The 72,089-nt window shown below is 38.6% G+C and overlaps 1 protein-coding gene across 1 annotated transcript; it reads left to right on the forward strand.

Annotated features, from left to right (window-relative positions):
* Positions 1 to 23,513: 23,513 nt before the first annotated feature.
* On the forward strand, positions 23,514 to 56,004 carry RAB11FIP2 (RAB11 family interacting protein 2). Its single transcript, XM_064716388.1, has 5 exons — positions 23,514 to 24,085; positions 34,873 to 35,315; positions 36,013 to 36,472; positions 47,825 to 47,870; positions 51,414 to 56,004. The coding sequence occupies exons 1-5, from the start codon at positions 23,733 to 23,735 to the stop codon at positions 51,639 to 51,641; spliced, it is 1,530 nt and encodes a 509-aa protein (XP_064572458.1). The 5' UTR covers positions 23,514 to 23,732; the 3' UTR covers positions 51,642 to 56,004.
* The last annotated feature ends 16,085 nt before the right edge of the window (positions 56,005 to 72,089 follow it).

Here is a 72,089-nt window from a genome sequence, read left to right on the forward strand (position 1 = left end):
CCTCTGGTTGCTCTGTAACCCTGATAAATATAATATTGGTAATTAATGAAGGGTTGCACTGGGGTGTTCTGTCTCCTGAAGGTTGCCTGTGCTCTGCTTTGGCCCTGAGTAACACCAACCTTGTGGAGAAAAACGAGAGGAGAAATCACCTTTGGGGCACTCTTGGAAGTGTCAGTGATTTATTTCACAGCCCTGATCCAAATAAAACACAGGATTTCAGTCATGGGCTGGTTACATGTGCCAGTCACTGTACTGCAGGAGAGGGGCACTGGGGGAAGAGTTGATGTCTGAAATAGAAACTTTGGATGGAAATGAATCTCTGAAAGCTGATGTTCCTCTGAGTTGTGCTTCTGAAGGGCTGCTCTGGCTCCTCTCACCAGGATGCCAGCTCTCCACAAACACCTGGAGGTCACAGAACCCACCAGGCAGCATAAATATTCTGTTTCCATTATTCCTGACACTTCTAATCCTTGCAATCCAATCCTGCTCTTGGATCCAGCACTGACAAGTGACCAGGACTGACATCTCACAGAAATGAGACTGCTCCTGCAGCAAGGGGCTCTTGGAGAAACACTCTGTGAAGTTAAGGGTGGAAAAGTCAAGAGGATGAGGAAAGCATCCCAAAGAAGCCCATGAATTGAGGGAAAGGTAACAGCTGGATTAATGTTCAACTGCTTCATCTTGGGGTTTGCCATGAATAATTAAGTGTAATTAATAAATAGTGCCCTGAAGATAGGATCAAACAGACTTTGGGTGTGGTGCTTAATCCTTCCTGAGTTGGAGAGCAAGGCCAGCAGCCCATAATGGATTTAACTAATTCTCTTAATTGCAGCTTCATTTGCCTGATCTTTCTAAATGGTATTAATCTAGATTTGCAGAATAAGCACTTGGAAAAGATTTACCAAAATCACGGTAGGATCTCAAAGATACATTTCTCTTCTTAGGCTTTCTTCAGTGGGAGAAGAGATTTCATTGTCAATGCAAATTCTATTAATTTGGCTAAGCATCCACAGTCTTTGTTGGCATAAAATAAGAATTTAAAATGTCATTAACAAATTCAACCCTTAGAATCAACATTGGAAACGACAAATTCTGCAAGACTGCTAATTAGTTATTTACAGATTAAATACTTCTAAAAGGCAAAACTGCAGCATTTGACTCTCGTTTCTGAACTGGGTACTGAAGCACTGCACAGATTTCTGTGTCTCACAGAAGGAAACACATCCCACGTGCTGACAACCACACTGGGAGACAAGATAATCACATTTCTTTATCACCCTTTGCCTGGACAACAACAAATCTGCACGAGAGACCTTTAGCTCTGAGCAAATTCCAGCCAAAAGAAGTTTTTGTTATAGATCAAATCCTCAGGTTTTCCAGATCTGATCTGCACTCTGCTCCCACCACACTCCACCACTCAGGTGTTCAGCTCCCTTCTCTACAGAGCTCATTAAGTTGATTAAAACAATTAACAAAATCTCGAGATGCAGAGTTTAAATCCACTGCCAACAGTTTGTCTCCTTGGGCACAACAGAATTTTTTTTCTCTGACAGTGTTTTGTTGGAGAAAAAGGAATAAATTGCAGCTCATATGGAAAAATGTGAAGTTGTATGAATGGCTTTGACTTGCCAGAGGTGACCAGCTGTGCCAGTTTTGCCTCTTGACCCATTTTGAGTTTGATTTCCTACCTAAGTCCTGCAGAGGTAACTGCTCTCCTGCTTGCCCAAAATCAAGGCCATCACTGGTGTTACCAACCACAAAAATAAATGCCAAAATTCCCACTGGCTCAGTGGTGCAACATCTGCCAGCTGAGTCCAGTTCTGCTCACAGCAAGGATTCTTCTGTCTTTTAATTACAGACTGTGAATAAAAGATATATAAAATTAAATCAAACACGAGCAACATGGGCTGTCCAGCCACCCACAACACTATGCTGGTTTAATGTAGGTTCATACCACTCATCTTTTCCCTTCCTATGGTTTGCTGCCTCCATTGCTGTGCTTTGTCTTAAGCTGGGCTGTAATTTATTAGGAAAAATATGTTTGTTTTTTCCCCTGTTTTTGTGCAGCATTGAACACTGAGAATCCAAGGGCCTGTCACCTCACTGTACTATTAATAATTGAGATCAGTAATTATTTTATTCTCATTATCAAATCAAAGAAATAACGCTGCTTCAAAGCTACACATGTTGCAAGTAGCAAAGTGCATGTGATATCCATGGCCCTTTTGCTGCTCTTAGCTAGCCACTAACTCACTTAATTTTGTGTAGTTTAGCACATTACAAGATTGTTCAGGAGTGCCATAAATGATGTCAGGCACCATCAGAAACCACTTCAGAAAATCATTGCCTGTAGCCAGATCAAAAGGTGAACACCTGGAAACTTGCAGTTCTGGGAAAGCAGAATAAATCTTTTTTTCTTTCCCCCTTTTTTTCTCTTTTTTTCCTTTCTCTTCCTCTTGGAGATTTGTTTCTTTTTGCCTTAAAGAATTTGAAAGGTTTATTTACAGCTTTTCAAATGACCCCTAATCTATTTAGAAAAACACAGCACGGCAAATTCATCTCGGGTGTAACTCCATTTGTTGACTTAAGCAGAGTTGTGCCAGAAGGGAGCCTGGCCCAGGAGTTTCTCTGCAGAGAAAAACAAAGCATTTGAATACAACACTTAATTGGCTCCTTGAGTCTCCCATCACAGGCTGTCCTGGAATATATTTATTAAAGGCAATTCTTTTATTGTGGTAAGATTGTATCAGTGACTGAAAATCGTGGTATTAGTTTTAAATCTTTTCTTGCTCCTTAGGCTTCCCTGCTTGAGGCTGATAATTTTCACAGCACCTGACAATGTTTGGAGAGACATTGTATTATGTAGCTGAGTGAAATCTAAGACCATAAATAACTGGGAATGTTGCTTATTTTGTCAGATATCAGCAATATAATTAATTGCAATCTATCAGGGTCAACTTTCAGGAAGTAATATAAAAAGTTGTTTACTGTGGAGCTGCGGAATTTACAGATGTGCTGGGAGCCTCTTGCAAAGACACACAGAGTCCATAAGTAATATTAAAATTATGCCTGCTATATAATTAAAAGCTGATTTGTTTAATCCTAAAAATTTCTAGCATTCTTCTCTTGACCAGGTTTTTATATTGATTCACTATTTTTACATGAATTTGTTATTTTTCTCAGCAAGTCCTGCAAAATGAATACTTTTATGAACACATCAACCCCAGAAAAAGAATCTGGGGTACAAAAAGTCTATTAAAAGCAGTAGCTGCTGATTTTCTTGCACTAAGGATAGAGCATGAATCTGCCTATAAGAGCTGTCTCCATATGTTGTATATAGAGCAGGGGAATGGGGGAGAGTGGAAGGACACTACAGGGAAAGGATTGGCAAAAAGGATAAGGAAAAGACACTAAGGAGAGAGCAGGGAGAACATTTGTGAGGGGGAAATATTGAAATATTCTGAAAGCAGAAATCAGAAAGTCATTGAGACAAAGCATGAACAGACAACTGATCCATTTCCCTGCTTGGCTGGTGACTGGATATAATGTCCATGGGGCGTTAATCCTCCCTGTCCTGCCCCAAGCAGCAATCCTTAAAAGATCCAATGATGAAGCCAGCAGAAAACTGGTGGACAATTAGTGCACATTCTGGATGAATCAGTTGCTTTGCTTTCATTTGGATGCTAATGATGTTGTGATTGCGTTAGAGTAAGCTGGGTTTGGGTTTTCTCAAGTACACAAAAAATCTGCACAGTTTTAATTAGTTTGCTATGAACAAGCTCACTTTAAAGAGTAGCATTTAGTAGATTGTAGAAGATTTTCGTCCCTTTTTTCTGACTTTAATATACCAATTAAGAGTTGTGCTTGTTGCACTGTTTTGGCCTTATACTGTGATTTTGGTCATATAGTTTAACAGTTTATAAGAAAATCCTGAGGCCACAGAGCATTTGCAAACACATACCAAGCAGAACTGATGGGGAGAGCACTGAGAGGGGAATTTGCTTCAAAAAAAAATATGACCTTCCATGTGCAAACAAACTCATTTATGGGAAAAGGACTAATAAAACAGAGCCTTTTAATGAGGCACCCAAACAATATTTTTACAAACCAACTTCTTGCTAAAGAAGCTGTCTCTGGGTGTATGCACGTGCATTGCTGCTAAAACCAATTACTTTACTACATATGCTAATAATACATATGTATGATTAGCAAATACATATGCTAATAATTCAGCCAGGGTAAAAATGTTAAAGGAAATAAAAGAAGAGTAGCATTTTGTAGAATTCTGGTTTTATTTATCCAAGCAACTTGAATTTATACACCACAAGGAAGAAAATGTTTTCTTTTTCACATATGAAACAACAGCAGGTAATTTAAAAGCAACAAATACAAGCAGTGCCAATCCCAAGCAATTATTTGAGATAAGAATAAATTAAATGGCCAAATTATTTCTATATACCTATACATCATCCAGCATCACTGGGATTTTTAAAATGGCTTCATGAGAGCAAGGTCAAGCTCTGTAGCAACAAGGACATTCTAGACATTATTAAGATATAGAATTACCAAGTCAGATAACTTTTGGTTTTGCTCTCCTCCTTTCTGCAGTTCCAGGTTACAAATGGCAAACTTAATCTGAAGAAAAACACTTATATATTTGATGCTAACTGCAATAACAGATCTATTCAGTTAGAACTTTTAAACCTTTTAATAAAGCAGATACTTGACACAAAGTTTTTATTTTATTTTTATAATAGATATATCCCCCAAAAGCTTGAAGTAATAAATCTGACTATAGAGTAATATTTCTCAGTATTTGCCACATAGTTTGTACGTATTAGTGTTGCATAATAAATAGATGTTTAAAATATTTGCTCATAGAGGTCTTTCCTTGAACTTAAGCGTAAGTTATCTAAACAGTTGAAAAAAGATTTATAGTTATGAAGAGGCCTATATGTCAAACAGAGTTTTATGATATGTTCCATAATAAATTAGCAATAAATGGATACAGGTGACTGTGGAATTTATGGCCTTTAATGTTTTAATGCTTCACTAAAGAAAAACCTATTATTAAGGTCCTAAAGGGTAATACAGGAATACCATCTACAAATTGTCAAATTAAATAGTTGTTGCGAGGTATTTGAACAGTGGAACATTTCTGCTTGTCCAGCAGCAGGGGTGGATAGCAAAGAAAGCAGGAAAAGACCAGATAATTTCTGAAGTACAGCTGAAGGTTTCACCCTGCAAACCCTACTCACTGGAAATGATGGGTCTGATCCTAAACCACCTCACATTTGAAAAATCTCTAATTATCCAAGTAATCTAAGTCTGCTTGAAGGGCTCCAAACCACTCATACAGGTAAAGGCTGAAGGATTCATCCCAGTTTAATGGAAGGCTAAAAGGCAGTGAGTGAAGCTTTGCTTGGCCGAGACTTTTTAAAACATGAAAATTATTGCTCGAATTTAAGAAATAACACACTGTAGAAAAGAAATGGAGTTCACTGCCTTAACTCTGTGACTACAAATACTGGAAAGTGCCCTAAAACACAAACACCAATTTGCTGCTGCAGTCACTTGTGAACCTCCCTTAAGTGATTAGATCCCCATCAAAGGATAAAAATATGGGTAAAAACTGAAGAGAACCCAACCAGAAAATAAACAAAACCTTTGAGTCAAAAACAGGGATGGAACTTGGTGAGGTAAAGGGAGAGAGATTTATCTTTGAAGGGAAGTCAGACCTGGCAGTAAGGAGTTAAGATCCCAAAACCACTTGGCAGTGCTGCCCACTCTCGGGAAACAGCCCCCCCAGGGATGCAGCAGAGAGCAACCCCGTCCTCAAAATTGCTTTCTAAGATTAAGCATATCCAAGCTATTAGCAGGATGTCTGCACGTTAACACATCAGCACAGAGATAGGGCCGGGGGGAGGGGGAAAGAGTTATGCAAAAGTGCTCTGCGACTGCCATTGGGGCAGTTCATCCCTAAAGGGAAACACATGTTAGACAATCCTCTGCCTAATAGGGTTGGACAGTAATTAAAAAATATCTTTTATTTGGAGAGCTGTGTCTTGAAACTACCAGCTTGCACCATTAATCTTTGTGATGTACTGCAAAGATCTGCAGCAAAGGTCAGCGGGCAGGAGCTTTGCCGTTTGTAGGGGGACGAGCTCCCTGATGGGACAGTGAACTGCAGAGCAGATAAAGCCATTACACCCGGCAATCAGTTAACTGGGGCTCACAGAGGGACCACAGGGTGACCATGACCTGATCGCATCCCCATCTGCTCTCATACCGCCGGGCCGTTGGTAAATCGCCTTGAAAACTACCAGCAGCTCCTCGGAAATAAAATTCAGGTGAGGCAACTGCACAAGGAAACGATTTAAATGGAATGGACAGCGGGGAGAGGGCTCATTGCTCTCAGGATGCCTTGGCCTGCTCCTCAGAGATGGCAGAGCCAAACCTACTGTGAAATGAGGTGTCTGAAATCCAAGTTATACCTTGCTGACTGTGCCACAGCAGTTAAAGCAGCAAGCCCAAAGCTGCACTCTGTCCTCTCAGCACTAACACTGCTCTGCCCCACCAAATGTTTCCAGCAGTCCCATTTACTCCAGCTGGGGAGTCTTCTGCTCTAAAGAACCTTGATGTCTTCTACAAGTAAAACCAAATTCCCTGGTTATACTGCCAGTATACTGGCAGTATCCCCTGGTTGTACAGGCACCAAATAACAGTCCCACAGCAGAGGCTGGAGGGCAGTAGCCCTCCTCTGGATATTCCTCTGTTTTAGCCAGCCTCTGACACTGTCTCCAAGCATTTGCCAGATTAAGCCCTGTTGTCATTCAAATCATCTCCAGCCAGAGCTTTCCACTGCAGATAGAGATAATCGTTAATTAACCCATCAGTCTTGTTCACTTCACAGCTCCTTTCCTCCTTCTGTGCTCTACTGTCGTGACACCACGAGATGTTTTTCCTTATTTTGACACGGCTAGGAACCTCAGTTCTGGGCTTTTTTTAGAATTTGGGGTGTTTTAAAAGAGAATTTGATGAACACCTGTGATTTCATCTGGAAGTTGTTTTTATCCCCATGCTGTGAGGAGCTAACTTCCAGATCACCCTCCCGTCCATGTGTCTATCAGATGTGTTCATCTTGAGCTGGGCTGGGCAGGGTGCTTGGGGTTTTTTTTCCACTATGAACTATGAGCTTATCTGACCCTTAACAACGAGTGCTGCAGGTGGGTTGTAAAGCTATCTGCTGCTCAGATAAAACACAGATACTATCTGCAGGTACAGCCTCTGTTTCCAGGAGCCTTCTGCTGTGCTCTGTCCAGAGGGCCAATAGTTATTGCTTGCCAAGGAATGCTCCTCCATCCCCAGGGTGAAGCTTCTGCAGAGTCTGATATTATGTAAACTCTCAATTGTTGCTGTTTCCTTGTGCTTTATTTTTATTTTTTTTTCCATTCATCATTTGCCCTAAAAATTCTGTATCACTGTAAAAGGCAGATTAACAAATAAAGATCCCATGATTATTTTTTTGAATGCTGTCTCCCTCAGGACAGAACAAACTGAGATGATTGTGAAGGATTAATTTAGCTTGGTAAGGGTCCCCAGATCTGGCTCTAGGGTGTAATATCACCTCTTTATTGTCTCTGTATCCATTTCCACTAAGAAAATGGGTGAGAAGAACGTCCTCTGATACATTTTTTTCCTCCTTGGACAGCAGAAGTTAGCAAATTTAGATCTTTCTATTCCTTTTAGGTTAACAGTTTATATTATGCCTGAATTCAGCAGCTGTGATGAGCCCACATACAGAAATATTCTGGAAAGATCAGTTCACAAGAACACTCAGCTTCTGGGGACAGGGCAAGTAAAACAACTCTTGTGCAGACAGATGATATCTTCTAAATAAGAAGGTAACAAAAAAATAGGACATATTTCTGATTCAAAACAATATTTATTTAATTTACATATTTAGCTGGCATATTTGTGAAAATGAGAGAAAAAACTGCACTACTATTTCACCACAGATAAGGCTCTTCATTATAACTACATGCTTCTAAATAATGATTTTCAGGTTTTTCTGCCTCTATCCACTACTGCAACATGACAAATCTTTAAACATATTATACAGATATGTTTTTGAGGTTTCTAATATATGGGTATTTTAATGGTATCTACAGTAGTGTTTGAATGAGGATAAAGAAATAAAATTTATGGATTTCAGATGCCTCTTCATTTAAAGCAGACTGAAAAAACAAGGAAGTGGGGAAGTGATAGGTGTAATGCACCACAATTGCTTTGCATCTGGGATTTTCAAACATGTTTAAACCACTGGAATCTCTTCATGCATTCAGACACATTTCAAAGAGCTTTGAAGGGCCTTCCTTCATACAAACGTGGTGCATTGGGAATGGGTGTGATCCAAAGCCCCACTCTGGATATTCCTCTGCCAGTCTGTGGCTCTGCATCCCCACCTGAATTCTGCAGCTGAGTTATTGCCCTGTTATGTCCAGGACTGAATATTCTTGTAACCCTTTTAAGGCACCATTTCAAGTACCAAAATTGTATCAGTGACCTCTGAGAGCTGCAGCAGGGGAAGAAGGGCTGCCAACCTTCAGCTTTCAGGCTGGTTCTTGGAGACTGGGCTGCAGGGGCAGATGATGCTTCCAGCATCTCCCAGTGGAAACTGCAGCATTGCCTGTCATGCACCACAAAATGGGATTGCTCTTGGCTTGAGAAGTCTGTACTGAGCCAAAACCCAGCAAAAAAGCCTGAGTAGAAATGCAGGAGGCATGTGGTTTTCATGCCCAGGTTGCTGCAGCAACTGGGACCAGAGGGAAAGGGCAACACTGTCTGTTGTAAACACAAAGGCAAAAAGAGCTGGGGGAAAGCAGGAGGTGTTCTGTCAGAGGGAATGGAGAAAGTGCTGGAAGGAGCACCAGACAGAACAGCATCCGAGTGGAGGTGAAGAAATTCAGATGGGGATTTTTCTTCTAGGCACAAGACAGGACTGTACAAAATCAGAAAAAGTGAGAAGAGGTTAAGCTCACTGGAGGGACGGGGTTGCTGTTGACAATATGAGATCAGTGTTTGAAAGAGTAGCTACAAAAGATGGCACAGATACCATGCTGCTGAAAAATAAATAAAATTTAAAAAAAAGGCTTTTCAGTTATTTAGACATTTCAGGAGTTGCTGTAGAGTCTGTATGGAACAAAACAAAAAAAGAAGGACACAGCTTTTAAACAAAAGAAAAAGAAACCAAGACAGAAAAGTGAATGAATAAACCTCAATCTGTGAAGCTGGTGACACTGTCCGCATACTCATACCCTTTTGATGCTGAAAGATAAATACAAAAGAAAAGCACCAGCGGCTATGACTGGATATCCAACAAATGTAAAGGTCCATTTGCAGATACACCTTCAATATAAAGTGATAGTCTAAGACACCTGGGTACCTGTGTGATTTCCTGGGTTAATTGATTTATAGTCTTTTGTTTCACAGTAAGTATTTCCATAATGGAAATAACAGAGTGTGACATTTGGGGTTTTTCCTTCCCAAAGGTATGCAGCAAGCTGAGTTTTATACCCAAATATATATGTCTCATTTGATATTGGTTTAATGGATACTTTCCCAAACACAACAATGCCTGGCTCAACAGCATTTCTACTGTGATTTATGTAATAGCCAAGTTCAGGAACATTTCTCTCTTTTTCTTTTGTTTTTTCTTTCTCTGATAGTATCTTCTTTATTTTTCCTTAATTTGAACTCAAAAGGGTCTCAGGTTAAAAAAAGGAAAGGAAGTTATGCTAATGAAATTCTATTTCTCTTTTGAAGATACAAGCATAATCTTTAGCTAACATATTTATTGTAAATTCAGGCCCGCAGGATCAAAATTCAAAATTATTCTCACTTTCAAAAATAAAATCAATATGTAAAAATTTCTTAATCAGAGAGCACCACACCTTAAAATCAATAGCCTAATTCATATATAAAGCTGAAATTTCACCACTAAGGGTCCTGTGTGGTGAATCTAGCCCAAGCTGTTGTCTGTAAATTCATTTTACCAAACATCCCAACCTGGGAAGTTGGAGATTGAAGCAATAGCAGAAACTCACCTCTGCAGGAACCAACCTGACTGCAACTTGTCTGGTGTTGAGTGTCTGGTTCTGGTTTTACTCCTGTAAGACTAAAGTTAAACTATATATTCTTGCCCTCTGTCATCTGACAGAGGAATGTGCTCAGCCCCCTAACATTTGCACTGCTTGTCTTGCTGCCATCATTAAAAGAACCTCCTGCGTTGTAAAAATGTAACTACACGTGTTTCATAAAAATCGATATAAAAATAACAACACCGGGGTACTTACATCTTTCTGGAACAATTGAATTCTGAAACAAGCATCTTGGTTCTTCCTCCTGCAAATGGATCAAATTACATTTCACTAGGTAATAAAGTGTGGTACAATAGCCTGCCCAATCTGTTTTCATCTTGTCTGGTACAAAGTTTCAGATACACTCACTCATTATTCAACCTAATGGGCCGGGTTTGGCATATATTGAATGTTAGCGCTCTCCCTGGAAGCTGCAGAGGTTAACTGCTCCTAACAGTCTCTTTCCTTCCTTTCTGGGCATGTTTTCCCCATGAATATTTGAAACAACAGAACTAAATCTCATAATACCCTACAATGAAGGTGCTGGTACAGACAACAGTGATGAAATAATGGCAGCAATTTTTTTTTGTTCTAATCCTTGGTCACCCCAGCGGAACCTGGTCCATACCTGGAAATATTTTGAAATCTATCAGGGAAGCAATCTGCTCTTGCCAAAACGCTTGCAGAATTGAAGGTCCACATTATTAAACATTATTATTGTTCTTTATTCACTTTATTGGTAGTGTTTGCTTGATTGTGGCTGTCCATGAGAAAATAATAATAATACTGTCACAGACTGAACTGGAGATGTTACACCCTTTGTTCAATTATCATTTCAGAGGGGGAAGAAAAATCTTTCTAAACACAAATGACTTAATTTAATGTTAACTATGAGCTAAATAATGGTCATTGTAATCCTGTAAGTAGTCCTGCTGCAGGAAGTTAAAAACAAAGTTACTTCTAAAAGCAGAAGCTTGAAAAACCTATGTATATAATTTCTAGGCTCTGCAGCAAGGAATTACACAAATTGCTAATCAGGCACTAAAATGAATATACTGTTGATACAGTTGAAATGTTTTCTTTGCTCTCCTGTCGTGCTATAATATTTTTCTAGTTCCTGCACTCAAAGTAGATACATCACATTTTGATGTAGTTAGGCTCTTTTCAAGGTGTGAAATTGGTAAGTACCAACACCAAAGGAAAAAAATTCTTTTAATACTGCGCTGTGCCACTTGAAGCTGTATTACCCTTTGGCTCCGAGCCAGCAAACTCCAGTGAGAACTATTTTATAGCACATGACTATAATAAAAGATATTTAAACATGGCCTAACAATGGATTAAACTAGTAAGACATAGTTTGTGTTAGATCCCAAGGATGAATATCAAAAATAGAGGCAATAGTTTTGAAACAACAGCCAGCAGTGAAAAGTTTACTTCTAATACAAACCAGACAGTCCCCAAAATAATTTGTGGTTTATTTAATTCTTACCGTTCATCTTGTGTTCTTTTGAGTAAGCTAAAGTAAGACACCCGCGTAAAAGCACCAGCTGGTTTAGATTTTGATTCTGGATCTCTAGTGAGCTGAAAAACTCTAATCTGCATCTGCAAGGGTGGGGAGTCGTTTTTGTAAACAAGGAAAAAAAAAAAGGATTTGCTGCAGGGGGAAGGGCAGCTTAGAAGAAGGTGCATTTTGGGAGAAGAGAGAAAAAACAACCTCGTTAATATATTATAATAAATTACTGTTTTGTCATTATCTGGTTATATTTGCACAAACATCAATTGCATGTGAGCCCTGAAAAAAGAATGTTTCATTGCCTTTAATACGCACTGCAGTGTGCACCCATACAAAATCATTACTGTAACAAAACCAGCTGCATGTAATAGAAAGCAAATGATTTACAATGTTACTATAAGAAACTACTTTATTTCATATTATCATAAAAAGAACAGCACTGAAAATTTGCATGACAAACACAAGAATCCAGGAAATTCCAAATCTAATTCATTTTTAGGTTTTAATAGGTATTAACTTATGGAGGTGAATTGTTAAGAACATTTCTTGCAGAGCATTTCCAGAGAGTTTAGCTGCAATATTGGAACATATATTTAGTGAAATGTGAACTACCCTACCCCCAGCAGATGAAGGAAATGCATAAGCTTTAAATTCACTGCTGGACCTAAAAAAAGCACATTTATTTTTATCACCATGCTGTGGCAGAAGGTTTGGGTCTACCAAGGATCTCTCAAGCCAATGGGTTTTGTTCAGTCCTTGAACAAAGACTGTTGGATTTGATGCTGTTCTAAAATTTCACTTCTGTTACCAACCTTCACAGTGACTGTTCTAAACTGCTGTGAAATTTTAACAAATAAATGTGAGCAGTTTCAAGCCTGCATTCTGCCTGGTTGTATGGAGAAGTTGGAATACTGTGCAGATTTAGCAGATTATGAAGGACCAAACCCCAACTCTGTCTCACACAGGTCATGAAAGCAGTTCCTGTTGTGTCCTGGAAGGTAAGCCTATTGTACTCAGCTAGGAAAGGAGATAACAGCTGCTACCAAAAAGGTGGCAGGCATGTAAAACAAAAACTGAAGTCTTGAACAAATGAAGCTTTATAAGACCCAGGCAGAACTCAAACAAATGTTCAATGAAAGTCACTTTTATGGCTGTACTTTGGTTTATCGCAAGGCAGTAATAAATGTGTCTCATTAAAAGCCAGTAAAAGAACACCACCTACACCACCAATTGCTGTAACTGCAGATATAGCAGATCTGGAATAGTTACCTAAAGACCCTCATTTCCTAGCATTTAATGCTTCCCTGTCCATATAAACTAGCTTTCTATGGATTTAAAGACTGTTGGATGCTAAAAGCAGCAGCTGTTGCTGGGAAAACGACACTTTCAAAGCCCTGTTTCTTTCTCAAGGTGAAGTTAGAGGAAGGTTGAATGAACATGGAACGCTCCTCGGTGAAAAAAAAATTGCCAGAGGAGAACATGCCAACAGAAAAACAAGCAATTCCCCCATCCTGGCTGGAGTGTGAGTGTTTTGCCTCAGCTTTATTGCTCAGCGGGTCAAATTCATTCCTGGTGAAATGGCAGTTCCCATGGTGAAGCTGCAGGAAAATTCTGAAACATTCTGGCACCTGTCAAGAAATGGGGATGTGAAAGTGGGGGGAGGAACTGGCATGTAGAAGCTGGGATTAAGGGTGGGAGCCACCACATAAAAGGTTATTCTTGTTCTAGTTGTAAGAACTTTTTTATTGCGTAGAATTTACATACATGCTTATTAAGTGGTTTAAAAAAGAAGCCTGACAGATATTAAACAGCATGCCACACTCTTTATGCTGCTGCCATACAGATGTGTCCAAAGCATAAACAGACTTACAGTCAGCACTTGATTGCTCTATGGGAGAGTATCTCTGCAGTAAACTTCTCCAAACTTTTCAGGACAATTAACTTGAGAATTGGAATTTTTTTTTCTCCCCCCGCAGATTTGATCCATTGCTTGATCTCTCACTGCTTTCCAATTATGCAGGGAAAATATATAGCAAGTGTTTTAATACCCTAGATTGAATTTCCTAAGCCTAAGCTAGCAGCAGAGTTACTGGGCCAGGGATTCTGGCACAAGAAGTACAGCTGTGTGTGAGCTGGTGGGAAAACTACTGGAATATCATGACGAGTCTTGGTGTTCACACTTCAAAGAAGCCATGGAAAATTGAAAATAGATCAGAAAAGAATGATTTCAAGATCTGGAATATCTGTCTTGCAGGGATAGATGTTTGCAGCTTAATCTGTTTATCAGAAAAAAGGTTTAAAGGCTTGATCAATATATTAATACCTACATGTGGAGAAAGTGTGTAATGGTGCCATAATTTCAAATATAAAAATGAATCAAGACATAGAAGCTGGAAATGACCAAATTCTGCTTATAGATATAACATATAGGATTATTAATAGTGAGGTTAGTTAGTTCTCAGGTAAACTTTTACAAAGGGATTGTGGGTGTTTCACCCCAGAAGCTTTTCAGAGAGGATGGCTCTGTGACCAAGGAGAGCTGGGAAGTGGGCTGGGTGCAGGTTTCCAGGTGAGGCATTCTGAGCAGGAGAAATGTGCTAACCCTGATGGTCCCTGTGACCCAGGATGTGCTGGGGCAGGTCAGACTTCAGCTGAACTGGCAACGCCAACATCAGCATATGAACCAAGGCAAAACCTTCCTGAAGTGTTCCCTCTTCACAGCAGCGCTGATGCTCTGGGAAACCATGTCACCTGTGCTTGGCTTGGTGAACTGCCCCTTCTTTGCATCCTGATTCCCTCCCTGTCTGTGCTTTCCTGCAGAAAACATAACAAGGGACCCAGGTAATCTGCTTTGTGCAATCCCCCTGGTGCCATGCACAAACCAAGAGCTCTAACCTCTCTTTTACCTCTTTTTTTCTCGCACTTAAAATTTCAGGCTTGCCACTGGATAAAAGTCTTCTTTGGGAACATATGGTGGATACTGAAATGTTGAAGCAAATCTCTGTTTCTGCAATATAAGTAATTCCAGGGATGACCCTGAGAAGTCGTATCTTGGCTGGGATGATATTTAAGTTAGTATTTACAACTGCCTGTGAGTTTTGCTGAGTAAAGGTTATTTGTACAGTAATATATGTGGCTCTTTACTCAGCACTGTCCAGCCTTCACCATGCTGCTCAAACTCAGCAGTTGTGCAATTATCAGCTTCTGTGACATCTTGATATTGTCACTAGCAATGGAAGGACTCAGGCAGTGGCAGGACGCTGCACAAAAGACCCTTCAATAAATAAACACCAAGAATATCTGATTGCCAAAGTGAAGCATTTAATCACAAAGGCTTTTCTATCACTGGAAATGAAGGCAGACATGCTGTTACAGTAATATGGAGAGAGAAAAAATGAGATTGAGCAGCAGCAGTAAAGAAACAAAGGAGAAGCTGAAGGAAAACAAAATATGGAGATGATTTAAAATCACTTATGAGACCTGTGCCTGCTAATGCATTTTTTCAAATGATTATGACTTACAGAAAATACATTCAGACATCTTCTTCTCATTAGAAACACTGAGTTGAAAAAGATATAACCAGTATCCCAGTGTGCTCCCCAAACATGAGCTTTTGAACCACAGCTACGAAGTTGCATCCAACACTGGTATGCCTCAATATCAGATGTTGCTGGATGATGAGACATCTGTGTTCTTATATGGACAATCCCACTACCCCAGCATCAGCAAGAGTGTTTCTAGAGAACAATTGCTGTTGTGTTAGCATGGTTTCTATCTTTCTGTTGAGACTAGTATGCTCCATCTTTGACTTCATCATTTTCTAGCTGGTGGGAATTTCAAAAGAGCTGCTGTAGAAAGCTTTTACTGTTTCTCATTGCTTTTCCAGTGATTGACAGGCAATGCTGTCAAACACCAGCAGAAAATGAGGATGCATCATTGGTTCAAACTGTGAAGATCCAGTGAAGACTCTGAGGTAATGACAAATTTTGCTAAAACACCTTTTAAAGTGGTGGTGCAGAGGCTCAGCGTGATGTCTATGTCCTAACATTGTTAGTGGTGACTTTTTTAGTGAGAAAGAACTCTGGTTGCAAACTTTAGGAAGCAAAGACAAAGGAACATGAAGAGCAAAGCAACAAGAGATTTTAACACCAGGCAACTGTTCTCATTTTTATTTACTCAGACTCCAAAACCAGCTAACTCTGCCTGTGTCATTTTGTTTTCACATGCAGGTACACTTTCTGAGAATAATTCCAAAGTGACAGTGGACAAAGTGACAGAAGAGCCTCAGTAGTTTCCTAGTGTAGGGGAAAAGCCTTCAGAGCTGCAAATAATAACCAGAGACTAAATTCTGCTCTCTGTCACACTGGAGAAAATTCAAAGTAATTACCCCACTGACTTCAGTGTAGTGATCCTAGATTTATATTACTGTAAATGACAGCAAAAATTGGACCCAATATAGAAATAATTTATCTAAGGCCCTAAGTATAGTTAGTTGCACAATTCAATCTGTAAATAATGCCTCTAATGCACATATGGCTAATTTACATCCAGACTATGAGAACATATCCAGTGCTGATTTCCAGGATGCTTAAAGCACTAGGCAGTGCCAAAATAAATCTGCAGTATTCCCAGAGCCCTCACAATCCTTCCAACTTCTGGGGTTGGAAAGAAGATGCACTACACACATTTTGGAAAAGTGAAATTCTATCTTCTATACACTAGTTATTGGATAATTCTTACCAAAAGGGCATAGAAGGCTGTTAAGCAGTACTCCATCTCTACTTGTAAGTGCTCTGCAAGCTCTCTCCTCTCAAGAAGTTGTTTTTATCTAATTTGTCTCTTACTGGGAGCAGAATTCTAGGAGCAGCTTGAGTTTTCTAAGAATAAACCACATTTGAAAGATATAAGGGTTTTAAGTAACATTGGAGAAGAGTGCTTGGAGTACATACATTTAACATACATAAAAATTAACTACAGTAATTTAAGTTAGATTCCTTCTCTAATCACATATTTATGTTAAGACTTTGCTGAAGCCAAATTGAAATTGATATTTGTAGGAGGAAAGATGGTATAAAAATCTGAATCATTCACCAACTCGGCAAGGGAAAAAAATTCTGCCAAAATACCAAGTATTGTTCTGGGCTTTGTATGAGCACTGCAATGTGGCAAGTGAAGAGTGAGAAAATCCATGTCCTGCTGTACCTTGGACTTCAGAGGAGATATGTTAACCTAAGTGTAACAAACACTCCCTCCCTTCCTTCCTTCCTTCCTTCCTTCCTTCCTTCCTTCCGCCACTTCCGCCACTTCCGCCACTTCCGCCACTTCCGCCACTTCCGCCACTTCCTTCCGCCACTTCCGCCACTTCCTTCCGCCACTTCCTTCCTTCCTTCCTTCCTTCCTTCCTTCCTTCCTTCCTTCCTTCCTTCCTTCCTTCCTTCCTTCCTTCCTTCCTTCCTTCCTTCCTTCCTTCCTTCCTTCCTTCCTTCCTTCCTTCCTTCCTTCCTTCCTTCCTTCCGTCCCTTCCTTCCGCCACTTCCTTCCGCCACTTCCTTCCGCCACTTCCTTCCGCCACTTCCTTCCGCCACTTCCTTGCCTTCCTTCCGCCACTTCCTTCCGCCACTTCCTTCCGCCACTTCCTTCCGCCACTTCCTTCCGCCACTTCCTTCCGCCACTTCCTTCCGCCACTTCCTTCCGCCACTTCCTTCCTTCCGCCACTTCCTTCCTTCCTTCCGCCACTTCCTTCCTCCACTTCCTTCCGCCACTTCCTTCCGCCACTTCCTTCCCCACTTCCTTCCCACTTCCTTCCTTCCTTCCTTCCTTCCTTCCGCCACTTCCTTCCCCCCCTTCCTTCCACCTTCCTTCCACCACTTCCTTCCTTCCTTCCTTCCCACTTCCTTCCTTCCTTCCTTCCTTCCTTCCTTCCTTCCTTCCTTCCTCACTTCCTTCCCCTTCCTTCCCCTTCCCCTTCCTTCCTTCCATTCCTTCCTTCCTTCCTTCCGCCACTTCCCACTTCCGCCACTTCCCCACTTGCCTTCCGCCACTTCCTTCCTTCGCCTTCCGCCACTTCCTTCCCTTCCTTCCGCCACTTCCTTCTGCCACTTCCTTCCTTCCTTCCTCCACTTCCTTCCTTCCTTCCATTTTATGTTAAGTTATTTAATTTTTTAGTTGGTTGATTGGGGTGTGGGTTTTTTGTACCATCAGGGAAGAAGAACTCTCCTGTTATGAACGTGCAGGAAGTGTTGAGACCCTGTGGTTAAATGCAGATTAATCACAGCTGCCTCAGTGCTGCAGGTGGATTCCATTACACCCTTCAACAACAGAAGAGACACAGGATAGTCCTCTGGTAGAACAAAATCCCTGGGAAGAGATTTTGGGAGCAGCTAAGCCTGGGAAAAAGTCTTGGGGATGAGCAGGAAGTTTAAGTGTGTTTAGTTAAGACCATACTTCAATGAGGATTCATTTACTCACTCATTTAAAGGAGCACACCATGCTTGAAGGTGGGTGGGTGTTTTACCCACTTGATGTGACTGCTAACTTGGTGAGTCAGTTTAGAGGTTTCCATGAAGTTTAGGTGAGCCAAGGGCAAATCTGAATTTGGCATTTAGAGGCTGGTTTTGAAAGAGTTTTGTGTCACTGGTACTGTCCCCTGTGGAGGTATTGCTGATGACATTCTGAATTCTACCAGGTGTGGGACAGGATGTACCCCATGGTCATGTCAGGTTGGAAGTGCTGGAGTTTGCATGACGGGGAAGCTTTGACAGAAGAGCACAATGGTTTGTGCAGAAGCTGCTGAGAACGAGGTGTTTTCATGTTTTTAAAAGGCTGAACTGAAATCTAACCCAGACAGCTGACTAACATCTTGAGACACAGGCAGTTTGGGTCAAACCTGGGTGACTGGCAAGTTTAATTATAGTATTTGATGACTGCTTTACAGCATTTAAGCCTCTTTGAACTTCACAATGGATGAGAGTGTTGAAAGGCTGTGAAACATGTTCAGCTAAAAATGAACAAAAAAGATGATGCTTCCAACACTCTTAGTGGTACCTGGCATTTATTTGAAGTCTGATCTTGCACACAGGACTTCCATATCCGTGCCTCCAGATTTCCGGTGGAAAGTACTGGATTTCTATCAGAACAATGGAAAATTCTGTGGCATTTGCCTGATTTCAAGCCCCCACTCCTCTTCTCAGAGACACATTTCCTTTGCTGGTTCTTGTATCATCCCATTCCTCGATTAATGCAAGAAAGAGAGGTGAAGAGTGAGGCAGGGCAGACACAAACTGCATCCCAAGCAGATAAACCCACAGATGGCTGGAGAGAAGAAATGAAAGTGGCAGCACCTGAGAACTGAGGACCACTGAGGTCTCTGTAGGGTTTTCAAAATCTACCAGAGAAAATTCAACCTTAAGGCCAAAGGTTTCCTCCTTCTGAGATGTTCCACAACAGTGAATGTGAAAGGTAAAAGAAATCACTCAGAGCAGGACAGTGGCTAACTGACCCAGCCTCAGCAAACCTTGAACATTTTGGGATCAGAATAGAAAATTCATTCATATCCTTCTAGATTTTAATAATTACATCAAAATACTTCCACCATAATTAATTTTTCTCAAACCAAGAGAGCAGACAAAACCAGTAGCTTGAGAAAACTTTCCAATTCACAGCAGTTTGAGCCCAGCTATTTGATTTCTGCAGTCAATTAATTCTAGTGAATTCCTGAAGAAGTCACTAATTGAAAAAATAAAGACAGTTAAGATAAAGCTAACAGGCAACAATGTTCAGTCTCAAAAATTGTACAGTCTTTCCAGAAAACATTCTGGACAGTTGCAACAGCTACTGAAAGTTATTCAGCAAAGCAGGAAGCAGAAGCTTGTCACATGTCAAGACAAAACCAGCCTGTTCCTCACAGCAATGTAACGTTCAAAGCAAACACAACGCCTGCAATCTGCCAACTAAGAATTATTCAGCAAATAATTTCAAAGAGGAGATAGCATTTTCATAAGAAAAAAAACCAACAAAATGTTTCCTACTTCATAAACAGAAATCAGGGAGAAAATAAAGCACCAAATTACCTGCCACAGTTTACCAGTGTAAACACAACTGCTCTGATCCTCTTTAGCAAGTACACAACTGGAAATAAGAAGCAGAATATGGAATTGTCTCAGTGGCACAGGCAAAAAGATTTTCTTGCATTTCCTTTTGAAAGGGCAGCCAGAATATCAAGGCTTATGTTTAATCAGATGTACTGTAGGCTCAGGAGGGAGAAATGAGAGGGAATTACAAATTACTGACATAGAAAAAATCCGCCATATTTCTTGGAATTCCCTATTAAAAAAAAAAAACCCAAAAACCAAAAAACAACAGTGTTGATGTCCTGGGTCACAAATTACTGGAAGAACATGTAATAGAGATAGATGGCACAGATGAGCTTTAGGGGTCTGTATTAAATATACCATGGATATCCACTGCTGTTCTGTGATTAACAATTGATTTTTAAACTCACTCTCATCACTATCTACAAGGAGATGGAGTGTTGGAGTATCCACCAGGAACACAGGACATCTATTTCATATTAGAAATGCAGAAACAATTTTCTGAGGCCACATATTCCAGCTTTGATGGCTTTTTCTTCATCAGCAAGAATTCTGGGCTTGCTTTTCTCATCTTTCTCCAAGGCTACACAGAGGGTGGCAGAACAGGGAAAAGGGGCAGGGCACAGAACACTACAGGAGCCACCTACCATCCACAGGGAGAAATCCCTTTTACCACAGTGTAGTACAAAGGAGCTACATTTGACTGCAAGCTCCAAATATAATATTTTGAGCTCAAAATCCTCTAAACTAAACGAAGGACTAGAAATTCATGATGAGACATCCTCAGAGTGAGTGGATTTGGACAGAAAGCATGATAAAGCAGTGACAGTGAGTGTAAAAGATTATTATTACATAATAACAGTGGATATCTATGGTGCACTGAAGGAATGGTAAAGTTCTGTAACCAAAATGGTGCATAGGAAATTAAATGGATTTTCTAATGTAATATTCACTAAATCATGGACAGTGACAAGCAAAACCTACAGTGCATACAGGCACTGAGCAGTTGGGGTGGCTCAGTGAATGAAAATCTGAGTCATTTTTGGATTAATGCTCTAACATAGTGCCAGGGGACACTGTGCTGCTGGAGATATCATTATTTCTCTGAGATATTTTGTCATTTATATCCCACGCTACATTCCAGAAGATGACAATTACCCTATTCCAAAGAGGACAAAATCAAAAGGCCAGCTTTCAGCTTGACCCTAGAGGGGTGTAAGAGGGAATAAAATATATCTGGTGCACCTTTGAGCAGAATTCTCTTCAAGCACAGGGGTGGAGGAGTTGAGGGGGCATCTCCCCAGTGCCTGCTCCACCAGCTGAGCAGAGAGGAGAAACATGAGAAAGGGGAAAGGTTCACACTCCTCTTCTCACATGCCAGATTGCACATAAGGAGTGGAGGACTAATAATCTGTTTATTTTTGAAAGCAGGAAAGGCAGATTGGGTATTGCATTGATATGTGGTCTGCAGCAGTACAAAAGTTCTTCCACCTTCCCCTGTTTAGCTGTGTGCACATGTATTCCAGTCAGCTCCTGCTTAGAAAGAGACAATAACAAGAAATTAGAGAATACCAATAAAAGGCAAGGAAAAAGCACAAAACCTGCTTCTTGTAAAAACTCGTTGAAGTTTTCCTAAGACGCAGCATGCAGGACACGATGTTTGACTTAAATTTCCATTAAATAAATACATTCTGCCTACCTAAAATTCATTTCTTGTTTTGATGAGTTCATCATGCTTGGTTTTTACTTACTGCAATGAAGATTATTCTACAAAAAGAGAATTTGTATGTGGTAAAATTAATTTCAGAAATATTCTGATGTACATGAGTCTCTCTGGTTTCCAAGAAGTACCCCGTGGCTTTCCCCCATGGCCTAAACCTCCTGCAGAGCACTGGCACCATAATTGCTTCTGGCTCTTCCAGCCCGAAATACTGCAACTCTCCCCAAGCACAGCAGCTCCTCCTGCGAGCTTCACTGCAGAACTTTTGGGAAAGATACCGAAGGATGTGGAAGAATGACAGCTGCAGAGTAGGGGAAGGGGTTTTCAGGTGAGATGATGGTGATTTATCCCAAAAAGATATGGGATATTTATATAGAAAATAAATATAAATATTCATATATTCATAAATATATAAACATTTATTTATATTTAAATATAAATAAATATTTATATATTTATATTTGACCTGCAGCCTTAATTGACCATTAGTATCTCAGTATCACAAAGCAAGGCAGACAACCATAGCATTTGTATTGCTTTCAGAAACTACTATCCTAAATGATCCATTTATACATTTTTGCCTAAATATATGCTCCCAGGACATGTATTGAAGCTACCATTTCCAACTGGACCATCTATTTTCCTATCAAAAAAATCAGATACAATGTGGAAGAGGAAAGAAGTGCCAGCACTGTGTTAACTATCACAGCATGCAGACAGCTATCATTGCCAGCCAAAAACTGAGCATCAATGAAATATTTATTAAAATTGTGTATAGAGATGACATGAGCTGGGCTCAGGCTGATTGTGTGTACACTGGTGATCCCCCCTTTTTGGGACCCTGGAAAATAACTTGCTTCGCGTTAGGTATTTTTGGGTAGCATCATACTTTACTCTTCCTAATTGGCCTTCAGCTTTAAGTTTTTAATTTCCTGTAGGTCACAGCTGAATGGGAACATCTCCCAAGGTTTCTTTGCTCAGTAACTTGCGAGCCACGGACCAGGGACTCATGAGTGAGGGATGGTGGGTGAAGTATTATCTGACCTGGCTGCTGGTTTCCCTGCTTTTTGTGGTTTGCAGGGATGGGATACAACTTGCAACTCTAATTTTTTTTTTTTTTGGTAGAAACGTTAATACCCGTGACTCCACTTATAGGTGCACATGTAAACGCGTGCAGTCTCCAGGTGTACCATACGCAAAATTATGTGTCCTCAAAACATCTTGTATAATATTTTTATTAATATTTTTCTATTTTGTAATATTCACTCTCTCATTTAATTCCAACAGATTTCCCAGGGCGGGTGGATGGGGCTGAAAAATAAAGACGTTCCCGAAGCGCTTGGCAGCAGGATGGGTTCCAGTACAGCACCACTCCCGGCTGGCTCCGTGGCCATAGCCAAGCCCCTAATATTGAATAAAAATAACAACAATAGATGCATTTAGCCAAGTACCCTCCTCTCCACAGCTCCTGCAGAGCTCTCTGCCCGCTCCAGAAACAAAAATAGCGCTGAATTAATTAACGGGCCGGGGCTCCCAGCCGGGAGGCGGCCCCGGGAGCCCAGCGATCCGTCACGCCCGGGGGAGCCGCGGCCTCTCCGGCCCTGCCCGCGGGCAGCGGGGGTGCTCGGGGCGCCGGGCAGCGCTGCCCGGGCGGCCGGGAACGGAGGCGAGGGAGGAGAGGGAGGGGGCGAACCCTGCCCTCTGCCCTCTGCCCGCCGCCGCCCGCAGCATGGGGAAGGCGGAAGCGGCGGAGCCGGCCCGTCAGGCCGGGCGGCGGCGGGGGGGCAGCGCGGCGAGAGGCTGAGGCGGCCGCGGCGGGGACGGGCGGACTGACGGAGGCAGGGAGGGCAGCCCGGCACCGAGCCCCCCGCCGGAACCGAACCGCCGCCGGCAGCGAGCCGGGACGGGCAGGGGGAGGCCGCCGCCGGCCTGCGGGGCCCCGCGGCGGAGCGGCCCTGCCCGGGGGATGCCCTGGGGGCGGCGCGGGGCCGGGCCGGCGGCAGCGGCGGGCAGGGCCAGGCCGGGCGCGGGAGGGCGGCGGGGCCGGGGCTGCGGCGGGACCTGCAGCCCCCGGCCATGGAGCCGCAGGGGGGGCTGCCGGGGAAGGGGGGGACCCTCGGGCTGGTGAGGGCCACCCGCGGCCAGCAGCGCTAGGGGAAGGACCAGCCGAGCCCCTGACAGGTGTCTCCGCCGTAAGTGCCCTTACGCAGTCCCTCGAGGACTGACAGACTTTGCGTTTGTTGTTATTGCTGCTGCTGCGATCCTCAAAGATGATGTTGGCGGAGCAAGCCCAAAAGTGGTTCCCAACTCACGTGCAAGTTACGGTCCTTCAAGCCAAAGGTCTGAAGCCAAAAGGTAAAAATGGCAGCAACGATGCCTACACCATCATCCAGCTGGGCAAGGAGAAGTACTCCACCTCGGTGGCTGAGAAGACTCTGGATCCCATCTGGAAAGAAGAGGCCTCCTTCGAGCTCCCTGGACTACTCATGCAGGAGAATCCCGAAAAATACATCCTGTACCTGATTGTCATGCACAGGTCGCTGGTGGGGCTGGACAGGTTTTTGGGACAGGTAGCCATAAGTCTGAATGATATATTTGAAGACAAGCAAAGGCGGAAAACAGAGTAAGTGATGGTTGGTTTTTTTCATTATTATTTGTATTCCTTGGACAGTAGCGCTTGGGGAGGGTGGGAAATAGTGGCCTTACTATGAACATAAGTGCTTTGGAATGAAATTAGTACATTTCTGTCATTAATTCCGTGTTCAAATCTCTTAACCTATACAGTTATGTCATTGTGGCCTGACCTCTTCCAGAGAAGTTTACTGTAATCAAAGTGCTTACTGTGCACAGGGAAGGACTGTCAATAACATTAACTTTTCTGACAAACTCTTGTGTGTAACATGAACTCATTACAGACTGTTTATCTAAGCATTTTTCTTTGTTCTGCACAGGGCCATACCCCCATTCATCTCCTACCTCAGTTTGAACCATGCGTGAGACTCAGATGCCCTGAAACCTGGTGTGGTTCTCTTTAAAATTGTTTTCCTTCAGTTGCTTCAACCACGTGTCTTTAAATATTTTATATTTATGTTTTAGTGGTCAATGAACTGTGACTTAATGAAGGCTTACCACAACAGCACAGTGCTTTGCTGGTCCTGATTAATCTTAGGCCATGATCCCGCAGGCTGCACTGTACAGCAGGCCTCAGCTGAGAAGACTGAAGAGAAATTTCAGCTCTTGGTGGTAGCTTCCATCACTGCCTACATAAGCCTTTGTCAAATAAAATAGTGTTTGCCAGGAAGTTCAGGCACTGGAGTGCAAAAAATGGAATTTAAAAAAAGGCATCATAGCAGTTTATGAAGTTGAACTGTACTTATCTAATTCTGAGTTTTTCAATTAAATGTGTAAAGTTGTTATAATTCCTAGGCAGGACATGGTTGCACAAAGGTGTTTGGTACCAGCATAATTTGTCCTCCATGTGTGTGTGTAACTCAGACTGTAGGTATGAGAGTAGGCATGCCTATGACTCCATGTCTTGGGTTTGGTGTGGATATGCTTATGCCACAGAAATTGAACCAGAACAGCTTGGAGACCTCCAAGTGAGCTCTGTGTTGGCAGTGACATGGACGCTGACAGATCTGTCTGCAGCGGTTAAAAAGTTCCTGCTCCAGGTGCCTTTCCTCATCTGGTGTCTCTTCAGAAGAGTACAAAGGCTCCTGTGCCCAAATCTCAGCTGTTGAAGTTAAAGTCTGGTATCCATAGTGATGGTGGCTCTGTGGTGAGGTGCTGGGTTTGGCATCCAAGCCACTAAAGACCGGTGTTGCTTGTCTGTCTGTGACTGTGCCAGGGTTGGACCTCCAGCAGCATTGGCAGTTGGAAATGGAAATCCTTATGGTTAACACCAAGCAGGGCTTCTTGCTCAGACAACTGTTTCTGCTGAAACCGCCTCAAAACCTGGTCCTGCTTAAATGCATGGCTGAGGTTGAAGAGCGCCAAAGACAAGTCCAAGTCTCTTTGCCCTGGTGTTTGTTTTTGTGAACTGAATTTTTTGCAGGACAGTATGTTCACAAACCATATGACAGGAAAGAAGTCTGTGCAGAATCTTTTGTGGGTTCATTGCCTGGAGTATTACACTTTTTAATTGCTTACCTTTTTATGGATAAACCAGTTATCTTGATGACATGGTGATGCCTGTAGCCTTAGGGTCTTAATTTCTGTTAACACTTGATTCAAGAAGTTTCACTGCTCTTTAGACGTGTATCTTAAAAATTCTTGACTCATTAGTTGTAATTATGTTGCAAGTCAGTAGTCAACTGCCTTAGTTGCAACACCTAGCAACAAGGTGAAAAACAAGGTGAATGAATGAGGGAGGAACGCTACAAAAAGTAAAGACTGTAAATCTAGATAGAAATTTGTGTTCAGAAGCTGGAGTAAAATATATAAATTATTCCATCATTACTGTGAATAACAAAGAAGAAGAAGAAGAAACATAGGCTCCTGCACCAGGTTTAGCAGAAGTAGTACTGGAGTCAGTCTTGCAAAATTATTCCAGAAATTTTTAAGTGGGGTAAGTAACACAGTCCTTGTGATAGTTAAACAAACATTCAGATCTGCAGTGTTTTTATAGGAAGCTATGCTTAGCAGGGCTCCATAGGTGTTCTTTATTTTATCATTTCTTCCTCTGGAGTGGGAGAGAGGCACTCCTGCTCTGTGGCTGTGGAGCAGTTCCTCCTTTGGAGCAGCGCTGCAATCACCGCGAGCGCCGCGCGCTGCCTGCGAGCTCTGCTGCGCGAGATGGGGGCCTGTGGGGGAGGCTCTGCAAACAGCCCGAGTCCTTTCTTCACAAGTTACTTGAGCATTTAAGATTGCAAATCTTATTAAAAGTCGATGGGTGTTAGGCTTCTAGGGCCGAGCAGCCGTACTTGTAAAAGTCTTATGTAAGTGTAAAAGTGCGGCTGGGCAGCAAGTGGGATTTTTGGCAGCGCGTTCTCGCGTAACGCTGATTTAAATTCTTACAAGGAAGGAGCCACTGAAAGTCCAGTTTTCCCCTTGGTGTCTTTACCTAAAGAAACCTCAAAAATGTTCTTTCTAAAACTCACTTCCAAAAAAAAAGCAACTTAATTCTTAAGTTTAGATGTTTTTGAGAAGTTTTTGTGGTTGTGTGCCCTCGTGCCGTGTGGGTGGATCGTGGCTGTCTCCTTGAAGCACTCATTGGAGATGTGGATGCAATATTTGTATGTGTGTGTGGGACAAGGGCAAACTTTCAAGGATAGATTTACGAATGCAATCTCAAACAAAATGCTCTTTTTCCCCCCTCTTTATTAAATCCTTTTTGATAGAAAATATTCCTATTCCTGTGTTGGCAGTAAACTGAGGGTAATATATTTGGACCTGAAGACCTTCTAACTGTGAGTGTGGTGTGGGAACTGAGACACCCAGCACCTTTCAAAACCAAGTCCAATGTTTGTTACATTCTGATGGTTGAAAGCTATATTCATTGTTTCAGAAACACTAATCTGTTTTATTAAGCAATGTTTTTACTTTCAAATATGTTCAACAGGCTTGTGCTGTTATTAAATCCAGAGGTATTTTCTTATGTTGATGTAACCTTAACATTTCTTGCTTTGTTTGGGGATGAATAAGATCCAGTTATTTGATGAAGTGTCTATTGGTAATATTTCTACTTTTTAATATATTTAATAGCTTCCTCTTTCCAACACAGCTGTACATATGGTGCTGTAAGAGACAGACTCAAGAGTCACCAGGGTATTGCAAAAAAGATATTTAATATTCTGCACAATGCTGAACCCTGTCAGCAATTCCCCAGTGCTTTTTTAGTAAGGAGGTATGAGAAGTGAAGGCTACCAGCTGATTCTGAATTCTTAGGAAGACCATGGGGTGTGTGACATTTGGCTTTTTACATATTTTTTTAATTTAATGTTTTATAATTTGGAAGAAATAAATTTCAAAAATCATTGCAGACTCAGGAACATTATGTTAGGGAAAAATATTTTTTTTTTTCTGTGGAGCTTTTTATGTTACTTGTCACATCTTAAGACAAATACTCCCTGCAGTAAAGTTTTCAGGCAGAGGCCTCATGATGGGATTTGTCTTCTGTTCTAAGAAACTTGCTCTGGCTCAAGACTTAATGAAACAATGTAGTCTCTTTACTACGACTTGATAGGGAAAATTTTGTACACAACATCATACCGTGTCCTTTTGCTTTCTGAAACTGATGATTTTTCAAACTCTTAAAAGTAAAAATTGCTGGAACAGTTAGGTCCAGATGCAGCTCAGATGGTCCCTCTCTAGATCTCTTCCAGAGGCTTCATCCAAAGCATCTGCAGGATCCCAGTCCATTTTCTTTCTTTCCTGGTGCAGAAATGCCCATTGTACTGTGAAACTTTGTAAATTTGTGTCTCTGCCATCTCTGCTGTAGTTGGAAATGGACAGAGACTTTTTACTTCTGCTTTTTTTTTGAGAGCTGAAAACTAGGCTGCAGATGCTGAAAGATTTTACTGAGGTTTTTTAACACTTCAAAAAGCTTTGGAAAAACTTTAATGGAAGTGTATTTAGCATAAGTTTTCAAATGTTACATTTCTGACATGGCTTTTATTTTTTGCAATAACATCACACGGGGTTTTTAATTCATCCTAAGAAATACATGGCAATTGTTTCTGTCTGCTCTTGCAAAATAAATATACCTCTTCTACTCATAATTTCCATTTGAAATGTAAATTATGATCAATGAACATATTTTTAAAGCATATATGCTTTTTTGTAATAATTTCCATTCAGTTATAATTCAGAGTTGCCTTAATGCTGCTCACAATGAATCTGATTGCATAGCATCAAAAAAAACTTTTGAGTTACCATGAAAGAAAAAATACTAATTTTCTGACATGTCTTAATTTACTGAAGTATTTTTCAGTTGTTTTTTACAATGACTTAACTTTCCCAGTATTATTTATTTCCTCTGCTTTTGCTTCATTGTTGTTACTCTCTAATTCCACTCTGTTTATTGTCCATTCCTTCATGAGCTTTCCTGGATGTCTCATTTTGTTGTATGTTCAGCTGATTTAAGATGTAACACTTGTTTGGAATGCTATAAATTTGAGAAGGCAGGTGATGTAGAGTTATTATTTCTTATGGACATGGTGAAGGAGACATCTTTTATTTGTGATTTAGTTCTTCTTCTCCCTGGGGTCTATAATACCTCAACATCACTCCCCTCCACTCACACACAAATTGCAGCACTGTTTAAAAAAATGCTTGCTTGAGCATAATACAGTGAAGGAATTTGGCCTTTTCCAAAGATACTTCACAACTTCTATTTGATAATAAAAAAGAGTCAAAACCAGCTTCTCAGCAAGCAAACAAAAAAATTGATGGTTGGCCATGATCAGTATCCCTGTGTGGTAGGCACTGACTTTACTGCTGCTGAGCTTCCTGGAAGATATGCAAATGGGGAGACTTTTTCCAAATTAATGTGAATTCTTTCTTGGCAGCTGTCTTGGATATAAACTCTCTTCAGCTCCCTCTGCTCTGTCCTCTCTCATCTGTAGCAGCATAACAAGAGGGAGCCTTCAAATACATCTGGAATTATGAACAAGCAGACAATTAGTAAATAGATAATATATGGGCTCAGTGCTTGTTAATGAGTGGCAACCATTTTAATAATACTTCTACAAAACATAACACACTATTATTTACTCATGTTTAGTCTTAAATTTAGTTTAAACAAGAAAAATGAAGGGATGAGCTTCAATAGTGGTGGAAATGGCAGGGTGTAACAGAAAATGTCTTTATTGTGGTTAAAGCAAGAGAAAAATCTTGTTCCACTCAAGGCAAAAGTGGGAAGAGTGTAACTTAGAAATTTGTTAAAGGCACAGAAATAAAGAGCAGCCTGGAGATTCTGTATGGATTGTCTTGTGGTACTACTCATTAAATGAAATAAGAAAATAAGGAATATCAGTAGGAACAAAAGAGAAAGATGGTTATGGGAGAAAACAAAGTTTTGCCCAGCTGTAGCTTTATGGACTTAGAGTGATATTTTCAAATTATTTAATAATATTCCCAGCATTTACATTTTGATAACAAATCCATGCACATCCTCTCAGTAAGTCATAACTGTGAGTCAGAGTCTAAGTGCCATCTGGATTGAAATGCTTCTCCATTTTCTGTGCACACATACTCAAATAACTGGCCTTAATTCTCATACCTTCAGTTAGTTTGTTTCTAACACAGAAGTATTCACACATAGCCTTTAGCCAAAATAAAAAGTAAACTAAGACCACTTTAATGACTTTGATTTGTTAGCAAACGCCATAGTGAGGGTGTTGTGATAGCTGTCAGTTCCCATATGTTTTGTGGTGTTACAATGTCACTCTAGTATTTATTTTAAACTGCTTTCAATATCTCATCTCAGTTGGCTTCCAGAAAGTAAGAGTGTTCATCTTTGTGAGTGTCATCACTTATTTTAATAAATAATTTGTTTTCTTCTTAATTTCCCTTCATCCACAATGTTGTCTGTGCTCAGCCCCTTGCCTTAATTTTCCTACTTGCTGACTTTTGGGGCAGCCTCTTAGTATGGTATTGGAATGTTTTATCACAAAACATACTTCTGCATTTTTCAAAGTGCATACTCTGCTAAATGGAAATGTCAGACAGTTCTTGGCTTTGGATGTTGTTTTATATCAATTAGCTGTGGATATTTATGTTAGTGGGCTTTTGTGAGCAAATTTCTTCAGTGTATCTAGCTTAACAATAGTCATCAACTTCATTTTTGTGACAGCTGATGGACATGTTCTATCATTGAGATTCTGATGGTCTTTTATAGGGGTAAACTTAGAAGTATCTGCCTGTATAGAAAATTATCATTAAATGTGTAGCAGGTCAGGATGCTGATTTTTGCCTGTAAAATCAAGGTCAGAAGCTTTGGTGAATGCTGTGATGATTATGTGGCTTTTTGCAAAATTTCTTCAGTAATTTGTGAATTGAAATAAAGATTTTGCAAAATTCTTTGGGTTTTCAGCAAAGCAAAACTAGATCAGCTCAACTGGTAGACTGAAGGCAGAGGGGTGTATTTGAGAAGCAGAAAGATGGGAAAATTCCTTCAATACTTTCCATCTTTGGCACTGTCCAGAAGACAGAGTTGGGAGATCATCTGTCATGCACAGGATGAATGTGCTGGCTGGAACACTTGATTCCTGTTGAAACTGGTAGATAAGTTACCCAGTGGTTTTGGAGGCTGTCAAAGTATATAATTAAAATATAATTGAAATTAGGTGTTGCTTTTTCTTACCTGTGCTGTCAGCCCATCCTGCTCACTGTTACATGGTGAGCAGAACAGGCTGTGATGCTTCTTCAAAAGAGAGAGATACAAGACTTGGAAGTGTCAGATTCTGAGGCAGATTTGGAGGACAGATAAAATCAGAAAAGGTAAGGACAAAACCAGCTGAAAGTCTGTAGATCACTAGCTATTTAAATTAAATAGACATGCCAGGGTTTTGTAACTTGCTTATTTATAGTAGCTTATTTCAATTTTCTCCACCCTTCCTGTCTGTGTTCCCCAAGGTGAGGGTTCATTACAGGTAAGACTACTCAAGTTAGGAGAGCTTGCTTTTTCCACCCCTAGTTGTAGGTGTGGCCAGAATAAACTGATCTTGTCATGGGTAGAAAGTAGGCATGCTGCTTCATAGGGGTTTAGCTTTCCAGGGCTGCCCGGTCAGCAGGATTTTTCTTATTTAGCTTTGCACCTTGAGCTTCTCTTTGCACATTCAAGAAAATTGTCAGCATGCAGAGGGGCAATTTATAGAATACTTAAAAGTAAAAATTAACAGAAACCTGTGCAAGACAGGCAAAGCCCTGAAAAACAGATGAGAGAAAGAAGCAAGGGTTGTTCTGATGGAAGCCATCGGGAAAAAGTTGAAATTAGAGGGTGTATGGAGGACATTGCCCTACAGAACATTTGAAGGTGAGAGCAAGAAGAATGAATGTGATTCCAAAGGCAACAGGGCTTCCTTTGAAGTTGGGAAAATTTGCCAGACTTTGTACAAGGTCTGTTTAAATAAAGACTGTCTGCAAGACTGGATGTAATATTTGGTTATTAAGTAAAAGGGCATCTGCTCTCATAAAAGCCACCCTGTTTTGTTCATGTATGTTATTGGCTATTTTCCTACTTTGTACAGGCTTTCTATAGAATAAGCTCATGGCAGCCTGACAAATGGAGCATTTATTGTGGCTAAAAGTACTGTAAACAAAACCAAAATAGCAAGTTTTATTGGCTTTTATAATACGATTCAATTTTTTAAATTGGCAGTAGTATAGTGGAATTTAGTGTTTTAGGACCCAAATGTTATCTGAAAACAGTGGACTTCATTTCCCCATTCTTTTTTCTCTCCTCTCTAGAGCTGTTTTTTCTATTTGCTGCTCACGCCCATGTGTTGTCGAAACAGATTCTAATAAGAAACATTTATGGTCTTAGTTGCTCGTTCACGTGCAGCTCCACATAAATGCATTGCCTGCATTTGTTCTCATCTGTTTAAAAAAGTAATTAGTTGCCTTTGAATTTTGAAGAAAATCATGATTTGAGTCTGCTTCTCATATTGTCTTGTTATGAGCTGAAGCATATGGAACCTTCATTATAAGTAAAACAAGATAAACTCTCCAAGGTAACAAAGAAACCTCCTTGAAATGCCTATGAAAATTAAATATCTGTCTTTCATACAGAGATTTGATCCAGCAATCATTATTCAAATAGAAATTCCATTGAAGACCAGAGGAATTTTGCTGGAGCAAAAGAGTTTATGATTAAATTCTGTTGGAATCAGTGGCAGTGTTGAACCTGGTTCCAGCAGGACCTGCTGTTGTCTTCCTAGGGAAAGGAGAGTTTCTTTGTTTTCCCACCTGAACTTATTTTTAATGTCAAGTTCTTCCAGATATACATTGAAAAGAAATGTAGAAGCTATGAAGGCAAGGTCTTAGTTGTGGGCTTCTCTTTAAGAAGAGGTAAATGTCAAAATAGTTCATTTGCCCTTAGCAGGTGAGTGCTGGTAATGACACAGCGTTGTTGATTGGTGATAAGAACACCAATAATTGTTAAAAAATTTATAAAATAAAATACCTTCTTCCCCATAGCAAAAGATTAAGAATTTACGTCTTGTACTTGTTCTAAAACAAGTTAAGTGTCATGGATAAATTTAAGGTTTTGATCATTCGGAAGCAGAAACATAGAAAAATTCACCAGTTTTATCAGAGATAGAGTATTAATGTTTGAACCCTGTGAGGAGAGGGGAAAAGGGAATGTTTTGTTAGAGTGTAGGCTGGAATATTAAATTTGAATGTCCAAAAGTGATGTCCTTTCTGCCTCCTCCATTTCTCAAACCACTCATGAGCCATATTTTTGCTGGTGTATATATTTAGTGTGTGGCTGAGGAGCTGTGGGAGGACTCTCTCAGGTCCAGGATGGTTTTTGTTGGTTTTTGTTTGGGTTTTTTGTCTGCCCAGGAGCTGTCTGAGCAAGGCTTGCTCACTATGGCTGGGTACTGTTTCTATTTTTTAAGGGAATATGTGAACATATTTTCTTTTAAAGAAGAGTTTTAATGAAAGTAGGCTATCTTGTCTTCCAGTGTTTGCAATATTATGTAGCACAAAGACAATTGACTTTTGGTTCTGTTTTTGTTTTCTGTAACAACTCTATAGATGACTTAAAGTGTTTCTGGAATCAGTTACCAAAGAATTGAAGCATTATTAACTAAAAGGAAAAACAATCCATCTTCTTCAGACACATATTCCAGGTTTTGTATTTCATTTAAAGTATATAAATGAAGTTACCTCACAACAGAAGAAAAGCTATTTTCCTAATGATTTAATTATCTTTCACCTGGTTTGAGCTTCTGTGTCTACTGGTCTGGATTTATATTGTTCATTGCAAGAACAGAGGAGGTCTGATGAATTATTTTGCTTTAGTATGAAATATAAAATCTTGTGAATATCACAAAGCAACATCAAAAAAAAAAGGCATAATAATACTCTTTATCTTTTTGTTATGTCACTTTTGGAAGTATTTTCTCAACTGAAAACATGTAATCTCTGCCTGAAAACTTGATCACAGCAATCACCTTTAAAATATATTTATGAAATGTGAAAATAAATTGAGGGCTATTTTTCTGCTTTCCTGACCTTTTTTTCTATATTTGGCAGGATTGAATAATTATGTATAACTGTATAATCCATTTTGTGTCTGTGTTAATAGGCAATTTAATTTCTTAATCTCTCCAATTCAAAAGTTACTGGTGGTCAGGCACTGTTGTGTTAGTCTGTGTGCATGGATTTCTCCTGAAAATGGGTTTAAAGCACTTCTTGGGAGCTGGTGGATCTGAAATATGCCCTTGTGACCTTTTGAAATAGGGAAAGGCTCTTGGTGATGGTTGTGGAGAAGGGATTGTGTGTTGGTCATTCATTTAGGTGAAGCTGTGGAGGGAAGATTGAGCCATAATTCTGCAGATGCTTCCATGGGACAATGGAGCACAATAGGGAAGGAATAAGACACTTGGATAATGATAAAGCTTTTGCTGGACCTGGCAAAGAAGCACACTTGGCTTTTTGAAACAGATGATCACACCTTTGATCTCTTTTCAAGGAGTGGGGATTTATGTCATGGTTCCAAAGGAAATATTTCTGAAGTTAATCCTGCTGGTGACCTGCAAAGGAGAGGATGCTGTTGGATACACCTCCGTGCTCACTTGTGCCTGTGCAGTTTCTGTCAGCATCCAGAGGGGAGCCAGTTGCAAAACTGAAATGGTGGCTGACTGCTCAGGGCTCTCAGATATTTCTTAGCCAGAATTGCTGCAGTTGTTGTAAATCTTAACCAGTGCTTAGAAGGAAGGAAAGAGGGGAAAATGTTTGCTAGTGTGTAAACCTAGCAAAATCTAAGGAGAAAAGGTTACTAGATCAAGTAGGTGCCACATAGAATACATTAATATACATCACTACTAAAGGACACTTGAAGGCTATTAAAAAAAAAAGGAAATGTGTCTGTATTTATAATTAAGTACAAATTCTCCTTCATAAGCAGATGGAAGCCCTTAACTTTGGTGGTGTTTTGTCAGCTTCCAGAGTCGATTTTGATTTTGAAACAGGTGATCACTGTAAAGAGCTTCCTCCTGCTTGGTTGTTTAGTTTTGAAACAAATATAAACTAAGAAGTTTTTGATGAAAACAAATATAAGCAAAGAAGTTGTCTTTGAAAACAAATATAAATGAAGTTTTTCAGTGCAGGAATGGTTGAATCTTTGATATAGAATTTGGGTTTTCATACTTTAAATTGTTCTAACCAGATGCATTAACCAACTAACAGGAGTGTAATGACAGAAAAACACAACTTAATTTGCTCTCTTTCTCCTTTAAGGTGGTTTCCCCTAGAATCCAGACAAGGAAAGAGAACTAAAGACAGAGGAGAAATCAATGTCAATATTCAGTTTATGAGGAATAACATGACAGCAAGTATGTTTGATTTGTCAATGAAGGACAAAACCAAATCCCCATTTGCTAAACTAAAAGACAAAATGAAGGGTCGGAAAAACGATGGGACGTTTTCAGATACATCCTCTGCAATCATCCCAAGCACTCACACGCCTGATGCAAATCTAGAGGTGTGTAGTGGTGAAGTGCAAATGAAATCAAAACCAAAAAAACCTTTCCTCTTGGGCCCTCAGAGGCTGTCCTCAGCTCACTCCATGTCAGACCTGACAGGACCCCACGTCTCCTCAGAGAAGATGAAATCCAGCACCGTTGGCTACACCCATCTTTTCAGGCGTCAGCTGGAGTCCTTTGGTTCTGTTGATGAAGGGGGTAAGTAACACTCTGACCATTACAATTACAGCTCACTGCTGTTAGAGCATTCACAGTCTTGCTTCAGTTTATGAAGCACTCACAAGGCCAAAATGTTAAGAAATATTGCTGGCCTATTTTTTCTTTAATTGCTGGTAACTCATAATTGCTATTTCTGAGCATAAGAAATAACTTACATCGCTCATGATATATGACAGTTAGCATTGTCTCTTATTTTGTCCTCATCTGAGAGTATATTGTATTATATACTCCATATATAGCCATTCCAGAGGGGACTCTAGGCAAAACAGCATCTTGTGAGAAATAAGTCTAATTAAAAAGTCAAAAACTATCGCCAAATTTTAAACCTGATTTATACAAAGAACTGAAAATACTTTGAATTGCTCAAAGTTATTATGCAACATCATGCTATTGTCTCTTACTGGGATGGCACACCAGTCATAGCTGTCTTCTCTGTAGAACTTCATTTTCATGCAGGAAGCAAAAATTTCCTGCGGTGCCTATCCATAAACATTTCTGAAACATGAAATCAAGGCCACAGCTGTTATTTTTTTTTAATAGCTTAGTTAATCACCAGTGTTTTGAACTGAGGCTCAATTGCAAAGCTTCTAGATCTAAGCTAAAATGGGTTTTCTGCATGTCATAAACTGTGATATAGTGTCTCATTGATAATATACTAATGACAGATTGTTTGCAGGGAGTCTAAAATCTCCACACAGAAGGACATTAAGTGTTGATACTTCTAAAATGAGCCAACTTGACAGCACAGTTGATGAAACTGCACTTGAAGCACAAAATGACCCATTTAATGTGAGTGCTTCATTACCCCAAAAATTTGCTACACTGCCAAGACAGAAGAATCCATTTGAAGAAAGCCCAGCAACGTGGGATCAAAACATAAGTCTGTTCTCCAAACCTGTCGAGATCAGAAAAGAAATTAAAAAAGAGAAAAAAGAGAAAGTTAGCCTTTTTGAAAGAGTGACTGGAAAAAAAGATAGCAAGAGGTCAGATAAACTTAGCAATGGGGGATCAGAGAGTTCTAGTGACTTGAAATCACCGAGTGCGTTTGGGGAAGCTCATCAGGAGAGTTTTGATTATGATTCCACTAATCCGTTCATGGCAAACTTCAAGCCTACAAGCATGTTGCCATCTTCAAGGTAGGTTTTTGCTGTATTTCAATCTGATATCTTGAACATGTTATATAAATGAAAATGGGGAGTATTGAGGAGCACAGTCTTTGTGCTTTATATGCATTTATATCAGTGCTTTTCTGTTTCTATGTTGCAAACTTTTTATTTAATTTGATCGTTTCCTACTTTGTTTTGAAGTGACTTTTATTACTAATGTGTGCTGTGAAGGTTTTTGGGTGTTTGTGTTTGTGGAAGACCTTGTTTGTGCTTCAGAATGGCTCTCCCTGAAGTCTTCTGCTTTGCCTGAACATTTGTTGCTAATTTATTACATTGCCCTAAGTCAGGTTTGGAGAGGGAAAGGTTTCAAGTGTAAGGGGAAGAGGAAACTGACTAAATAAGAGTGGTGCAAATGGGATTAGTGGAAATAAATCCTGTGGATGTCACTGTTTGGGGGGGAAAAAAACAAAGGAATTTTTAGGTTCTATATGTTAGAGTACAAGAATTAAAGAACATTCTGTTTCTAAATGGGAGCACTCACATGAGCTCTTATCTCACTTGGATTCATTTGGCTCACTGCAGCTTCGCTGAGTTCTGTGCATTGAAATTGTTGCACGAGGCAGCAGTTTATGTCTTGAGCAGAATGAATTAAATTACAGGGCTGATAAGGAACTTTGATTTAAATAATCCATTTTAATCTTTGTTTGTCTATCAATGCTTTACTTGTTTTCCTTAAGAAAAAGTGTAACTCACTTTTAGTTTCCTTCCTGGGTTCTGTATACTAGTGAGAAAGATAATCTTGGCTGCCTGTCTCTCTTTATACATGCATAAATATATATATATATATATTTATGTACACTGCCACCCACATATACTGTTCACAATAGATAAATGTTTAAGAAGTTAATTAACTTTCATTCCTTTGCATTCTTTTTTTTATTGTATATAAATGACAGGAATTAGCAGTCCTTGCTTTTTCAAGGTAATCATTCATTTCTGTGTAATGACTTAAATTTGGTAGAAAATGCATTTGAAATTAATATGCTTCAAACTGGAATCTAAAGGCTGTAAAATCAATCACTGTTTTAAATGGAAATCATAGTTCTAGAAAATTCACCTTTTCCTGTGCATTAATTTCTTAATTAATGACATGAGTAGTTTCTTTAAAAAAAAAAAAAGTTTTTGTTGTCTTGTTCTCTTAGAAGAGAGGGATCTTATTGTGTCCCATGAGTTAGAATGCATGCACTCCTGATTTAAACTTAGAATAATTTTCTTAACAAAAGTAATCATGGATGTGAATTAGGGAAATGAACTGAAATGAAACTGCTGTAGAAAAGAATTTGTTGCTAGAAGCTCATCTGACCTCAACAAATTATCTGCTTAGAGCCTTCTGTGAGTCCAGTCAATTCCTAGTGTCTTAAATGACATGTTTATACACAATCTTAGAATATTTTTTATTTAATGAATTATTTCTCTGGATTAGCATAAGGTTAGGTTGTAGCTTGGTTTGTCAGAAGTTAAACTTCCATTCTAGTAAGTTCCTTTAAATAGAAATAATTCAAATAACAATTAAAATTGCATAGCATTTCATTTTTTTAAATGAAACACTGTATTCAGGGAGATGCTAGATATAAGTAGTGAAATCTTTTGAAGTTCTTGAATGCAGCAGATCTTGATAAATATAAAACTTAATGGTAATCATGATGGACTTGTTTTCTTTGTTTTGTAATTAAAAAGCTCATCACAGTGCCCATTCAGAAGGACTCTAGTCATTTGTTTCTGTCTTTGTATGACAGCCCCTTTTACTGGTTCTTGACTTTTATGTAAACATAAACTTTTGATAAGACAAATAGATATTATTTTATTTTCAAAAAGCCAAAAACAGTAAACATTCTGACCTTTTTTGTGAAACAGCAATTATGGCATAATATCTAGCATGCACTAAGTTAAGTTAGAAGCTCTTTTTTTTTCTATGTTCTATTATGATGTTCTGTGTGAACCTTTTAGACTTGGTTTACTTTCTTCCAAATGTATCTTATAGAATTATTTTCTTTTGAAGTAGAAACTAATACAAAATGTGCATATTTAATAAGTTTACAGTTTAAGTTTACCTTTTATCTGTGGAGGATTGCTCGGATGGAATCCATTTTTAATTTTTTGAACTAGTAATACTGAAGAAAGAATGTGTATGAATATGTGCCCAAAATAAATGAGGCTGGGTAACAAATTCAGTATGCAGAAAGTGTAGGAAGGGAATTTAGTCTTTGGGTAGTTTCTTATTTGCTCAATGTGCTATTAAGCTCTTTTGGATGAATCCCATTTGTGCAAGTAAACCAGGCAGTACATTTTTATTAGGGTGTGTCCAAAATGAGTGTTCTGTTGTGGACCAGGTGTTTGCTTTGCAGGTGGATCTCCCACTTAACCCCACTTAGCTGAGCCTTGGTTTGGGTGATGGAGCATCCTGAGCTGGTGAAATCCCACTGGAGGATATATTCCAGCAGCACACTGGAGCCATGAAACTCCCAGTCTGTGGGACCAGGCTGGACATAGAGAAAAGTGCAAGGGAAAAAAACCCAGCCCATAGCATCCCTCCCTGAGAAACATCCACCAAGCCCAGCTCCTTCCTGTTTGTGGTGTGACTGTCACGTTCTCAGTGCTGGTGCAGCCACATCTGTAACCTTAGGGGGAAGCTTTTCAGTGACTTTGGTGAACTTTGGGTCAGGCTTAAGTCCATCCTAATTAATTGTGGTTGGTAATGTCGAGTGAGCAGTAACAATGTGGAGGACAGCAGCTCATGGCATCAGCTGGGTGAGCTGCTGAACAGCCCTTCACCAGCCCGTCCTGCAGTGCTTGGCTGGCTGGCTGCATGCTCTGGCACTAATTACTCCTACTTACTAATTAAACAAATGAAGAGAAGTACATCTTCCACGTGTTGCTCGGCTGCTGATCCAAGAATTATAGAAGCGGTTTAGCAACACCTGTAGGATTTTTTTTTCCAAAAGCAAGCATGCCAGGATTATTTAAAATTTTTTTGTTGCTATTTTTTATTGTTGCTGTTTCAAGAAGGTTTTAGAGGTATTTTGGAGAAGCAAAATAAATACCTATTTTGTTTGTATATAATGCTTACTAAGACAGGAAATCACAATGGACCCCTAATTTCTATTAATCTCTGATCTGGCAAAGTTGTTCCCTGATTTTGGCTAAAACTGTAAAATAGGGATGATGCTTTGCCTCCTGCAAATGCTGAGTGGATTAATGAGTATTTTTAGTGTTTTTGTAGATATGATATCACAGTGTTACTAAGTGTTAAGATTGGGGTTTCCATTGTCTGTTGTAGGCATCGAGATATTTATGAGCTGATTTCTTGACTGTTTAAAAATACAGGAGTCTCACAGCAAAACAAAAAATGCTGGTTTTGCAAATACTACAAAATCTGTTCATTCCAGAGGTTTTGTATCATACAGCCAAGAAAGAATTTTTAAGCAAAAAATGTCTAGTGCTCTTAGCCAGCATTTACCAATAATGATTTTGGTTTTGTACTTCTTAATGCACTGTTTTGAAACTTTTACCCAATATTGCCTTAAATTGCACTCATTCCTACAATTACTGCTATTGTGGCCCTCAGGAGGTTAATTTGCAGTCAGAAGCCACGTGGCTTTTGTGTTGAACACAGTTAAAGAAACTGAGGGTGCTCCTGGAAAACAAAGATTGTTTTGTGCCATAACCAAAGCTTATGCATCGTTTATCTGAAATTGTTTTTGTTTAGGAAAATACATGACACCACACTACAGGCTAATAAACTGATGTGAAAATTTCTCAATTTACACCACTTGACAAGTGCTAAAAGAAAAGCATCTTTAATTTTAATGTGTTATTAGGACCTTTTTAGAGAGATTGTACAAGTTATTAACAAGGTCCTCTGAGACAGGAGACGGGTAATTAACAAGACCTACAGAAAGGGAGTTTAGGTAATTAACAAGATCTCAGGCACTGGACACAGGGAGACAAATAGTCCAATATTTAAAGCTGACAGGTTGTTACTAGTCAGATCAAATTCCAGATCTAGGAAACTGGATTGGTAAGTGTTTGGGAGCTTTCTACTAAACATTATATATTTTTAAAATATATACACATACATGAATAATGTCTGTGTCTCTAAATACACATGTATAGTGTATATATAGATATCTCGTGTACATATATATATGTATATACATGTATATATATATATATATGTATATTTAGTGTATATACATATATATCTTGTATGTATATAGACATGTATATACATACAAGAGAGTATACATACTCTCTTGTATGTATACAAAAGAGAGGCATTAAAAAAACCCCTTCTAAAGTAGCATTTCCTTGACCTAACTATTGTTATACTTCATAGAAAAGAAGATAAAGCTTGTGTCTACATACAGATTACACTTTATCTCAAGTTCTGGCAATAAGTGTGTTACATTCTTAGCAATGTGAAAGATGGAATAATGGAGGAGAAAGGAACTTGTGAGATACTAGGATTCACTGTTACACTTACACATAATGCTCATATTTATAATATTAATCACTGGTGAATTGGAGCATAAATTATGAAAATATTACTTAAATTTTTTCTGTATTTTCTTACTGCTTCAGCAATTTTTCAAATTTGCAACTCAAAAAGAAAACAGCAGCCCAATCCTTCAATTCTTTTGCATCTTTCTGCTTGTAGTTTGTGAATGTGGTGATTTTCTTGAGCCTCTCTCCCACCTTCATCATATGTGGCTGTTAGAGCTGCCTGTCTCCTCAATGTCACATATTCCAAACAAATCAGGGACTGCAGTTTTGTTTTTCCCAATGGAGGCAATGTTTGAAATAAGCAATGGCTCTGCATTTTGATATGGCCATTATTAGATTTGTTAAAAAACGAGTGAGGTGCCATGAAAACAGGAGGCTTTTGATAACAGTGATGTGTTTGGATAATATTAAATTGCTAAGTCTGAAGAGCAGCTGATGCTGTAGCATTTTGAATGTGTGATGGTCAGGTGTTTACAGAAGCTTTTGCAATATCCTGGTGTTCCTCTGGGTTCCTGCTTCTCGCTTGAGCTGTGACAGTAGAGCAGGTGCCAATCTCGAGTGAGCTGAAGTTCTAAAGTAAAACCTGTTATCCCAAACCACAGTGAGGGTGAGTTATTAGTGCAATAACTTCAGCATAATCAAAGTCACTGTTAAAGGTTTCAATCTTGCAGAGTCACTGGCAACAGCTCCATTGGAATGATCCCCAAAAGTTGCCTGATGAGAGCAAAGGATTGTAGTGGCTGTGTATTTCTCTGCCAAATAGGAAATTCAGTGTACAATGCAATTCACTCTGTTTTTCACATGCCTTTTTCAGAAATGTTGCTCTCTAGATATTGCTGTGCTTGCTAAAGCAATAAGGTCTGTTAAGACATTTTAGCACATTTATTTCTCGGTTATTAAAAAATGACATCAGGTGAACTGTGGTATTTTCAAAATTTTGTTTCCTCTGTCAATGTTAGCATGTCTTATTTTAAGAACAGTGTACTTCTGCATTGATTTTCTTGAAATGAATAAGTTTTTTCAGTTCTCTACTGAAATTTGACTAGACTTTAGGCACCTGTGATCTACAGTCTAGGTAGAATATTGGTGGACCATGACAGCGCTTTAATTGTACTCTAGACCATGAATATTTGTTAATTCAGTGTGGTAAAGCTGTCAGTGGAACATTATTTTAACAAGAGAAATACACTGCTGGTACATGAGAGGTAAAGAGAAATTACAAAACAAGCAGAAGTCCTGCAGAGATTCTTTGTCTGTCCTGCCAGGACTGTTATCATCTGATTTAAAAGATCACTGCATGTAATAAGACAATAATGAAATCTTTTGCAAAGTTCCTACAAAGCAGTGGTCACAGCATTTGGGACATGACTAAGGTGGGCTGGAGCAATCAACTCTTTGAGGGATATTGTAGAAATACTTGGTATTAATCTTGACTTTTGCAGGCTCCTCACCAGCAGTCAGTCACTCCTAATGAGTTGACTGTTTTAGGAATACTGTTAGGAAAGTTTATCCTGCTGGCTGCATGACAAGACTTTTTCAAGCTTTCAATGTCTCTTGGTGCACATTAGGGCATGTGAAATCTTTTTGGAGAGGATGCATGAGGCATATTATCTTTCCCGAGGGAAAATGCACTGCCTGTTGTATTTCATTTTAAAAAAGAATAATTTGTTCTATTGTTCCTTTATTAATAAATGCAGAAACTATGTAAAAGCAATGCACTATTTTTTCTATTTCATTATAAGAACTAAGGATTAGTTCTACTCTTTTAATAATTAAAAAATGGATCTGTAGGTTTCGGTATAAAATATAATTTTAGGATTGTTTGATTTGTTTGTTTATTGTTGACTTAGAGATCTCTAATAATAGGGTTTTCCAGTGGAAATCCTGGCACAACTTTTAGTCTAACAGTTCTTTAGTGATCTCTTGAGAAAAAAACTTATTTGCTATAGCACAACTCCTAGTAAGAGGAGAAATATTTATATACTTAGAATTCTAAGTAATCAAGAAAAGGTAGTGAGAGCCACAAAACCTGATCCTCTTTTTGTGTCCTCCTGGGGTTACCCAAACTCCAAAAGGCCACAGGACATGGCTTGACAGCAGAGCAATTTATACAGTGAAGTGTGTTAAGTGATGTTCCCCAGAATCTAATTGCAAAATAGATGGTAATATGCTTTTTCTGTACTTGTTTAGCTGCCAGACAAGACAGGCATTCCTTTGCAGAATATAAAGTGAGCTCTGCATTGCCAGGCACAGCAGGCTGATATTCTATGGAAGGCTAAGTTTCTGAATTTCATTAACTGTATCTGATTTTATTCATTTCTTTTGGTTTTGGTTTTCTTTTTTTATTTCCTTGTGCAATAGTAATAACTTAAATGGCATCCTAATATTTCAAGATTTTGATATATGTTGTGAGAATCCAAAGAAAAATGCAAAAGCACTGAAATCAGAATCAGTCCAAAGACCAGGAAGTAGGATAGGAATAGAAATTTCAACTCTAGTGAAAAATGAGTATGGCAAAGCTTTGCTAATTACCTGTATGCAGACATTCCATATTAAAGGAAAGAAACTGAAAGCTCATACTTACCTCATTGGTATAATAGATGTTTTACAGAATGTTAAGTTAACATAAATTTTAATACTTTGAATAGTAATGATTAATTTAAATATCCTAATTTTAATTTCTAATAGTATACACTGCTATTAGATTAGTTACTACTATCATGTAACTAATAGGAATAGCAGAAGGTAAGTAAAAAGCTTTTGGTCCTTAAGAAAATACTCTTTCCATGGAGCAAATGTAGGAGTCTGATTCCCATTCATTATGTTGTCAGACTAAATGGCACTAAAATGTTTAAATCAGTTATAGGAAAGATTTGATGAAGATTGTTTTAATCTCTAGGCATTCAGAAGCTAAATATTTATGCAGCCACTAGACCTGATGTTTGAATTTTTAACTACTATTAAATTTCAATAAAGTTGTATCATCCTGAACTCAACTCCACTGTATTCTTCCTATACAAACTGTTAATTATCAACATGAAATGGAAGTATTTAATTACCATAAAAAAGTGTTATCAAAAAAAAGTTTCAATTAGTTCTAATGAAATGTTTTTAAATAGAGAAAATGACACTACAGTACAAAATAATATGCTTGCTATGATTAGAAAATAGCAACCCAGACCATTCTACAAAATCAGCCCTGCAGTATGTCTGTCTCCATTATTAGTTTATATTATTTTTATTTCTCATCCCTTTCTCCCCTCAGGAGCAGGACAATAGAAAAGGGTTCTCAGCTCAGATGAGCTAAAATTGAAATCTAAGCCAATGAAACCCCAGAAATTCAAACAAACTTTACTATTCAAGAAAAATGTAAAAAGAAAGTTATGTCCAAAGCTGTAAAATAATATGGAACAATAAAATAATGGGTATGATTTAATCTGGTAAAAATGCCTGTTATATAAAGTAACTGTCAGGGACACTAATTGAATTCCCAGCTGGGTGAGGTGGGGGACAGGACTGATTGTGCTGGGTTGGAGAAGTCTGCTCTGCCTAGAGAAGGGTAGAGGGGATGTGCAAGTTGGGGGCTCAGTGTCACTGCCATCATCCTACTGCAGCTGATTTCCAATCTGTGCTGGCAGGATTTATCTCCCTGCTAGTAGCTCCTTGAAGGTGATCTGAGAGAATGAAAATTTATTACTGGTAAGAGACAAACTGTTAAAAATCAGTATGAGACATCACCTGAAGGCACATGAAAAGTCCATTTGTTAGAAAAGAAATATCTTTTTTTACTTGTAAACTGAGCAAATTTTGTTTGGGCATAATTGGCCAATTATTGAATCCCACAGTGCCAGTTTTTCAGAGTCACTGTTCACAGTATGCCTCACTCTACAAAAGTCCAAAAAGATACTTTTTTTTTCCCAAGCTTTCAACATGGGAAGTTCTTCCATAGCAGGAGTTCCCTGCCAGTTTATCAAACTCTGGGAAAAAACCCCAGAGACTGGATTATAACTAATACTATCACTATGAACTGTGAGTGTAACACAGCACAAAACAATGTTATTTTTTATAATTGCTCAGATCAATGATTTCAAAACAATGTTATTTTTTATAACTGTTCAGATCAATGATTTCAGAATGCTTTTAGGCTGCCCAAAGGAAGCTTGTGCTGCTTGTACAGCATGGGCTGCAGTCCTAGACCCCAGTTTTATACAATTATTGCCAGTAATTGAGTGAGGTGGTAACTTTAGGGGTCTATTATTGTGATGAAATTTAAGTTAAAAAATAAATGCTCTCGTGAATTTCAATACACCAAACAGACAACTCCACCAACTGTTTGCATTCATAATTTTATAGCATGTTCTTTTGAGGTGTCACCTGCCCCTCAGACAGTGAAATAGGGGTGCAGTGATGGGAATCTGCATCTGCTCACACTCACCTTAGGCTGGGGCACTGGCAGGGAACTTTTCAGGGCTCAGCAAGGCTGATGAGCTCCCACCTTACTTAGCAGACACTTTGATTTAGAAAAATGTTATTATATGCAATCTCAGCACCTGCTTCTTCCTCCAAAAGCAGTATATTTTCTATGAATCTCCTTAAAGTATGAGTAAGAGCCCTCATAGCATTTGGATTTTTATTGGGGAATGTTTTAATAGCTTTTCATTTTTGTTTTTGCAAGCATATTCAAATTTCTTCTTGCAAAATACACAGATGTTCTCTTTTGAAATTGCAGTTATGATGTCCACAATTTTTCAGAAATTATTGCAGGTTTTTTTACTGCTTAAAAAAACCCCCAAACAGCTAGTCCATATTGCCAGTGATTTATAGTTCTAATTTTGAAATGCAGCCTCTCATAGTCAGAACTGCTGCTTTCATTTTAAGCTACCACTACGAAAAAGAGTCCCAGAACTTATTTCACAGAAACTAAAAAGTCATTGAAGGCAGTGAAAGATCCTGCTTTTTTAACCTTTCAGAAAGCCCCCCAGTTGAGCAGTCAGGCTGCATTATTCTATATCTTGTCTAACACGAGGAAACAGTCCCAAAAGAAAGATATCCCAAATTAACGCCACACTTCGTTAAATAGAGACATTCTTGGTTTTCACCAAGCTAATTCGATCCAGTTCAGTTAACTCATTTTTTTTTGTGCTGGGATCACGGAAGGCAGCCATGAATGGAGCGAGTTCATCATGTGTTTGACACATCCGAGTGGGGCTGAAAGGAGGCTGGGAGGGAGGGAGGGAGGGACCCTGCCTTTGGCTGGGCAGACAATGCCCCCTGAAAAAGGCTCCTCATTCAAAAGGGCTCTCAGCAAACGGGGCAGACTGCTGGGGATCGCTGTTCCACACAGGTGGAATGGGAATTTGGGAATTAGCCAGGCTTAGTGACACCTCTGGGTGTCTGCTTGGGACTGTTCCTCTAATCCAGTCTCTGTCAAATACCCTCAGATGGTTTACAGGATTTATTTCTGAGCAAAAGTTTGCCTGCTTTAGAAATTAAAAATTTAAAAAAATGAGATTTAAAAAAAAAAAATCTTTACATAAAAATACCTTCATTTATATTTTATGTATTTTTTGTTCACAAATTTACATATATATATATAAATATATATATGTAAATATATATATGTATACATATATATACATATGTATATATATATGTAAAATATATATTTTTTACATATTTTAGTTCACGAATTTATATATATATATATATATTACATATTTTTAGTTCGTAAATTTTTTGCCCTTCCACTTCTACACCATGAAATACGTGGTTTATAAATTCAGATAACAGTCACAAAATACATGTTCCCTAACACAAAAAAATCTTCACAATTAAAAAGAAAAGTATATGTATATATATGTTTTTTGTAGCTCTCAGTCACACATCACCCTCAAAGCCAGTACATGCAGTCTAACTAAACAGATTCATGTTGTGAAAGAATGTGCCTGCTGTGGTGCTACCAAGTAAATAATATTTGTGAGCCATATCTAGATTTTGGACACATTTTTTGGGAATGTTTTATCTCCAGACCTGCTGTAGCAAGTACATAAGAACACAGCATCCCTGATTTTTGAAGATACTTGCTAATAATTACACCAGCCTGTGTGGACAGTTTCTTAAGCCTGACATTTAGACATTTAGACTGTTTTTATCAGTATCAACAACATTATGAAAGAGTTTTCCTTTCTGTTTATGCATAATAATCACTAGGTTTATAAAATAATAGATTATTTACTCAGTTTTAAGTACCAAATAAATGTAGCTTACAGAAGATGGTTTTTTAGCCCTAAGCTGGTGATCTCACTGGAATTTCTGCAGGAACTTTGTCCTCTAGGAGCTGCCATGAAAGCTGGGAATATGTGTTAGTCTGTAGGGTTTGGTTGTTGGATTTTATCAATCTCATCCCAGGGACCTCTTTCTAGGATATTTCATTTAAAGTAGCACTCCATGCTTAGAAGCTCAAGCTAAGTCTAGAGATAAGAGGAGAGATCTTGCATTTCTTAATTAGTTATTCAAATTTGATGACAAAAAGAATACAAAAAATACAAAGAATTGTGAACAAAGAAAATATTCACATTTCCTTTAATTTCTAATATTTTCTTCTCCTAAGTTTAAAAAAATAAAGAAAATAAACTGTATTAAATACTTTGTAGCTGTGTAAGTTTATTTTATGTAATATATATATATATATCTTATATAATAAGATTATTCTTATGCATTCAAACTGTGGTGTCTAATTCAGTACTGTGTTCTAGCAGATGTTTTGGTCAAATAAGTGTTCCCTGCTAATATTTGTTTGGTATGTTTTTTTCCCCACAGTTTTAATGTGAATCCTTCTGGCTCTGAGGATCTCAGGAAAAAAACGGTGAGTTATGAAATGTCATGGAAAGCCATCAGCAAATGCCAGCTAATTGACACTTTTATAAGCTTATAAACTTTTGTTCTTTTTTAACCTCTTATATGGAAATGTTGAGGTTTTTATTTTTCTTTTGTTGAAATATACAGAAAACCTAAGTAGAAAAGCACAAGCATATTGTAAATTTGGAAATAAAGAAGGGTTTTGCACTTAGTATGGAGTTTAGCTGTGACATGCTGAAGAAGGAAATATTTAGTTCTTTGCACACAACCTGAATTTAGCAGTGGTTTAGATGACTCTAGAGAAGTAATGGTCAGGTTAGAAACTCTGCATTAGGCAGTGATTTATTAATTGACCAGACTGGAGCTTACCATCACTATAATCAGAGAGTTGAGGACAGTCTCTAGAAGGCAGATCAAAATTAAAATTATAACCTGATATGTTGTAGGATTAATAATGCACATAATAAATAAACGGATGAAAACACTAAAAAATATAAATGCTAGAAGGTATAATTCAAAATGCTCTTGTTTCTAAAAGTACTGAGAATAAATTGTGTACTAAGAAAAAACAAAAAATGATACACAGATTGCCTGGACAGTGTCTTTGTTTGAAGGAAAATGTGGTCTTACTAGAATTTGTTCTGTGAATAGATGACATCTTTAAAAGTGGATTTGTTTTCAATCTCTAAAATATATAGAAAACAAGTTTCACAAGCAAATATGACTTTGTACTGTTTGTTTTCTGCTGGTTTATGTAAATGATTTGTAATAACATTTGATGTTATTGTAAATGCCCAAGTTTTTATAATGTAAGTAGCTGGTGGGAGATGTCAGAGTATTTGAAGGCTGCCTTTGATCAGATAGTAAACTGAATTCTACCAGGCAGTTACTTAATCTCTGACAAAAAGAGACATCAAAAAATTGATTTAACTTAGCAGCCATTGTCTGTAAAGTAACCATAATTACAGTTTCTATGTGCTTGCAAATGTACTACTGCAAATCATGTAATTTATTGCCGGTAAAAGCATCGGTTTAATTCTTTTAAGAAATAAGATGTGGATTGTTTTATTTAAAGGATTTAAAGGTGATAAAAGAAATCCTTGATGATTTTTCCTTTGGAATACCAGCCATCCTAAATGTCTGTTATAGGATTATGAGGTGGTGCTCATTTAATGCAAAATACAAATTAGGTGGGGAAGAAACTCTATCTCAACCATAGTTTTGAATGAAACCATTTGAATTTCCTTTTAAATATTCAGGATTGCTTTCTAAGGTGTTTGAAGTAATTTATTATTAGATTCTGTAATATTAGCCCTCACCAAGTTATTACATTTCTTCCTTGTGCATATTATTTAGTAATTATGTTTGTATGCCTTCTCCTCTGATGCCAACACCTGTCTCTGAAAGCAGTGTTCAAATGGGAGCAGTAGCCAGTTGAAAGGGCAGCATGAGCTCTTTAAGGCCTAATTAAGAACTGAAAGGAAGATGAAGTAAGTAGGACAAAAGATGTGAAAGTAGCTTAGATGACATTCCCAGAGCAGAATTCCTCATTAGAACAATGAGGAGATGATCAGGGATTGCCAGGATTCATTTTATCTGTCCTTTCCTGAGGCTGGCAGTGTGTACCCCAACAGGGTTTTGTAGCTGAGACAATCATTCTTTGCATGGCTTGTTTAGAACCCTTTTTTCCCCCTTAAATAATTAATTATAATATTATTCTTATGCATTAAACTGGTGGTGTCTATTTTTGTAAATAAATAAGTGTTCCTTATAAATTTAAATATTACCTACTGGCTCAAGCTGAACATACCAAATCTTCTTAATTTTACCAATATTCATTTCTAAATGCTAGCGTACTTCTGCTAGAATTTTCTTGCATAATTAAGACATGTATGGAGCATGTGCATGATAAACATCTCTAAAGCAAATATATTACAGACAATTTTCCAGTAAACTTGATTGCATAATTAAAGTCATCATTGCACTACTTTATTCCTGTTCCTTTGTCAAATCAGAAAATTAGGCAAACCCTGCATTTCAGGCATATAAGTTTTAATGGTGTTTTCTTGAGTATGGAGAAAAATTTAGTAAAGAGAATAAAATTTATTAAAGAGAAAGTTTTACTTCCTTCTTGTAGAAGAAAATGTGCTAAGAATATAACCACAAAGTGAAGTTACTTTCTCTTCTATACTCATTGAAAATGGATTGCCAACCAATTTATAAATTTCATCAGGTTAGCCGTTTTAATAAAGTGGCAGTTACTGGTTACTTACAATCCCTTAACTTGGTACATTTAAAATACTGAATATGCATCCATAAATGTGACATTTAATGCTCGAGTGCAGAGAGAAACCCTTAAAAGCATATTTTTGAGAGCTACTGTTAGAGTATAATTGATGGAGAGAGCTGATCTGTCACACTTCAGCCTATTTGCAGGGCACCATCACTTTTAATTAGGCTCCTTTGAAAACTTTGCCCAGCTGCATATTTTAATGGGTCGACATGTGCCAATGTGCAAATATGGAGCTGTATGGAAAGAAAAGAATGGGGCATGGAAAAGGAATGAGTATGACTATTATGTGGTGTGCTTCTTAGCTGTGCAAGCTTTATAATTTTTAATGACATGCTTCTACTGTAAACAAAATCTGCCTCACGTGCCCTGTTAGAAGTGCTGGACTTTGTAGGTTCCATATCTTCTAACTGTTTTCATTTCTGAATGAGATGAAGCATACTGCTTAACATGTCTAACAGTGCTGATACTTCTGTAAACCAGCACACAAGAAGACATTCAGGTTTACAGTCTTTAGGATTACATGTTGTCCTTTTTAAGATGACTAATTTTTCTATCTTTAATATCTGCACTTACTGAGTCATCAGAAATCATTACAGAAACAATTCTGTTTTCCCTACTGCTTAATTCTGGGCCTCTCCTGCTTTAAAGCAAGCAAGGTCTTTTATAAGTACACATTTATTTCTGCCTTAAGTGCTCTAGTGCAAGTAAGATGTAACCTTTTGCCTTCACCTGCAATTTAAAATTGAAAGTTTTATTATGTGATTCAGAAGCCAAGGCCTGGAGAACCACTGGTGACTACAAATATTTATGTGAAAGACAGATGAGGGGTGATGTCATGTAGAGCTGAGTAAATGCTTTGCTGTGATGCTCTCCAGAGGAAAATACTCAGAGAAGTTACAGTAGGAGTTGAATTCTCAGGGCTCTTCTCTTGTTATTCCATAGTTAAGGGGGTTGGTTTCCCAAAATGGACCTGCCAGCTGTTGTTGTGCTCACTGCTCATACAGTCACTAACTCTGTGTGTCCACCTCACTGAGATTTTTCTCTGAGATGACAGTGGGAAATGTTCAACCAGCTGGGCAGCCCATCTCCAGTGGGTTTGCTGGAGGGAAAAGCACTGCAGCAAACAGAGGTGTTGCTGAAAAAATTGCTTTTCATGTCAAGAGATGCATGAGAAACACAAAAAGCAATAACCAATTAATTTTCTGCAGACACTACACTGCTTAATGAAATCTGGTGTTTTTCCACCCTTACCTGCAGGAAGGAAATCCTTTTGATGCCACTGCAGGATACCGAAACCTCACTTACGAGGAGGTCCTGCAGGAGCTGGTGAAACACAAGGAGCAGCTGAAGAAGAAGGACAGCCACATCCGAGAGCTGGAGGATTACATTGACAACCTGCTGGTGCGAGTGATGGAGGAGACCCCCAGTATTCTCAGAGTGCCATACGAACCCTCTCGCAAAGCTGGCAAATTCTCCAAAAGCTGAGACAGTGCTGCTTTCTGCTGAATGCATTAGTGGAAGGAGATCACACTTTAATATTTTGTCTTCTCTTCATTCCTTTTCTCCTAAGAAATTCCAGCAAAATGGGGAGGAGGGACAATGGCGTGGGTTTTTTCCTTTTTTTTAAAAATCCAAACACTAGCAGGGGCTGCCAAAAGTTGTTTTATGTTAGATTACTTAGGTACCTTTTTTTTCTTTTTGAAATTACATTAAGGTACAGAATACTTAAAATAGACTTAATGATACATAATAAATATGTCCATGCAGTTTATATAATAGCTTAGTGTTCACCATGTGGCAGTTTCAACAGAGAAGCCTGTGCTGTTATGAATGTTTTCTTGAATGATTATTGGCATTAGGCAAATATATTGTTCTTTTTTTTATAGCATGCCATCAAGACCACTGTTTTCAATCCATTGTAGTACTCTACTAAACCTAAGTGTGGTTTGTTGCAATGGAATATAGTCCTGCACATATTAGAGGAAAACAGTGATGCACAATCAATCCTTGCAGAGTAAATGCTGTATTCTATACAATGTGCTTTTTATATAACAATGTCAAAAAAACCCCCGTGCCATTTCTGTCATGGCACATGCTGGAACCAGTTATTTTACACTTAAATGCTGAATTTTGTGTATAATGAGCGAACTTTGGTAGTGAGCTCATGACATAAGGTTGTTTTGAGGATCTTTTTGTATGAAGTTACTGCATGCCTTTTCATGTGTTAAAAGTACTTTGAGCAGTGTTCACAGAGTCAGAGGTACTGGAGAACTCGAGTATGGAATAAAGAAATGAATACTTCTGTTCAGTCAAAGTCTACTGCCATGAAAATGTAGCAGAAATGGAGATGCTGACTTAAATAGACACGATAAATCAATTTAAGGTTGAGTTTTACATTATATATGTGTCTTAACTTTTTAAATCTTATGACAATGAAGTATATGCCTTTAGAAATAGGCCATGTTGCTTAAACACATCTAGAGTACTTAGGCTTTTCATTAAAAATGTCTGTATTCCATGTAAATAGTTCTAAAAGTCAGTTCTCACTGAGAAAAATGAAAGAAGAATGTAGTAAATATCTTCCTGATAATTTAATAATTGTTTGTAAAATGATGTATGAAAAGGTACCTGTTATTCAGTGAATTGGAAAAATATAGTGATGAAGGTATAATGGGAAAATACTGTAGGAGAACCCTCAAAATATTAAGATGAATAGATTTTAACTTTAATTTCCTTAATAAGAGTCTTACTTGGATTTTCTTTTGCTGTGAAACAGTAAAATGTTATTTAAAACATGTACAGAGAATATTTTAGATTTGGATTTAAGATAATTGTCTTCTCCTTTCTTTCTGCACCTGATCTGTTGGGTTTTTTTACAGCACCATAGCATGGCTGCTGCTGAGATGACCAAAAAAGCTTGAAATTAAATTCCAATTTTTGTTGATGTTGTGAAAGATTTTAGTACATTTTCATTTTTAAAACTGCAGAAATTGGTAATATCTTGAATACTTATAAATGGAAGGGTTGAGAAAGTTCTGTCTGACTGCTTTTGATGTCATTAGTATTGTAGGACAGCACAGAAGTATTCTAGTTACAAAAAAAACTTCTTTGTACAAATATTCTCAGATTTCATTTACTTATTTTTGGCTTTTTCTCCTTTATTTTCTTCTTTTCTTTAGCAACTACCTCCCAATCCCCATTTAGCACTGTCCCTAAAATGTGTGCAGCCAGAGTTGCCAGCCCAGCCGTGGGATCCCTTCGTGCGGATCCCTGTGCCTGGATGGATCCTGAGAGGTGCCAGCCCTGCCCAGCTCTAGAGCTCTGCATTTGTGTTTTGCAGTGCAGAAATCCATCCCACACCAGGCAATCTCTCTCTTTGGTCAGCCTGAGGATGTATCAAGTTTGGTACCTCAGAAACCACGTGAATGTTCTTTTCACCTACTTAGGATCTCGACGACTGTAAATTTGTTGTAATATATTCAAAGTGCCAAAGGTCATGTACTAGTTCATGGTATGCTTGCTGGTAGAAGTTGGGGTTTACACTCAATTAGATTTTCATTTTCTAATTACACCAGGATGTGTTTCAGTTACTCAGTATTTCCATAAAAGTTCTTAAACATTTTCAAATGCTTGGCTGCAGCCAGTGGTTTTCTCAAGTTGTTGATGGGGAATTGTTCTGCAATAGTTTTGAATTCCACACTCATTTTCAGCTAACTGGTATGAGACCATCTCTAGTATCCACAGTGCTTAAACCATCCCCACCAGTGAGGATTAACAACTGCACTAACCAGAGAATGTGCTCCAGTGACTTCTCACGTGCAAGCCAACTTATAATTATTAAAATGAAACTCTACTATATTTAGCACCTCTGAAATCACTTCTTTTAGAATGTAAATGTAGAATATCAAACTGCATAATTGACTAAAAGCAGATCATTTGACATATTTGCATACCAAGAATGATAAGCAGATTAAAGGTAGCGAAAAGATCAATTTTTGTGCATTAGTGAAGAAATTTAGTGAAGCTTTGAATGTGCTATCTAGTCTTTATCTGATCTCTGAGTGAATAAAAGCACCTTTTGTTTCTAACAATGTGTCAAGAAAGAGGGGAGAACAACAAATGCAATTTAGAAAAAGGTAAAGTTACTGAGAGGCAGAATGGGACATTAAAAGTATGAAGATATTTTTATAGAGTTTATAGGTAAAAATACAGGCTACTTTTGGAGCAATTCTTGAAAGATTACATACACATCATTTTCTGCTTAGAAGGAAAATATTAACATTTTCCTATATTCTGAGATTATTTTTTAAAAGCATCTTTACCCCACATGTATTTTTTGATCCATGCAGCTTTCAAATGAATACTTCTCATACAGAGTAATTTGTATGTTGAAAACAAAGGAAGTTCTGTTTTTCCCATAGGATAAAATTGTAGACTTTCTTGCAGATCATTTTAAACCCATAAAAACTTGCCACTTGTGGTCAGTGTTTCTTGCCCTTCAAAATATAGGGATGAAAATTTTGAACATCTCCACATTACTTTGATATTTTCTCTCCTAAATTAGCATAAGAGTTCATCCATGCATGCACTATATTTTGAAATTATCCTTTGAAACAGCTCTGCCATGTATTTTGCTTACTTAAAAGGACAAATATGAAGGCCATACTTTAATGTTGTAAGTCAGAAATGTAAACTTTCAGCCATTCAAGAAAGATGTTTAATATTTATGTATGTTACCTCTTGCTGCTGTATTTTAAGTTTAGCTTGGTTTTCCACCTCCTAATGAATGTAGCATTCTCTCTAGATTATAACTGCATTTATTGCTGTTGGCTCTGTGTCAAGAACTATTTGTAATTTTCCAGCTGTGGAAATGCTGCCTTGTATTTAGAAAGGTTTCATGATTTGGGGACCTGATGAAAATCATGCTCATTAGATACTAGCCTGCATTTCTTTCTGTACAGGATGCCCTTTCTTGGATGCATCACAAAACAGAACTGCTGTCTTAATGTGTTTACTGCTGCACTGGGGGTTATTTATGCTTCCAGCTTTAAAGAAAGATTATTGTCCTACATCAAGTATGTAAAGTGAGCTGATGCTTTTCTGCTCTTTGTACCATTGCTGTTGTAGATATGATAGAGGTGTTAGCTGGGCTTTTACAATGGTGAATTTAGAGCATGTTGACTAACTTGCCCTTCTTTGAAGTACTTGCTGAAGGATTATAGCTCTGCTGTGTTCATGATGCTACATTTAAGGGTCTGTCAGCACTTTCAGTAGGAAACCCTATTTTCAGGGATTTGTAACTTTAAAATTTCAATACAGTCACTGGAAGTATTTAATATGCAATAGGTAGCACTTTAATCTGTTTATGAAGGGGTTTAAGATTTGTTTCTGTTGAAAAGGTCACAGTCTCTTAAAGCATGGTGGGCATTTGCTTTATCTTTTATAATTTCTACATTGAGGAAGCCACTGTATGTTACAAGTGGTTGAGCCATTCCTATTCATCTTAGAAGCTTCCAGATGTATTACAGTGTATTATAAAAAGCTGAAGATCCAGGTTATATAGGAAGTCTGTAAAGGATAGGATCTCTACTTATAACTTAAGGGTTTTATTTTGTCTTGTGCATCAGTGGTAGTTTGTCTACATTTGATAATGGTACAGAATCATAACTATATGCACTTGTGAGAACTATAAACTTAGAATGCATGAAAAATTTTATTTTTGTTCCATTATTGCAACTTCAGATCCTTTAATTTGATGAAAATGTTATCTTAATATTTTAATTTCTGTTCATTAAATAAATATTGCATGTCTAACACTAATAAAGCACCACAATGCACTGCTGCAGTATTTATTGAATTGTGACATTAATCTGTGTTATGCAAAGCATGTGGCTCCTAAACTCCATGGTGTTAAGGTTCTCAGACCACAGAGAGAGGTATTTCCTTAGGGACAGCTCTGAATGAATATCCCAGATGTCTGAAGGGTAGCCATTAAGGGAAATCTCTTCAGTAGTGTCCAGAACTTTGAATTAGTGGAAAAAATTGTGTATTCTTAAATGTCCTAATCTGTATGTCTTTTTTCATATGGTATCTGCAATGCCTCTAAATGCACTATTCCTCTGATGCCATGGCTGTGTAAATATTGCCAGGAGATCTTTGGCTCTGCAGGCCAGAGCAGCATTTAGCATGAGAACAACACTGTACAAATTCTGATATGGAAAACATGACATATTTCTCTTAATACTTGACAGAATAAAAACCCAGCCAAAATGACAGAAAACTGGAGCATCCTCCTCCATCACCCAGAAGTATTTTCTCCTTTTCCATGAAGCAGCAAAACAGCAAAGTGTGTCCCCTGACAACAGCAGGTTTTCTGGATGGTGAGGAGCTATGGAGAGCAGTCCTGGTTTGGGAGAGGAACCTTGTGAATCTTCCACCCAGTTTCTTGGAGCTTTGAATTCCACAGGGATGTGATTCCTCCCAGTTAATTTTCCCTGTGAGCAGGACCTTTGTCAATACATCTGTGCACTTAGAAAGGGTTCTTCTCTTAGAGGTGTCCATGAAGTGTGGTGGTTGTGGGAAATCACAGCCAGTTTGTGAGCTGTCCATGGACTTCCACAGATCCCAGCATGGATCACAGGATTTTAACTGTCCTGGTGTGGGAGGAATGAGGACAGGAGGGGAAGGCACCACACTGCCTGTTAAATACCAGTTTCCATCTGTAATTCACATCTGGTAACTAATCTCAGCTCCTGTGCCCCTTTGAAAAGGGAGCCACACCATTTCCCTCCCTCAGAGGCATAATGTTTGTTAGCTGACACCAGCCACAATCCTATTGATGATATGGGAGCCCAACTGGATTAAACAGCTTCCAGTTTCCCCAGCATGAAGCTGTCTTTGCAGTTGTCATTACTAACCATCTCAACCCCCTAATAAAGGTTTTCAAGGTTATTTTAAATATAGTTTAGCAGTTAAAGAATTACTGAGATTAGATACTAGAAGTATCATTAAGGACAATTCTCTCTCCAGTTGTACTTATTGAAGTCATTTTTTTATGGAACCACAGAATAAAAATCAGGATTTCATTTCCCCATTTTGATTTGTTTTTATGGGAGTGTTGTGCAAGTTCTGGCTGCAGCTCACTTGGGATATTTTGCCCTTTTGTGTAACACTGGGCATGTTTGTAAAGTTATAAATAATGATGATTAAAAAACACATCTCTTTTTCTGGATTAATTAATTAGAATTTGGATTGTTTTGTTGGATTGTTTTGTAATAATACCATTTTATAAGAGATAGAAATAAGACTATCTGCTAATGAAAGCTGTTTTTTCTGTACTACTTATTGAGTAATTATGAGAGAAGGCTACCACACTGAGTGCAGCCCAGCCTGGAAACTGTGTGGCATTGATTGTGTAATGTTTATATAAATATCAGTATTTTCAGTGCTGGGAGCCAGTGGCTATTACATGGGGATTATTGCAATGTATTTATAATGTGTTTTTACAGCATTTAGTAATGTAGATCAGGCTTTGATAAATGGATGATGATTTAGGACAGAAAAGTACCCTCCGTGGCTAAACACTGACATGTTTATACTTTAAAAGTAAGCAGCTTAAAAAGGTTTTAGGGCCATGCAACGTTTAAATGAAGCTGAATACTAAAAAGGGGAGAAACTTTGTGGGATGTGTTTTGTTTGTTTCAGCCCAAACAGTGTCTGCTGCGTGACATGCAGGGAATGAGTAGAAGCAGCACTGGGGAGATTCCATTGCTGGGATCCAAAAAACCCAACAACAATAAAAGGTTGGTAGGGCTGGGTGTCTGATTTTAAGGGATCATTTGCCCAGCATGAACCAGGTTATGTTGATAGGAAGAGGTAACACAGCATCCCTTACTAACAAGGTTATTGGCAGAGTGAAAACCTCCAAAAAATAGGAGTTTATCAGAGGGATTGATTCTCAAAGTTTTAGGTGTGGGACAGGTGTTGGGCAGAAGCAATGCTGTCAATTCTTCTTTTCCAGCCCTGCTGACACTCGGTGTTAAACTCAGGGATTGAACAAACCACATTCCTAGGAAAGTTAGGAAGTGTCTGAGGAAACTTGGGCTATGCAGCATGTGGCTGGCCAGGTTTCCTCTGCTGCTGCTTGAAGTGGGTGTCTGGCTCAGGGTGCTGTGGAGTGGCCAAAATGTGTCACATCACCTCCTCTAAATCATTCATCTGGGGCCTGCCGAGGTGCTGAGTGTCTCCTTCTCCGATAACTTGCTGCTCACATTATGAATTCCCTGAAAATTGACTCCCTGGGACATCTTTACAGGAGACATCAAGGGTCTCCATTTAAATTTAATGAATACTGTGTAATTTGCCAAGGACTTCTACAATGCACTAGGAAAATCTGCCTCTTTGAGACCAGAGCTTTGCCAAAATAATGGCAGCTTAATTGCATCCTTTAAAAGCAACTGCTGACTCTCCAGCTATGAGTATTTTCCATTTCCTAATAAAATGTTTTCCCATTAAAGCAGCTTATTTCATTAACTTATAATTCATAGCTTAAATATGCTTATATTTTGCTAATTGTAGATTACTTAGTTCTTATTTTTAAGGAACACTGGAGCACAAAATACAAAATGTCAGAGCTTTTTATAAAGAAAAGTCTTGCCTTGTGCATAGCAATTGCATTTGGATAAGCATTTTAAATATGCTATTTTTAAGGAGTTTTTACATGCTATTTTAAACTAAATAATTAAACTTCTATAACAAGAAACAATTTGAAGTGTTCATGCAATTTATAGTTTTAATTCCTTTATAGATATGGGCTCCAATATTTTATAGTTATGATTCAAAAGTGACCCCAGTTACCTGTTTTAAATTGTAAGGATATATTGTGAGACTTCAAATTATTCTTTTCCAAAGTACACGAAGCCAAAGTATCTGATAGACTCTTTTGTGTTGTGTAAAAGTTGAAAGTGAGCTCTGGGAGAAGTCAAGTTTTCCTTCAAAATTTGTAGAAACCTTTGTGTTGAACTGCAGTGCAGCTTGATTTGAGTACATAGCTTCAGGCTTCTTTATCAAACAAGATAAAATCAAATTTACTTTTTTTCCTTAATAACTCAAGGACATGAGAGTAGGAATCTGTCTGCAGCAGGTTCTGGGTTCTACTTGTAAGGACCAAGTTACAAAATGTGGATGCTTTGTGAGCTGTCGTTTTGGATTTTTTGGTGTTTGTGAAGTAGAGGCAGGTGAATACCAGGCTTGTTCCTATTTCCAGGATCCAGATAGAAAACTTCGTATTTTCTGATACTTTCAGATTTAAAAACTTTTATGAATGTTTTTTCTTAGTGGCCAGATTATATTTGGCTACAATGCATGTAACATTTCACTTGATTAATGTGACTGCTGTTTGAGACCCTCTTGTAATTGGCCTCATAATCCACACACAGAGTACAGGGAAATAGTGTGAATTTGAACTTGAGAGACTGATGAAAGGAACATCCATCAATAGTGGGGAGAAATGAACTAATCCTAATTAAAAGCAAAAGAATTTTGTGATCTATGTTGAGATTCAGTTGGTGGATACTGAAGAGTCGTTTTCTTGGTAAGTATTTTTATTATAACTGTCGAATATAGTTGCTTTGGAAAAAACCTCCTCTGTTCTGCTTAATGGTATAAACTTTATTAGCTCTTTATGAACCAAATATTCAGTAAGGCTCTTTTGCTTAACCTTTGTTTCATTGGATCTGATTTCAGAGGGTTTAAGCAGAATTTTATTCCTGGAGTTGATCAGCACAGCTCTGTTTGCTGACAGGCTCATGGTTATTCTTTTATCTGTTTCAGGATTTTCTGTTTAGTTTTAAGTGCTGAACATTTCACCACAGTCTATTTAGAGCATTATTTAAAACTCATTCCAGTTCTGCTCATTCTTACGCACGCCCATGTGTTAAACTACTCCAGAAACTGGCTTAGCTCTGACCGTATTTGGAGGCTGCTCCTCTTCCCTGCTCTTGGGCTGGTTTGGACGGGGACTTTGGTCTAAAGTAACAAATGAAATATGTGACAAGAGCTGACTGCCAAAACCGGCATCAAAGCAACTTTCTGAGGAGCTCACTGGAAAACTATCCTGAACTTTGGAAGGATGACTCAAAGCCACGTTCTAAACAGAGCAAACCACAGTGAAATAAATGGCAAGGTGAGAACAGATTTCTTGAATAAGGTATGTGTCCCCCTAAGACCAGAAAGTTGCTTCAGTGCTGGGGGAAAGGAAGCAAAGCAGCAGATAAATTTCAAATATTAATCAGGATGGGTTGCTCAGGATGTTCTTTGTCTGCAAGCCCACAGATGTGTGCAATTGCTGTCTGGGTTTACTACACAGGAGTGTGTTAGCCAGAGAGCACTCAGAATGAAAGGTAATATTTGCTGGTCATGTCATGTGGGACATCACTGACTTACTTGAAAAGTTGCCAAATCTGAGGGCGTGCTCTGTTAAATTCACACAGTGTCTTCCTCATCTGACACAGAACTATGAGAACATTCAGCTCTGATTCATTAGTTTTAGCCAGCTCATGTGAATAAAGAGGAGACCTGAATAAGGAGGATTTCTCTGAATCCTTCACAGAATCATGTAGACTTGCAAAAAACAGCTGCTGTAACTGAGGAGAAGGCTGTGCTTTGTGGTTGAATGCATGTTTAAAAAAGCTGGCATTGGAAAAAAGAGAGTTCTGTGAGAAACCTAAGCCTCTCTCACAGTCATGGCATCTCTCAAAGTCACAAGACTTTAAGATGTTTAGAAATAGCTGGAGAAAACCATTCAGCAATGATGGTCTGTAGCAATTGGGAGCTGGAAAGAGAATTGTTAATTTTAGAGGGAGAGGAGGGGCTTGGGCTGTGATGAAGATGGATAATGCTAATATACAAGGCAGCTGTAGAAGGGAACAGCAGCTCTCTCAGGATATCAAAGGTGGAGAATGAGCTTGTTGAGTTTTCCAGGGGCAGGGGATGAGAAGCAATAACTGCTTCCTTCCAGGAGGCAATAACTGGCTGGCTGCAGTAAAGCATCACTCTTCAGGAGAGCAATGGATGCTGTGAACACAAACAGTAACAGGTTTCTCAGATTTTCCTAGTGCCTGGGAAAAAATCACACAAATTGTCTTCCAAAGGAAATTGTTTCAAGTACAAGCCTTTAGAAAATAGCAAATACAAAAAAAAAAAAAAATTAAATCTCTTCTTCTTTATTTTATTCTACCTTTGACTTGTCTTGGGAAAAAAAAATTGTGGATTTTAGACTAAAGGCTAATGGAGTTGTTCAAAGATTGACATATCAGCAGAGAGTAATGCAGTTACAAAGGGGAGATGTCAGGTTAGCAGAGTTGTTATTATTGCTATTAAAATCTTTCAGTGCAATGGTTCTCTTCTGCCAGGAGTGCTTTTTGTTATGCCCTGGGACTGTCCTTTCCATACAAATAAATCCATTCAATAGATCCCCATGCAAAGCAGCTGGCAGTCTAGCTTGGGAAGAGTCACTGGCATGGTGCTGGCCAGCTGGAATAACCACTCACATCAGCCCCAGGTACAGAGTGATGCTTTCTCTGAAGAGTTTTAGGAGGCAATGCTTTCTCATTAGAGCACTTTGAGAATTACTGAGGGATAAGATCATCACATTCTAAAATACTCAGGATTTCATCTTTTGCTCATTGCTAGCCTGGGACTGGTACTTGGACATCATAATCAGTGTCTGAAAAACTTTGAGCAGGAGAGGATCTCAGCACAACACTTGGATTATTGTTATCTGTGCGTTGTATCTGTTTGTATAATAGAATATATATATATGCAATATATTGTTATCTGTGCATGGTGCCAGTTTGTATAATAGAAACACAGAGTGGGTGGGGTTGGAAGGGACCTCCAAGATCTTTTTCCAACCCTCCCCTGGGCCAACCTGGCTTTGGACACCTCCAGGGATGGGCAGCCACCCTCACAGGGAACAATTCCTTCCTAATTCCTAATCTGCCAGCTCCCTCAACTGCTGGATATTAATTATTTAGGCTAGTGGAACAGTGAACCCCCCTGCTTCCCACAGGTCTAAAATGTGTTTATTTTGATGTGCCCCTGGAGGTTACAATGCCTGTTGCTTCCTGGGAGAAAAGCTGGCAGCATATCTGCTAAAAAACATGAATCTTTTTTTATCACGCCACTACTCCTGAGCAGCAAAACTCAGGAGGCTCAGTTCTGTGCAAAACTTTTTTTTTCTTTTTTTTTTTTTTTTTGTCTCCAGACCCTTACTAAGTATAAAGTTGTAGAATCCTTAATAAATGTAATTATTTTTTTCAAACTTTGGCATTAGTACACAAATTTGGCATTATACCAGGTCAAAAAGAGCTTAAAAGGCTACTAAATCCCAATATTTAGAGTTATTCCCACTTTGCCCTGTTTTAATGGCTATATTAGATCCAGGGGAGTGGACCCTTATCCCACCTGTTTTCAAAGTAGCAATTAGCTTTGCTGACAAAGAGGAAAATTTAGGGCTAAACATAAAACCTAGTCCTTGGGAACGAAATATTTTGGCTTGTCTGATATTAAAGTTGCACAAAATACAATGTGTTTTTAGCCCAGGATTTCTGTGAGCTGGCAATAGCATCAGTCTGTTGCTTTCTGAGTCTTTTTCCTCTTCTGGCACCCAGCTCAGCAGGCAAAGATGTTGATTTGCCACAGCTTCAGCTGAGAATTAAAGCTTTTCCTTCAGCTGTTTGATAACACTTTTACCTGTTGGTGCACCTCTACCTGTATTTGGCTTCAAAACAGTACAGAGCATGAACTTGGGGAAGTTGTAAAAATTAGCTGAAGAATAATAAGAAATAAAATGGCATTCAGCCCAAGTGAGTTGAGTTTTCATTACTCTTATAATAATAGCTCATTGGAATTATTTTCCAGAGACAGTTCTGTATATTTAAGTATGTATCAGAATAACTGCACTTTTAAATCAAGAGTCAAGTAGCTACTTTGTATGCTGTGCTTATCTTAAACAGAGTTTGATTTAAAACATTTATCTTCCCCGGTATCATCTCCCATGTCAAAGCACATTTAAATCCTGCTCTGTTCCTGATATCACTGGTGTCTAAAATGGTATCTGAGAACAAAAAAAGTTTGATGATTGCTCTGTTGTTTGCCCACTTTGTAGTTATTAGCTGCTCTGTCCTTGTTTTGGGCATCCCTGAAGCTGAGAGGGAGAAGCCTCAGCAAAGTAAATTGTTAAAAATTAAAGCCAAGGTCAGAGCCAGGGTTAGCAACATGAGCAGACAGCAATTTAAGATGGGCCCAATTATGCAAAATCATGTGTTGAGTTACAGCCTCGAGTCTCCACTGGGACCTGGGAGGTTACCTGGGTAAAAATATCAGGAATTTCAGGGGGGTTCTCTTTTGTTTCTCCCTTTATCTCGAGAGAGGACAATGCAATCTGGAGTGAGAGCTTTGCTTTTGAGCTGAGTGCCTGCAAAGGAAAACTCTTATCCCAGGAATGCTTAGTGAGTGCATTTCAGTGAGGGCAGCAAACCCAGACTTTTGGCACCTGGTTGCATTTTATTGGTTTTCACAGGCACAACATGGAGACAACACCTCTGAATTCAGAAATAAACCAGTCGAGGCACACCAAGTGACCCACTAAAGCAGAGCAGATTTTACTCTGTGTTCTTAATAGTTAAACCTAGGACCATCACAGCTAGGTGGTTCTTTAGAAGATCTTAACTTTCCCTCATTGTTAATTTATATTTTCCTTCCAATAACTGGAAAGCACAAGCACACAGTGGTGCCAAGTGGTGACTCCCAGCAAGGCTGGGAATGAAGAGATCTGACTCAGTTTACTTGGATGATTTGTGTGGAAGTTAAGATGATTACTATTTTGCCAAAAAAGAGCTCTTTAACTTGTTTTCTTCAGGGTGAAAGAACATCATGTGCTATGCTTTTGAAGAGCTTATCCCCAAGCAAAACACTGCAGAAAGATGTTGTAGTCTTCCTACTTCAGAAAACATCAAAACTTACCCCCATTACATCTCTCCAGCTCACTGTGACTCTGAGGTGTATGGTTTCATAATTATGATCATTTGTATGAAAGCATCCTTAATAAGAGAAACAGAGAGATTATGTTCAATAAAAGCAGAAACACAGTTCTGAATATGTTTAAACAAGTTTTTGCATTGATAAACAAAACTACTGGGTATTTTTTTCAATCACTCAGACACAAGTACTTACTGAAGAATTTATACAGTGCTCAGGGCAAGTTACAGCTGGATCCTCTTAAAAACCTCACTTTTTTCTAGCAAATGACTCATAAAACTAGTGTAGCTCTGAAGCTTTTCAGAAAATATATCTAATTAAAAGGGATTTTTGCCATTTGAACAAGTAGTAAGTTATTGTAAATATCTTAAGGATGAGATAAAAAACGATATGTTGTTTTGCAGAGCATTTCTTTCAAGAAAAAACAGAAACTGAGTTTCAAAACTGACAAATTTGCTACAAGAGTTGTTCAAGTGTTTTTGACAGTGATGCTTCCTAGCAGGCAGGGCTGAGGCACCTGGAGGGAAAGCCTTGTGCATCTGTGCAATCATCTGGGTGCCTGGGAATTTGCTGTTCATTCTGCAAGAGTTCTACTGCACCAAACATCTTTCCTTATGCAAGGAAAGTTTATTTGTAAATATTGCTTAAATTCCATTGAATCATCAAGAGAGGAAGTAAATTCAAACCCTGACTCCTTCTGCCGCCCTCTGGGATCTCCTCTTGCCTTTGGAAGTTGTTTAGCCCCTCAGATATTCCCTCTGCCTTCCTCAGCTTGCAGGGGACTCTGGTTTAAGCTGTTCCTACAGCTGCAGCTTTTCCTTCTCCTTCCAGGTCAAAATCACCTCCCTCTGCTCCCTGTGCCCGTGTGGAGTCAGGCTGGTGGGGCTTTATAGAAATCTGCCCCTGGGAACACAAGGACACAGCCCTGAACGGGAGAAAAAGCTGAATTTGAGCATCTCTCCTCTTCATACCCACTGTAGAGGAGCAGTTTGTGCAATAAAACCATTAGCAAGTCTAACCAAGAGAGCTGAATAATTTCTTCATGACCAAAGCACTCGAGGGAAAGAAATTCTCAGTCAGTTTTAAAAATATCTGGTGACTCACTGGGATGGGATGTCTCCCATAGGATAATTCAGGCTGGAAGGGGCCTCAACTGGATCTGCTGGTCCAGCTTCCCTCAGGCAACATCACCTTTCCAGGAAATCTCTGCTAATTAAAGAATTTCTTTACAGGAACATAACCAGCTCTCATTTTTTTTAATCTCAAAATGCAGAATTGCACAGGGTAACAACTTTAAAGATGTACAAACAAACAACAACAACAAAAAATCCCTTATACTGTTACAATGCAAAATCCATTATACTTTTACAGTGACCTATTTATGTTAACAGGATTGTGTTTGTCAGGAATGGGAATGGAATTAGGTCATCTTCTAGTCAGCTGATAATAATGAACTCAATAATGAACTCCAATCAAACTTTGCAGAACTTCCCAGAGATGTGTAAAAGTAGCTATGGTCTCTATGCTGAGGTTATCAGTGACTACTACTTCCAGAAACCTAATTTTAATAAAGCTAATATGGACTCTAAAAACAGGTAATATTGAGTTTTCTGGTTTTATTCTGATGAAAAATAGTCAAGCAAATTTAGCAGCAAAATTAGCAATAAAGACCACAACAAGTTTATAAAAAAATAACACAATCCTGTATGATTCTGTGTTCTTCAAAATTCAGTTTAGAAAGGGAAACTTGTAAAAAGGATAAAACTTTATCTAAGTATATTGTCAAATAACATTCTCGTTAACAATAAGGGAGGAAAAAATTAAAAGTCACCTGGGACCTATAAATAGATTTAATTGTAGAATACAACATGGAATATTGAATTTATTGATTGACCTAGTGATATTAGAACGATAAAAATTATAATAATTGGGAATTTGGGAAATAATTACAATGTTGTGCGGTTAGCATTTAATTGGTGTTTACCCAAGAGTCAGAGGATACAAAGGGAGCTGAGCTGACTGAACTAAAATCCGTTTGAACACAAGTGAGGAAATTCAGGAGGCAAGCTGGGCAATCATATTCTGGTATCCCCTAAAGCTCTGGATGTAGTGTAAGATGAGCAAAAATCATAGAGATATAACATTTATGTGAAAATATTATTAATGAGCTCTATGAACCAATCCCCAAATTTGAAGTACAAATGCTTCACATTCAAAGTGTGAATGGCACAAAGTTAAAGTATGATAGATAATGAGGTTAAGGAGGGAAAAATGGAAATTCTGCACCAGGAACAGAAGCAAAATGGGGAGTTCAGCACACTGGGAGCACTGAGGCTCCTCCAGCCCAATCTGCTGTCAGAGGCTTGCAATGCAGCCTGCAAAGACCAAGCCATGTTGAGTTGATTTAAACAAAAATAATAGAAAAAGTAATTTAAATAATATTGATAAACAAGCAGAGCACCTTTAAGGCTGCAATAACTTGCTTATATATAGGCCACACTTTATCTTGTATTTATTATTTAGGCTCTTGTATAGATTTGTTTCTATTTGCATTTATTATGGGCTGGATTATGTTTATATCCTCATTTATGTATAAATTATAATTCCAGTGGATATAAAATCTAGGAATTAATCTTAATGCTACTGAAATCAATTATCCTGGGTAGGCTAGATATATAAGAAAACAATATAAATTCATCTAAATTCAATTATTAAACAAAGTGAATATTGTATTTAATTAGAAAATTGAATCAATTTACTTACATTCATCCTTATCTGTCATAATTTTAGAGATGATAAATCTCTCCCTCTTACACTGTATTGTTATACACGGACAGAAAGAAGAAAATAATATCTCTTGCATTTTGTAATTCCTGTTTGATTTTTTTCTCAGCTGTGGATGAGCTAATTACTAATCAGAACTAGCGGAATAAACTGAGGTAAAAGGAAGGCATTTTTATACAAAAGAAAAGGATAGTGTAGTCAAAATGTGGATTAGACTTTGACTAACTGATACTGATATTTAGTCAGGACTTCAAATAACTTAGTAGCTTAACTTTTTTCAAAGTTTAAATAAAAGCTTGTGTGACTATTTCCTAATTTTAAATTTTAAAAATATTGTGAATTTGGTAAATGTAACTGTTGTTGAAAGACTTTTTTAAAATCTAACATTTTAAAATTACTTCTGTTACTCATCCCAATTTATAGTGGATAAGTGGGAAACAAAATAAAGAATATGAAATTTAAGATGCCTAATCCTGTTTTTGGGGCATTCCTTAATCATTAAAGTCCAGTAAAAATTGTTTCTTTCTGAAATGGACTGTAACTTGATTTTGATGGACTAATTATTTTTCATATGGAAGACTTAGGGCACTTAGAGTTACAATAATTAAAAAATTGGGGATTTATTTTGATGCTGCAAGATATCACAAAGTCTTATGCAAATCAGAGTTCAAATTGCTGCTGGTCCCATTCCTTGGAGCTGTTTAAGTCAGGAAGAACTCCTAAGTTTTACACTCTCCCTTTTTGTGAAGCTTATTGTCCCAAATGGGTCAGCCTGAAAGTCACAGTAGTAAAAGCTTGTTATATTTGTCTGGGATCTGCAATTGTCAGGAGTCAGCCCAAAATTCAGGGAAGTCAAGGATTTTCATCAAGTCATTATAAATTAATGCAGACTGGGTCTGTCACACTTCAGCCAACAATGACCTCTCTTTGCATGTATGAGCATTCCCTTTCTGAATTCGATTACCAAGATATCTGTTTCTTAAGCCCTACAAAGTACTTTTCTTGGAAAAATACTTTGCCTGTCAATTTTTCAACCAGTGATTATAAGTAGTCATGGTAAATCCTGCAAACCACACTGAGACTAATCCTGGGAGAAAAAGACCTGTGCTGGTGTCAAGAGCACAGGTACCCAGTTTTTCCAAAGAAATGCAATAATAGTTAAGTATTTAAATAATACATGCATATTGAAAAAGGTGCAGTAAGTTTGGGGAGTTTCTTTGCATTACATTTCCTGAGAAACTATCAGGTTAATTTCCACACGAATTTATCATTGCATATAAAATTACTGCAGTTAGGAAAATTGCTGTTTGATGTATAAAGGGGTGAATTGTTCTTCTGAAAGCAAGATATTATAGGGCTTGGCAGTTGTTACATTGGGGTTTATGAACTGTGAATGTTCTACAATGTTCTCCTGTACCTCGTGGACTTGAACTGTTGATACATCTCTGAATGAATCTTGTAAATGGTGCTCCCATGGGTGCACTCCAATTTTGGAACCTTTGTTACAGCAAATGGAATAAAGGGTTTGATAATCAAGTGACATAAAAGCACCCTGTAGCTGGAAAATTACACCACTTCTGTTTCTCCAGATTCACTTTAAAAATATTTAATTGGCACCGCACACTTTGTGGTTATTCAGTTTTCTTACATTCACTGGCATATGTGGAAAATTGCTTTTGCAATACACTGCAGACTGATGATTGATGCAAATAAATCTAAGGACAAGATGAGATGTTGAAGCTGGTATTTTGATTGATTTGGCCAAAACAATGTGTGTGTGTATTACTATTTTGTGTATGATTACACAAACACAAAATAATAATGCAGCTAGACTCTCTTCTCTAATTAAGATGATTCTGTATTTCCTTATAAAAATTAAAATTATACTGGCCTTTTAAAAATTTAATTTTAATGACGGGAAAGGGGAATTTGAGGAGGATAAAAACCACATTAGTGATTAGAAGGCTTGGCCAAGCTGTAAGAAATTCAGGTTCTCTGCATGACTGTATTGGGGTCCAAGCCATCTGCTTCCCAGGAGGAGCCTTTTTCCCCTGGCTGTTGTAGTCCTGGGCACAAGGACACGCCACCTTGCAGCTAAAACAAAGCACACAAAGTGCAGAGCTGGTAAAGGCAGGATCCCAGTTCTCTAATGCAGGGATGATCATGTTTGATCCCCTCCAGCTGCAAGAGCTGCTGCTGAATGTTGAAGTGTGTTAAAGAGCGTTAAAGGCAATGCCACTCTTGTTTTGGCAGAGTATTAGAGCTGGCACTGAACCCCCAGAGGGTGATGGTGGTGCTGGGCTAAAAGCACTGAGAATTTCTCACTATTGAAAAGGTGAGTGCATGAGTTACCTGAGGAGTCACTCCTGTGCCCCAGGGCCTACATTTTATCCTTCTCTTGCTTTTTGCACTTGCATCCCTTGGCAGGTGATGGCTTTGGGGATTTGCCACAAATGATGTGGAAAACTGTAATGAGGAAGGAAAACTGAGTCAAAGCCACCATCTTTCAGGCTGGGGATGTAATTAGCAAATCATCCTCTGGCCCTGCTGTTCTGTTCTGGATGGTCCCTGTGAAGAGGATCAGGTTTGTTTGTAAGTGATCCTCTCTATCACAGATCTCAGGGACTCTGCAATGGAGAGCTTGAAAAGGCTTATTTAGGAGCCACTGGTGTGCCCAAGCAGGTGTTTATAAATAGGTGTGGTGAGAATCTGCAATCCAAGGGGCAGAGAAGCCTGCAGGGACACTGCCAGCTGTCTTGGAGAGGTTATGGGGACAGAGAAGTAAAATAAAACTCCAGTGTGCTCTGCAGTGTGAGCCACCTGGCTCTCCCAGTGTGATAATCTTCAAGTATGTGTCACACCTTTTTCCTTTCTCTGCAAAATCTGTTCGTTCATCCATCCATCCATCCATCCATCCATCCATCCATCCATCCATCCATCCATCCATCCATCCATCCATCCATCCATCCATCCATCCATCCATCCCTCCACCCATCCATCCACTGTGGGCTTTGAGTTTCCACATCCACTGCTGAGGCAAAGGCACCAATTGAACTCATGTGGATGTTGTAACACAGAGAGTTAAGAATGAAACACGGAGGCAGCTCAGAGCCTGTAAATGTCTCTGAGAATTGAATCTTCAAAGCTCATCTCCTCCTGCCAGCTAAGAGGAGTGGGGTAAGAAGTGTAACTTCAGCTCTTAATTCCACAGTGTATCCTGTGGAAAAAATGAGATGTGAATAATAAGGCAACACTAATTCTGTTATTTCTCAGCTTTGGAGCATTTGACTTTATAAACTTCCATTCTTAACATTTATTAATCAATAATTTTCCCATAATGTTTGTTTTCTCCTGGCACTGGGAGGAGTTATGGACTCTCCCTAATGCAAGTGGGTAAGCTCACAGCTTTTCACTCACCTGAGAGTGAGTGAGCTTATTAATGAATTTAAGAGTAATGATGCTATTCATTGGTGTTCCAACAGGCATTGAGGTGTCAGCAAGGTTGGGAATCTCATGATATATGTCTGGAACAGCCTGTTCTTACAGTTTTAAGAGGCATGAGCTGGCAAGCATGTATTTGCCTCTGGTGCTTTGTGCTGGAGCAGCTGGGCTCTCCTCAAATCTTTGGGTGCTGCTCCTGGGAAACTCTGCCCTGCATGGAGCAAAGGTGCAGCACCCAATCGTGCTCTGCTGCATTCCAGGAGTGCTGCCCCAGCCTGAAACAGAATCACTGACAACCAAGGGAGAGAACTTTGTTTTGCAAACCAAAGAAAAGTGTTAGCTACAAAGCAGAAAATGAGTTATTTAGCAGTAGGTCTATCCTGGAGCATAAAAAAAAATTACACACAGAGTTCATAGAGAGCAGGTTATAAATGTGCATGTTTTAGATCAGCTTCTGTTCTTCACATCAAGAAGTTCAGTGCAAGCCCAAGCAATGCTGACAGAAGCAATATTGCTCTGAAGTCTCTGACTGGAGGAGCCATAATTTGCCCTCAGTTACCTTTAGCTAAGCATGGATCTAAGTGAAATTCCTGGAGCTGACCCTCCTTGTGTTTGCAGAAAGTTCAGCTGAGCTCTAATGTGTCCCACAGCTTTAATGTGTCCCACAGCTCCCATCCCACCCTCTGCCTGCAGTGGCTGCGCCTTTTGAGTTTTCCTGTGTGTTTGCACTTGGAGAACTTCAGAAGACAAAAAGTTAATCCAATACAAATTTAGGGCCCCGTGCCTGTGCTGTGAAGGCAGGTTAATCAGCCTCTTAACATCCTGTATTTCCTCTGGCAAGTAATGACATTATGCTTCAATCACATCAACCTCTTTTTAACACTGCCCTCGAGAAAGATTTGGAAAAGATAAACATTTCCCATAACGTTTTTTCCCCCCTGACTTGCATCAGTTACATATGATTTATCTTTTAATGTGTTAAGGCCAGCTCAGTACTCCCTTCCCAAGATAATGTCTCATTGACTCCACTGGGAGATTTTCTCAGGGCAAAAAACATTAAACAGAACACTGATTTTATTTTATTTTTAATGTGTTTCTGACAAATTTTTTAATTCTGCCTCTCTTTTTTCATTTTAATTTCTGCCTCAGCGATGCAGTAGAGATAATTTATTGGAATATATTTTCAACACTATTGTTTCAGCCATGCTTTAACACCTGCCATGGATGATAAATATGCCATGCACTGGTATAACATGAAATGTGATTCTTTCTCCTATGCTTTGCTTCTAACTTTATTTTTAGATTAAGGTCTTTGTGCATAGAGACTGAATTGAGTAATTTTTGGTTGGCAACATTGCTGTTATCAATGATTTCTTCTTCATGCACATTGGCACTTAAAATATTTTCTTCAAATCCATCCTTTTTTGCTACAAAGGCACTTTGATAGTGAGTTGGTTTAGGAGCTTGAAAGCCTACATAAACTTGCCTTAATACTGTGGACTGTGGAAGGTAAACAGTTATTACATTCTTCTCTTTGTGATGTGGAGACAGCCCTAAATTTTGTCATGGATTTGCTAACTTTAAATTCTACTCTTGAAAAAAGCTTGTATTTATGATTACCTTTAATAACAAAAAAAGAAACCATGAAATTGGCACTACTATTTCAGT

The sequence above is a fragment of the Zonotrichia leucophrys genome, chromosome 6 (assembly GCF_028769735.1).
Source record: "Zonotrichia leucophrys gambelii isolate GWCS_2022_RI chromosome 6, RI_Zleu_2.0, whole genome shotgun sequence".
Classification (NCBI taxonomy): Eukaryota; Metazoa; Chordata; class Aves; order Passeriformes; family Passerellidae; genus Zonotrichia; species Zonotrichia leucophrys.

Excerpts from the sequence above, each read along its gene's own strand:
- RAB11FIP2 (XM_064716388.1), top strand. The coding sequence starts at position 23,733 with ATGATGTTGGCGGAGCAAGCCCAAAAGTGGTTCCCAACTCACGTGCAA. Across the intron at positions 36,473-47,824 it reads AGCATGTTGCCATCTTCAAG|TTTTAATGTGAATCCTTCTG; the intron begins GTAGGTTTTTGC and ends TTTTCCCCACAG. Across the intron at positions 47,871-51,413 it reads AGGATCTCAGGAAAAAAACG|GAAGGAAATCCTTTTGATGC; the intron begins GTGAGTTATGAA and ends CCTTACCTGCAG.